Here is a 72089-nt window from a genome sequence, read left to right on the forward strand (position 1 = left end):
TCCCTCATAGTTATCTGCGACATTTTGACTTCCTTCGGGAGGAATTCGGGACTAACCATTAACTGGGGGAAGTCATATCTGTATGCCTTGTGTGGAGACGTCCCGGTTCCCCCGCGGAATTGCCCGATCCAGATCGCCCGGCAGGGTTTCATGTATCTTGGGATTTATATCTCCACCGACCCAACGGTACGGTATGAGAGGAACCTGGTCCCTCCGCTGGCGCGCTTGCGGCGAGATGTAGCGAGCTGGCGGCGGCTGCCGCTTTCCCTCCTTGGCCGAGCTGTGCTATTCAAAATGATGTCTCTTCCCCGTTTTCTCTATGTCCTGCAGAACACCAAGGAGCTGGTTCCGGCCAGCTACTTTCGGGAGGTCGAGAGTCTCCAGCGCTCGCTGCTGTGGGACGGCCGTCCGCGTATAGCGATAGCAAAACTAACTCTTCCTTGGTACGATGGGGGTATCGCGCTTCCCGACATCAGAAGATACTATTGGGCCTCCCAGCTGAGTGCGATCAACCATGGAGTCTACGGCCCGGCGCTTAGCCCCGGCTTTGCTATGGACCGGTGGTTGCTGCGTGGGGGTGGCTACTATAGAGCACTTTACTCGAGGCCCCCGGCTGGGTCCCTCACGGGGCCGACCGGGGTGTCGGTGAATGTGTGGAAGACAGTCACGAACTGGTTGGGCTGGAAAGATAGGCTCACCCTCGCCACTCCGTTGTATGACTCAGATATGCTGGGGAAACTTTGGCACTCTAAGGGATTCGAGAAATGGGATCTGATTGGCATCTCCAGGGTGGGCGACCTGCTGGCCAAGGGGCGGATTAAGTCATTTGACGAACTACGGACGGAATATGCGCTGGAGGGCACGGAATATTTCCGGTATGCGCAGGTGCGCCATGCGCTGCGGTCGGTGCTCGTTGAGGGGGAGAGGGTGCCTGAGTCCTCTCCCTTGGAGGACCGGATCCTGGACGGCCATATGCCAGAGAGCACAATCTCCCTAATTTACAAAAAGCTTGTGAATGTCCGGACCGACCTCCTCATGGGGGTTCGGGATCAGTGGACTAGGGACGGCCTTGAGCTGGACGATGAAGATTGGCAATACGCCGTCTCCTCTCCTAAGGAGGTCGCGATCCCCGCCAGACTACGGCTGGTCCAGCTTAAGATACTGCACAGAGTCTACGTCACTGGGCCCCGGCTGGTTCATATGGGCTATTCCGAGGATGGGTTATGCAAGAAGGGCTGCGGGATGGTGGGCACCTTTTTACATATCATATGGGAGTGTGGTGTGATTGCGGACTTTTGGAAGCGGATTCACGTGGTGATGCAGGAGGTCACGGGTATAGTACTGCACCCAGAGGCGCGGCGCTGTCTTTTGAATGTGTGGGGTCCTACGGATTATGACGCAGCGCAGACTCAATGGGTGACCCTAGGCAATATGGTGGCTAAGCGAGATATAGCACGACTGTGGGGATCCCATAGCCCGCCCACCCTGGATGCATGGAAGGACAACATGGACTGGAGCATGTTTCGGGAGAAAACGGTGTATAGTGCACGGGGGAGGCCTAAGAAATGGCATAAGGTATGGGGAAGTTGGAACCAATATAGGGGAGGCATATGTCTGCCTCCTGCCATTGAACCGCCAGAGGAGCAACTTTCCCCCTAGCCTCACTTCCGACTTGGGTTTTTCTGATGCACCTCCGTTAGAATGTTAGTGCCTCTGCTCTCCCTCATCCTCCCGATCGGTGGTTTGATTTGATGTTGGAAATGGGGCCGCGCCCCCGCTGGAAACTGGCACGACTTTGTGGTGTATACTGCCTTGCTTGTTGTGTTTATTGTAGGTAGTTTTCAAAAATGAGACCTTTGTCATTCTCCTGCATTAGAGCCATGGAGGACTTCAAGTGTTGATTGTTTAGCTGCCGAACCTCCGGGATGTCGGCTGAATAGCTGTGTATCTGATTTATGCGAATAAAGGTTTTTTAAAAAAAAAAAAGAATTTCTGATGGTTATGCTTGGAGTACTAGAAGATGAAGGAATTCAGATTGAGAGTTTATTTGGACTCAGTTACAAATGGGAACATAAATGTGAAGAGTGTTTATTATCTTCAAGGACTATAGTTGACAGAGAACGATTTATATATTTAACAATACCTGACTGCAAATCTGTTCCATTTTCCAAATTAGTAAAAGAAGCTGATCAAGAGATGATGTGTTCTCGTTGTAAATCAAATATGCTATCTGCATTATGCCTACAAAGATATGGAAAATATTTGATTATAATGCTGCAACGCTGTCGACCAAATGGAAGAAAAGTGGAAACCAAAATTAAAATGTTTGTTGCTAATCAAGTATCTATTTCTGGAAGATCTTTTGCAACAGTTGCTATTGTTTTCCATGCTGGAAGTACTGCTACAAGTGGACATTTTACAGTTTATTTAACCCCTTCGACGCGCATGACGGAACGGTTCCGTCATGCACGTCGGTTGCGCTGTGCGCATGACGGAACCGTTCCGTCATGGCCCCGCCCGCGCACGGAATCTTCAGCGTGGCGCGGAAATCCGCGCCGCGCTGAAGAGGTTAAAGTGTAATAATGGTTGGAGTCACTGTAATGATACACACTTGGAAATGAAACCGAGATTGCCTTATGAATTACCCAACTCATACTTAATTTTTCTGAAACAAAGATTTTAGATACACTATTTGGCTTTAATGGGAAGGTGTATAGATCTTTAAGGAATTCATACTGGATGCTTTCACAGTGACATTTTTCGATACATTATCTGGCGTATTGAGAAAATGTGCAGAGAAACTACGTAAGATTTTTAAGGAATTCATACTGGATGCTTTCAAAGCGAACTTTTTGATGCATTATATGGTGTATTGGGTTGATTGTGCAGAGAAACTATGTAAGATCTTTAAGGAATTCATACCGGATGCTTTCAAAGCAAAATGTTTGTTATATATTATCTGGCGTATTGGGAAAATGTGCAGAGAAACTACGTAAGATCTTGAAGGAATTCATACTGGATGCTTTCAAAGTGAAATTTTTGATACATTATCTAGCGTATTGGGTAAATTTGCAGAAAATCTATGAAGTAAAGGTAAGCTTTGAACATTTGAAGTACTATTGGATGTGTTATTTGTGTTTATTTTGTATTATATTTGAGAGAATTGAGGTGTTTTTTTTTAACAATGTAGTTCATTGTTTTTTCCCCCTGCTGTTTATGGTGAAACTACACTGGCATCACTGTGAATAGTGAAGTTAAGTAGTAGCTGATGACAGCAAAAAAGGAAGAAAATTGTTATTTGAATGTTAAACTGTTTTGTATTATTTAAAAACTCATTGTAATTTGTGAAATGTATTACGTTACATAGTACTTTTGCAGTTTATTTTATGTAGTTGAAAAGTTAGAAAAATAGTATTAATGACAAATACACAACAGTAGTTTGATATTTAAAAAACCTTCGAAATTCATGAAAAAACCATAGGTTTCAGAGACGTTATAGTTAGGAATTAGCATTTAAAAAGCCTTAGCAATTCACAGAAAAAACCATAGGTTTCAGGGACGTTATAGTTAGTTGGACATTTGACTCATATTAAATCAGAGAAATTTGCCTGTTATAGTTAGTTGAGCTAACTATAACTCGCGCGCCCTCAATGCACTGCTGATGATGTCACATATTACATCACTGATGACATGGTCAGTGACATCACTAATGACATCACTGATGACATCTCAAATGACATCACTAAAGTTAGTCTGCTATATCATGCTATGCCAGATTCATGTTCTCCTACACCAAACTATGCAGCATGAGAATGGAACCAGACCACCAATCAGTGACCCCAAATAGTGCAGCAACACAGGATAAGAGCCTGGATTGACAGAGTAAGGCTAGAACCCATAAACATGAGTCAGATTGAGACTCAGATGATACACAGGCTCAATATGGCACCATACAAAACATATTTTTATTGTTACCGATACCCTGGAGCGTAACATTGGGATCCACTGCCATCTCCCCTTGCTGAAAATGCTCGAAGAGCTAGACTTTTTTGCAACAAGCACCACGCAGGTTTGGTGTGTGATATTTTGTGACCTTTAGCAAAATACTCTGCTAGGTGATGGATGCCTGTAAGGAGTGAGCAAGCAGCATATACAGTTCCTCTTGGGCACCTACAAAGCTAATGACAGAAAGGCAAACATCTGTGCTACAGCAGGATCTCCTTATATCCTAAGATCAATTGGCTGCACTCATGTACATGTGGTGATCTTAAGAGTGGTGGCCTTGGAGAGTTGTTAGCCCCTATTACATATTCAATGTGAATATGTGCCACTCTTCACAATAATGATGATTCTCAGCTGAGTCAAATTTTTAACAACCACAATATTTCCATTAAAACTCTCATGACTGTTACCTTGGATTCATCCAAACTCGAGACATCTTTTAATGTCTTCCACTACAGACATGTTGAGGATGGTCATAATTGTTTTATCCCATTGCTTGAGGAGGAGAACAACCACCAGTTACCATGCCATGTTATGCTTTAGTGCTTGGCAACTTTCTTAAGTATCTAGAATTCCAAGGTTTAGAGCCTGTTTTTGATGTTCTCAACATTAAGTGGATATGTTGATTCATTATTGATTTTTGCATTATCTGCTACAAATATGTTTTTTGTTTGTTAGTGGTGGCATTTTCAGCATGACAAGGTATATTAGACAGTCACAGTGTCTTACCACCTCTTTGGCCAGGACCTCCTGCTCAGGATCCATAAACGTGTACTTCTGTTTTCCTGCCAGGTTCCATGATAGAAGTGTTTGGCAGGTTTCTAATGAGGGATGATTGAGATATATAGGAGCATGGCAGTGGATTCTGTTTGTCTTCTTTCAAACTGATTTGCGCACACAATTTAAATATATTTGCACACTACCACACAGGAAGGAGTGTTTGGTGTACTTTTTGGGGTTTACTAATTCCCTTATGTGTATTGCTGCTTCTGTTCCCTAGGGATTAATTTCCACACTCCCGGAACTTCCAATATTTGAAATAGGCCACTTCCTGATGTTTTTTTGCATGTGCTATTCATCAGATGATGTATATGCGCCAAATAACACATCGGTATTTACCATATCCACTAAATAACATTCATTCACTATTTAACACGTTCACTAACTAGTGATTCTGCGGCACATGGTAAAAACTCATATTCAGTGCTATTTAACACTTGAGTTATTTATCAAAGCCTGTGGTATCGCTAGTTTTTACCCAACATGCAACTTTGGCGGTATTTACCACCAAACTCATAATCAAGGGCAGTCTGTGGCTTATTTGCAAGCCCCTTCCACCACTGGTGTGTCACTTGTACTATGGGAAAAAGTGGCGTACTGGTGGCGCAAGCGGCTTGTGAATAAGCATCTCTGTATTTAACACATACAGTAAATAATGAATCTGCAGTGTATTGTAAAAACTCAAAATTAGTGTAATTGAACACGTACTATATACCCAACCCTTCGCTATGAGTATGTACTAGGGGTGGGTGGTAAACTCCTCTCCGCTGACAAGGTTAACAGGGTTTTTCCTACCCCACGCTCCGCTTGGAGTGCAGAGTTTGGCAAAAACTCCACCTATGCCATGTGGTGGAGTTTCCCGCTCACCCTTTAATTAAATAACTATCCATATGCGCTTTAGTACTGATTGTAATTCTCCCAAACATATGTACAGTACATACGTACACTAGCAACGGAAGTATCGGGCTGGCTTTGATCAACAGGAATTCTTCAGAATAGAGTATAGTTTAAAAAATGTTCTGGCATCCAGTAGGAGCTTATGGATAGAGCAGGGATAAGCCTAACCTGGTTTTTATGTCGAGCATTCGAGACCTCTTGTATATACTTTAGTATATACTTTAGTATATACTTATATATGTATGTATGTACTTTGTGGGCTCTGGAGATCAGCCCTAGGACTTGTCTACTTCCACTTAGGGACTTTTTTTTCTGTTCAACTGCCTCTATTTAACTGTCTTGATAGAAAACGACAAGCAGAGGTCAGTAAAATATCAGAATTGCTTTCTGCTGAGGGTCTTTCTGTTTTTTTCTGGCAATTGCCTCTATTTAACTTTCTTGATAGAAAACGACCAGCAGAGGTCAGTAAAATACCACAATCACTTTGTCTATTCTCTAGATTCCACGACATAGAAATTGTCCTCCACGAGCACCTGCAGACAATAATATTTTTTTCAAATCTTGTATTTTCAGTGACATGACCACCGAAGGCCCTGCTTTTATATTAAAAAACAAAGCTTTGGACTATACAATTTTTCCGCTGAAAGGCAAAACTTCTCCCCATATCTAGCGTGTCGCGAAGTTTGGCGCTTACTTTGCCTCCATGTTAAAGAACAGTAGATGTTTCAGCACCCAGGCTAATGTGCTGCATAGCTAAATACATATAATGTCCCAAAGGCGAGACCGATTGCATTGCAAATACTTGTTCTGATACCCCTCACTCCTTGGGTCACCTTATATCCTCATTTGCCTCGAACGTGCTCTGTTCTGCACCCCTCCTTATTTCCCCCTGCCTCTGTCCCCACAGGTGGAGGCATGTGGATTGAGCTGCTGAATCCATCAACTCAAGCAGTTGTGCTCGAGTACGATGCTGGTAAGTCTTGTAATAATTCTCATTGTATTATTTGTTGTGTACAGCTCTACATGCCTCAGAGTGCTTTCGAGTATATGTAGTGCTGTGTTATTGATTGAACTGATATTCTCACGGATCTCTATGCTGGTTAAAACTACTGTGCCGTTTCTGTCTGTACTGTTTTACAAAGCACCTACGTGTATAAAACAAAATGTAAAGGAATCTGAAACAACTGGGTAAATGCTAGAGCGAGCGTGCATGCATAGGACATGAATAATCATAGTTCTTGCTCACAGACACACGCAGAGGTGGATAACTTGTGTGGAGCATGCTTACAAGTGTACTCATAGAGATGTTTCGTTTTGTTTTTTATTCATGTCCCAGACATGATTTACAAGTTGTGTGAAAATAAACAATAAAACTAATTTCCAAAGGATTCTCAGTCTGCTCCTCACCTCTCTTTAACTATTCTACTCAAATCTAAATGTACAGCTCCTCAAAAACCTCCCCACAGCACTTCTAGGCTCTAGCATACACCTATAACACATGCGCACACCGCTTAGACCACGAGATTGCGGTGCCAACGGGGCCCTGCCTGAGAGCAGTCAAACACCTACAATTGGCCTGCACAATGACCTACACACAGTGTTTAAAGAGACCCACTTCCCTCACCTCAAGGTTCCAAATAAGGTATACCACAGCTTTCCAAAAGATTGATATCTGCCTCTTCTATAGGAGTGTAGATGTGAGACTGTCAGTGTGATGAATGTGTTAGTTTGTGGCAGCCATATCCACAGTTGTGTCTAGCAGAGGGAGTGCTGCGGGGCGGTGGGGCGGGGAGGGGTAGGGTGGGGGGATAGTGGAGTCGGACATACGACGGCAAGGAGTAAAGTAAGTAAATAAATAAATATAACTATTTACCTTGCACTCGCTGCATCGTCGAGTTGGTGTTGCAGCAAACACAAGGTAAATAGTTTTTTTATTTATTTACTAACTTTACTCCTTGCCATCGTCTGTCCGACTCCACCACCACCCCACCCTGGCCCTCCCCTGCCCCACTGCCCCACAGCACTCCCTCTGCAAGCCAACAAAGCATATCCAGATGAATTGTACAGGTTTGAACACAAGGCTGTTAGGGTTGGGGTGGTTTGTGGTCTTTTGCTGCCATACTTCGCCCTTGAGCAAAGCTAAATTTGGCAGTGTTTTTCATCATTTAATGTGTTCAATAAATATTGGATGTGTTAAATACCTTCAGTCTCACAATTTCGACCCATGAGCAAACAAAGGTTAACGCATTGTTCAGAATATTACGGGCATTTAATAACCCTGTGTGTAGTTCGCATAGTAGCGCTACGTGTAGCTACGCGAAGTGCAATTCGCACTATGTGAGATACGTGTAGCACTACACGAACTGCATAGTGCTCTGTTCGCGATGATTGCACAACGCCGGATGCTTGTCCGTACTGTGCAATCATTGAAAACGGCATCTTGCACAGTGCGAGCTGTGGTTTTCTGCCGCACTAGTAGATTTTTACTCGAGCGGCAGCTTTCTCAACGCGGACTGGTAGTACGCGGCCACTCGCAATGAGAAACCTGACCTCCCCGCGTTGAGAATCTCGCCGGGAGGTTTGTTTTCCACGCTCACGATTGGCAACTTGATGTTGCTGATCGCGAACGAGGAAAAAGTCTCGCCGGGATGTCATTTGCTCGCTCGCGGTCGCCAAATTGACATTGAGAACCGCGAGTGAGTAAAAAATGCCATCTACGCTACGCTACACCTTTTTGCACTGTGCTACGTGCAATTTGCGTAGCGCAAAGTAGCACAAACTACGCAAGCATAGCGTAGTTGTCCGCCCAGGGTTAGTATTTAATAACATGGTAAATGTAATTCATAGATGTGCAATCCATGTTTGTGTGGTTTTTAAATCCAAATAAAAATATTTGTAAAAAACAAACAACAGAAAATGGCTGTAAATGCCACGTGCAATTCACAATACAGGAGAAATTGCGCTGTGATTTAGCAACACCATCCATTCACCAAAAATAACAACGCTTACAAGCATCAGAAAATTTGGCCTTGCAGCATGCACAATGTAATTTGTTTTATTTATTTACTTACCTCCGTTCGGCCGTATGCCAGAGTTTACTACCACCCGCCCCACCACCCCGCAGCACTCCCTCAAGGAGCAGCTGCAGCTTGAAGGAGCTGAGACCTCTTACACGAGTCTTCAAGGTGACCATGTCGAGAATGACCAAAACATAAGAGTTTATGGTTGGGGTTTTCTTTATGGAGTCTGCCAATTGAGGGGAGGGGCTTGAAATCTAAATAAAGTGAACGTGCCTTAGAATGTTTGCAAGAAAAGGGATCAGGATGCAATGACACGGTAACTGTTCGATTAGAAAATTGATAACTCATTGTAAGCATTGAATAACAATGAATTTACAAACACTACAGTCAACTGCACAGGCCTGTGATACCTAAAAAAAGCGAGAAACATTTACAATGTTTTTACTTGACCGTGAGATTGAGAGACAAAATTTTAAACGCAAGCTGCCTCACTGTAAAGTAAAACAGTGTTTTTACTCATTTGTGTTTAAAATCAGAAAATTGACCTGTGTATCGGTTTCGTTCATTTAATCGATTAATAATGAAAGCCGTCTCTGAACTGAAAATCATATCCATAACAATAGTTTCACTGTTTACCAGGAACCCTGAACATAAGGTCATTTTGCCTCCTCTCACTTCAAACGATCCGAGGTACCATGACAACTGTTGTTAAGTGTTCGACATAACAGAGATGCATTTCTTCCTAGCTATTCACACAGGGAATTTATAGTTACAGACTAGGGGGCAGATTTACAAGCCCTTTCGACACATTTACGCCGCCGTTGTGTCACTTCTGTGACGCAGCGGCGGCGGAAATCATGCGCCATGTTGCGCCGTATTTACAACGTGACGCATCTAGGGAGATGCATCACGTTGTAAAGCCCTGCGCCACATGTGGGCGTTCCGGCGCAGGAACGCCTCCGAAAAGTGGCTGAGTGAAATCCGTCAAAGCCCTGCCCATGCTTGAAGCAGGTGTACGGATTGACGCAGCATGTTAGTAATAGGGGCACCCCGAGCCTTGCTGGAGCTGCGTCGCGCATGCGACGCGACTCCAGCAATGCGCCGCCTTTCCGCCGGGGGATGCGACACGCATCTGCCCATCCGTGCGCCATGGTGTGCCGCATTGTAAATGCGGCGCATCAGTGGTGGCGCACGGGTGGGCCGATGCGTCGCAACTCTTCTGGCACATTCCTGCTGATTAGCAGAGATGCGCCAGAAGTTGTAAATCTGCCCCTAAGGGGCAGATTCACAAGCCCCTTGCGCCACTTTTGCGTCACTTTTCCCGTGTTAAAAGTGATGCAAAAGTGGCGCAAGGGGTTTGGAAATATGCCCCTAGGTGAGTACTGATGATAGAGGTCGTCTATAAAATGTATAGTGATTTTAGAAAGTATTGCTTTCAAAAACTTTGGGGCAGATTTATGTTTCCTGGCGCATCCCTGCAAATCAGCTGGGATGCACCAGGAAAGATGCGTCACGCAAGTTTACCCTTGCGCCACCACAGATGCGCCGCATTTACAAAGCAGCGCATCGTGGCGCAAGGATAAACAGATGCGTGACGCATCTGATGGCGTAAGGGCGGCGTATTGCTGGAGTCGCGTCGCAAGCACGACGCAACTCCAGCAATGTTTAGGGTCTGCCCATACCTAACATGCTGCGTCATGCCTTACGCCTGCTTCAAGCAGGCGCAAGGTTTTGACGCCGCAGCGTGGGAAAAGTGACTGAGTGAAATGTTGTAGATTTCACTGCGTCACTTTTCCGAGGCTTTTTCCGATGGAAAAGCCCATCCTGCATGCATTAAACCTGACGCAGGTTTTACGTGGCGCAGGGCTTTACATCGTGACGCATCTCCCTAGATGCGTCACGTTGTAAATAAGGCCCAACATGGTGCATGGTTTACGCCGCCGCTGCGTCACAAAAGTAACGCAACGGCAGCGTAAAAGTGGCGCAAGTCTAACATAAATCTGCCCCTTTAAATTTAGTATCAATTTTCAATGCAATTCAAAAGATAGCGATTCATTTTTATTACACAGAGTAACAAATGGGAAGAATACATCATTTACTAACGTGAAAACTCGTGAAGCTACGATATTTCTATTTTCATCTGAAACAAAGTTCAGAGAAATGAGCAGGACGTGCATTACAATAAGGAAATCATCTCCATCTGGTTTTCAAGTTCACATTTGCTACTGGGAAAAACATTATGCCAATAGTCGGACCCAGTCTTAAGAAGTGTTTAAGGTTTGACTAAAAGGCCAGTTTTATTAACGAAACTTAATTCCCGATTTGCGTTTTTTTCACATTGGCTAGAAGTCATTGTTGTGCCAATGGAGCAGCAGGATCCCTAGGGCAAGGTGCAGGGGAGATGAAAACAATTAAGATTAGATGCAGACTCACATGTCGAACATCTCATGCTCCAAGCAACAAAACTGTTAAGGACTTAAGGACAGGGCTCCTTTTTTTAATAGTTAGTAATTTACTAATATATCTTAGAAAGAAATAATGACATCAAAGTACAAATATCATGCTACTTATCAAGTAATATCATGGAAAAGAATTTGCAGAGCGGTACTGTTGAAGCAAAATTGCTCAACCAGCCCCACTCCCACCATCTCCTTGTGCAGCCCCTCTTTTTCCATCCATCCATCCTTTCGCTCGTCCCGCCTCTGGTCTCTCTTTTCCCTCTCTGACCACTTTCTCTCTACCTTCATCCTCCCTTCCTATCTTTCTCTCTCTTGAAGCCTCTCCATACCTGCTCTTAAAGGGCTTCAGCCCACCTGGTAAATGCCCGGTGGAAAAAACAGGCCTTTCCTACCCTGGAATTCAGCTTAAAACATAGTAATGCATAGTTTTAGATTCCTAATACTGTCTGAAAGTATTGAACAGTTTATTACTAAGGATAACATTAAAGGCGACATCTTAATTTCTATGGGGCTGGTAGCCATAGTTACTGGCCCCATTAAAATTATGAGATCCACAGAAGCAGTGTTGATCTCTTTAGTAACAGACTTTGCGCCAGATGTACGACCCTAAATTGCATGCGCAAATGGGTTTGCAACCTGTTTGCGCATGCAAAATGGCACCGTGCTGTGTACAATACCTAAATAGCGAGTCACAATTTATTTGCGACACGCTATTTAGGAATTGCGAGTCGCTATTAGGCAGGGGCGTTCACTTCCTAATAGCGTCCGCAATCCAATGTAGGAATGTTTTGTGACCGTAATTGCGGTCCCAAAACATTTGCAAATTACCGCCCTCTTCAAGAGGGTGGTAATGCAGTCGCAATTTGGAAGGTGTCCCCAGAGGATCCCTTCCTCTTTGTGACTGTCTCTGAAAATATTTTTTAAGGGCAGGCAGTGGTCCCAGGGACCACTACTTGCCCTTAAAAAATGAAACGAAAAAAAATCCATCCTGTTTTCCTTTAAGGGAAATGGACTGCATTTAAAAAAAAACTGTTTTATTTAAAAGCAGTACCGGACATGGTGGTCTGCTGAGCCCAGCAGGCCACCATACCTGGGAGGGCCCATAATCCCCAATGGGCTTGAAAATTGCGAGAGGCTCATTAATTTTAATGAGCCTCTCAATTTGCGACCCCATTGGGAATCGCAAACAGTGTGTTCCACACTCTTGTACTTTGCATATTGAGCCTCGCAAATTGCGAGTCGCAAAAGACTCGCAATATGTGAGGTGCAATTTTGTGCATCGTACATCTGGCCCTTTAGCTGCTAAAATTAGCCAGAATCTCTGGGTGAAAGTCCAGCCCCAAATGAAGAATAACCCAGGAATTTGGAGGAAAGTTTATTTATTTAGCCTGAAATTCTTCATGTCTTATTGAGCACTCACTGGGTCCATCTTATAATGAGGTGGATTTTCCGTACCTCCTGAGTTACCGTATCCCTTGTGGGGATTATCATGACTATGTACTGGCCACTCACAATGAGGGAATGAATAGGATAGATCAGTTGGCTTACTCCCTTTTTCCACCACTCAGCAAACGTGCCTCTTGGTGCACTTCTGGTCAGGGAATGAAGTCCTCTTGGATGCTGAGCGACCTTGGGAGCCAAGAAGTCTTGCAGGCACTGATAAATGGGGTTGTGAATGGTTGTGTTGGAGTGGGTGTATGAAAGGTTCTATGGGATGTAAGTGAATACGTTAGTGATTTTGTGGATGATGTCATCAGTGAAGTCATTTGAGATGTCATCAGTGATGTCACTGACCATGTCATCAGTGATGTAACATGTGAGGTCTTAAGCAGTGCATTGCGAAGGCGTCTGTTATAGTTAGCTCAGGTAACTATGACTGCTAAATTTCACTGGTTTTGTACGAGTGAAATCTGAGCCTAACTATAACATCCATGAAACCTTTCTTTCTTTGGAGGAATTTCAATATTTTTTTAATTCTATTTGCTAAATATAACGTCCTTGAAACCTTTGGTTTCTTAGGTGAATTTCTAAGGTTTTTTAAAATTCTATTTCCTAACTATAACATTCCTGTATACTTTGGGTATTTTAAGTGAATTTCTATGTTTTTTTAACTAATAGTCACATTTGCAGAGTGATGTAGAAAAGGGGTGGGACCTCCAACCAGCTCACAGCAATTCCACTGTGTGTGACTTACTGGAGGTAACAGGAGGGGTTCCTGGCCCCCAAGGACTCTCAGCTTCCAAGGGGGCTTCATCCCCCAACAATTAGTGCACCAGAAGGCGTGTTTGCAGAGTGGTGGAGAAAGGGAGTGGGGCCTCCTAGTACTTCCCTGGGCTCGCCATTTTTCCCCTTTTTTATCTATTATTACAGAAGAGAGCAACATGCCACATGCCACAGCCCTGGGCTGATTTCTACCCCAGGGACCCCTGGGGCCAGGCCATTTTGGAAGCAGGCACACAGCCCTCAACCTGGGCTGATTTTGGCCACGGGGACCTTATCCCCTGGACAGGCTTATTTGTAATAAGGGAGGGGGCCCCATAGCCTCCCTGCCTTGGATGATTTCAGCCCCAGGTACTTCATCCCTCAGGGCCGGCCTTTGACTTCAAATGTACAGAACTGGGGAGGAGGGTGTGCAGCCCCTGGCACTCCATCCCCCAGGGCCCGGTTGTATCTGCTGGGTGCCCCCAGGGCACCCAGTCCCAACTATACCTGTGGGAGGAGACAGAATGCCCCCGCTGTACATGCCGGCTCCTCACCTCCTGCGGGAGCTGGCATTGCTTTCAGACATAGAGAGCTGGTAGAAAGGTAGCTCCCTGTATCTGTAAGTGATTCTTCTCCGCTTCCAGTAAGCCAGGGCATTTTTAATGCTCTGGCTTGATGGAAGCAGAGTGTTTGCTGTTGCTTGGCGGAACTGGTAAAGCTCCCACCAAGCCGCAGCAAACAGCTATGTCCAGGGGTGGGCACCCAATGACAGAGAATGAGGCAGCCCTGGGGGTGGTGCTCTCCAGTGTCATCTATGGCCACACATCCCCTCTCCTTTATTCCTGTAAGTCCTGCCCCGAGGAGGTGCTGGTCCCCAGGGCTGAAAACGGCCTGGGAGGGGTCCATGCAGCCTTGCCCCATTTTTCAAAAATTAACTTGGCCGCCAAGGAGGCGGTGATCCTCGGGACTTAGGGGGTCTGAGAGGCCATCCCCAAAACAATGTGTAGGCCCCAGGGAGGTGATGATCCCCAGGACACGGGGTCTACATGGCCCACCAATTTATTGTTGGCATATGGCCCTGGGGAGGTCGTGGTCTCCGTGCCCTGGGGGGTCTGAGAGGCCCCCCATTTATTAGTAAATTATCCCCATGGAGGTGGTGGTCCCCGGGGCATCAATAAGCCCCAGGAGGGGGGGCCTTTTGCCCCTTCTTTATTTCAAAAATAGTCCCGGAACCTGCCCCACTCAGGGGCTGATTACAACAGAAGCGCGTGAGCCTGCACTTCTTTTTAAAAAATTTTGGTGGGAGTCATGGATCCAAAGTGGCTTTCGCCACAAAAATGAAACAAAAATATGTTTTTTTGGTCTTGCCGTGTCCCTTTGGGACTCCCCCCAAGTGGCCTAGGGGTTCAAGGTATTCCTACCCTGCCAATTATTCAATGTTTTTTCTGGGACACACTCAATTCGATTTCCAAAAGGATGGCCAACACTTCCTGGTTTGAATTGTTGCCAGCCAATCAGAATTGAGCAATGGGATTGTCAGATCCTCAGGGGATCTAAGTCCATGTATATACAAATTTGGATTTCGGTTAATATCTCTAAAACTACATAATGGATTTACACCAAGTGACAAAAAAATACTTGCATTAACCTTTCTGCCAAATTTGGAGTAATTCAGTTCAGCAGTTTGGGCTGTAGCTGTATCTAAAGGTCCAGTGGGAATTTAAAATGGGAAATGCATGCTTTTTGACCCGCTCTTTTTTGTGAAGATTTGTAAATTTCACCAAAGATATAGTCAGGTCCAAAAATGCTTTTCTTTTGGAAAGTAGGTCCTAACTATAACTGCCTACTGTCATCCATCAGTAGGTAATATTTATACTACTGGTCATCGTGTATTTTCTGTAGCATGTGCATTTTTTCATTTGTCACTAACTTTGACGTCTTTCAACGAATCTTCACAAATTTTTCAACACAAGTATGATGCCCACTCCAGCTGTTGTCTTGGAAGTTTTATGGTTTCTGTCAAGTGAGGGCCGAGAAAAAGGGGGAGTACCTAAACACCTTTTTCCCATGTTTATTTTCATTTGAACTTTAATACAACTTCAGCCTGAACTGCTGAATGGAATTACACCAAATTTGGCAGAAAGGTAGATATTACCTAAACTCCCATTGTGTGTGGCTATCTAGAGGGAATGCACAAAGCCCAGCTGTCACCCACTCCAGATGTGTATTCAGAGACAGGCACAGAATGGTTGAAGTAAGAAAATGCCACATTTCTAAAAGTGGGACTTTCAGACTGATAGCATAAAGTTCAACTGTACCCAGCAGCGGCTCATGCAGGTAAGAGCGGTGGGCAGTGGGGCTGCATGTGGGGGCCTGACTGCTCTTAGCTGCAAGACCCCCTGGCTGACTTTACCATTAATTCTGATTCTAAATTGTGAGTCAAGAGACACCAAGTTCGAAATATCAATCTTTTCCCAATTGGAAATTACACTTATAAAATGTAATAGGGTAATCCCAATGTTAACCTGTGGGGGAGATAGGCCTTGCAGTAATGAAAACGAATTTAAGAGAGTTTTCATTACCTGGACATGTAATACTTAAAAGGACATAGCCAACTTTTTAAATACATTGCTCCCTGCACCTAGGGCTGCCTAGGACCTACCTTAGGGGTGACATATGTATTAAAATAGAAGGTTTGGGCTTGGCAAGAGGGTTGATTTGCCAGATCGGAATGTAGGTTGAAACTGCCTACACAGGCTCTTAGATGCCAGTTCTGAGGCATTTTATTTAATCAAAACGTTCTTTATTAAGTTTTAGTAGTACCGCCCTTACAATCTTATTAATGTCTGTGCCAGTATCACAAATGTACCTGTAGCTTACATACAGGTTATTTGCAAGAGCAGTTTCTATACATTCTCAGTTATCTCCTGCATACACCATATTTTCCAGTTACTTACTGCACAAAGAGCTTAGTACTTTATTTTGTATTCCTCTACCCTCCCACCCCATTACAAAGAAAAGGGGAGGAAGACAATGAACCATACACCAACAGAAAAACAAAAAGAGAAGAAAAAAAGAAAAAAGATCAAAAAGAAGAGGTACATGTGCAAGGTAATGCTATAAGGTTATACAAGTGATCTTGGTAGGTATTAGTCAGGCTCCACCTACAAAAAATCCATCTCAGAATTTCATTGGTATATCCCAGAGTGTCATCTCCTGGGCCAAAGTTAGAACTGGAACATATGTAGGGCTCATGTCCACATCAAGCACACAGAGGTAGCCCTCGAGAGAGGAACTGAACCAATGGGCCCCATGTGTATTCAAAGTTCTGAAATATATCCAACAGTATGTCTGTCATTCGTTTCATTGTTAATGCCTGCCACAAGCATGCCATTATGTTACTGAGGGACCCTTCAACATCTTTCACGCTTTAGCCACTGCCATCTTTGCTGCCTTCAGGCAGAGTCACATGATTGATCTACCCCCTGTATTTTAGAGAGTCATCCCTCAAGCCTAGAATTAGAAAGCATGGGTCCCCTGGAACCGGGTATCATAAGGTTTCCTTAATGTGTGCCAGGATTTCAGCCCAGAAGGGTTTAATCGAGGGGCAGTCACACCATATGTGCCAGAAGTCCCCTGACATCCCACAACCCCTCCAGCACACCTCAGATGTCGTAGGGAATATTTCCTTCAGTTTGGTCAGATATAGGTACCAATCAAAAAGCACCTTGTAATGGGCTTCTCTCATACCCATGAAATGGTTGAACTTAAATATATATTTCCATAACTTTCCCAACTGGGCCACTAGGATGCCTTTACCGAATATCTGTTCACAGAAAGTGATATGTCTTGGGCAGGAGTGATCAAGTGTTGTGAGTAAAAAGGAATATAAGAAGGAGATATTGCCCTTCGATCCCACACCAATCCTCACAAAGCGCCTAATTGGTGCAGGATCCCTGGTTGCCACTTCTCTCATGTCAGTCCCCAATACCCAATGTCGGGGCTGTGTGTAATGGTAGTGATCTGATGCCAGGAGTTGAAAATTCCTCCTATATTGCTCAAATGTAAGAATTTCATGGCGGTGAAAGAGGTCAGAGACCATTAGGCATCTCCCCTCCCGCCACACGTTGAATGTCCAGATCAATAGGCAGGCCCTCAAATCGATATAATAGTCGCAGGAGTACTTTCATCTTTATAGCATCTATTCGACCTGGCCGGGAAAGGTACAGAGGTGACCATCTTCGAAGATCGTGTTTCAATTGTAGGAGCAGTTGTGTAAAGTTAGCCTTAAAAAGATCCTATAGCTCGGGTGTGAGTTTAATCCCTAAGTAAGTGATTTTCCTTTTTGCCCACCTTAAGGAGGTATATTCTGCAACCCAATCCACCTCTCAGGGCGGTAAGTTCAAATTGAGGAGTGTCGATTTAGTCTCATTAATATAGAAAATCCCCAAACCATCTTAAAATGCTGTAGCTCTACGTGTAGCGCTCTCAGTGTATTGGTGGGGCCTGTAATGGTCATCAGAACATCATCAGCGAAGAGAGATATTTTATGTTCCTCTCCGCTGAAAGGGATTCCTCGGATAGTAGGCAAAGAACTAACCTTTGCTGCCAATGGTTCAGTACTGAGAGCAAACAGAAGTGGGGAGAAAGGGTACCCCTGTCTAGTCCCCCTGCCCAAACAAGACATCCAAGCTTACTCCATTGACCAGCAATCGGGCAAAAGGCCAAGTATAGTTAGCCTTCACCATTCCCAAAAAACGGTTACAAAAGCCAAACTTCTGGGGAGTAAGGAGTAAAAAGGACCAGTTCACCTGATCGAAGACCTTTTCTGCATCAAGCATCAACAGGGCAACTGGTATTGATTTCATGGTGGCTTTTTTGATCAGGTGGATCACCCTCTGTAAATTATTGTGCGTCTGTCTGACTGGTATGAAGCCTAATTGGTCCAGGTGGATGAGGTGCAGTTGTAGTCTATCCAGCCTGGAGGCTATTATCTTTGTATGTAATTTTACATCTAGATTGAGGAGCACGATTGGTCGATATGAACCACAATTTTGAGGGTCCATTCCTGGCTTCGGAATGACCGATATTAGGGCCTCACTCACAGAAGGGGACACCTCCCCCCGCCATGAAATTAAATAGGGACACAAGATGTGGAAGCAATTCCGTACTATAGGTCTTATAAAATTGGGCTGTCAATCCATCCGGATTTATGAAGCCTGAGCTCTGTTATAGCCTTGTGGACTTCTACAGCGGTGATGGGGCTACCAAGTTGTTTATTCTGAACCTGAGTAACTTGCGGGAGGTCTACCCCCTCTAAGTAATCCAATTGCATTTACTCAACTAGATTCGCCCCAGTTTAGAACCCTCTAATATAGTGTCCGAAAACCTGGGCTTTTGCAGAGTCCTAACTACTCTCTCTCCACTATGGGATAGAACATCTACTATATACTCTTTTTCTCGTTTTACTCTCAGTTGTCTGGCTAGCATTGACCCCACTCGTTTCCCTGTTCATACAAAGTGCATTTAAGTCCCAGGCATGTAAGCTCCGCTCTATTGTTATAGTTGGCATTTAGTTTCTCCCGGATTGTCGTAACGTTCTTTTGTAATGCCAGGGTTGGGGATGCTGTATGTGTTTTCTCTGCACCTCTCAGTTTGTTCTTTGCTTGTCAAGGGCCTCCATTCTTAGCAATATAATGTCCCCTTATTACTTCCTTAAATCCCATGTGTTTATTGTGGTGGTGTCTTGAGGCGTGTTCAACTCAAAGAAGTCTGCAATAATGTTCCTTAATTCATCTCATATCAACCTATCACTCACTTAGGAGCTTGGAAATAACCATCTGCGTTGTCTCACTGAGGGCATATCCCACTGAATAGTAATAGTGGTTGGAGCTTGGTCGGATATCGTGATTGGGTGAATCGAGGCCACGGGCACCTCCCCCATCAGTGCCTGGGTAACAAAAGTGTAGTCGAGGCGAGAATATGTACGGTGGGAGTGTGAAAAGAAAGTATAGTCTCTCTCTCTGGGGTGAATTATGCGCCATGCATCCACCAGCCCCAAGTCTTTGAATTCTCGTTTCAGTGTTCTCAAAAAGCTACCAGTGTTAGCGCTTTGAGGGTGTGTGCTATCTTTGCTTGGTTCCCAAGTAAGATTACAGTCACCCATTAAGACTATTTCTCCTTCCATAAAGCCACTCAGTGTAGACAGCACAGAGTTCAGAAAGTGTCCCTGGTTACTATTGGGAGCATATACGGAGGCAAAGGTACACATTTTGCCATGGAGTCACCCCTTGACCATGACCATTCTACCCTCCTTATCTGACTTGATACCCTCGGGTTGAAAGTTCAATGATGAATGGAATAATGGGGCTACTCCATTATGTTTTGATGGTGCCGACGATCTATAGATAATTGGGTAAGCTCTGTGGTGCAGCCTATGATCTTCAGAGCATTTCATGTGTGTTTCCTGTAATGCAACCACATCATATCTAATGAATATTTTCATAACTTGTGCCTCTTGGCAGGAGAATTAAACCCTTTGACATTCCATGTTAATGAGGTGACTGCCATTGGAACTTAAAGGCTTGTGATATCGGCATGTATACTGTTTTGAGCTCCTTTAGGTGTCTGTGTGCCCCCTACCCCGGCTCTTTCTGGCCCTGTGATAAAATCCTTAACCCTGAGTTCCCATGTTCGGTGACATCGTATTTGTGCATGTTTCCCCAATGCGAAAAAAGGGGAGGGAATAAAGTGTAGAAACAAACCCACAAATTGTGTGAACATTTAAACAATACTTATGTAAAGCTATCCTCTCAAAAGAGAAGAGCATCTAATGGGGCGGATAAATCAGAATCCGCCAACGTAAGGTGAAAATGGCTTACCAAAGCAGTTTTACAGTAATAACATCTAGCAATACAATACCAACAGTCATAGTGGAAAGTCATCCTAGGCCGCTGCATTACGGTGAACCATACCACAATGTTCTTGAGTCTCTCATCTAGTCAAGCTGCTAACGTCCCAAGTTAACCCCGGCCTAACCAAACTCTTAATATGGCTGTCTTTGCAGTACAGTGGAACCATTTAGCATCTGCGTCAAGTGGGTCAGCGTCTGTGTTGTTGGCACTGGCATCTCCGAAGTTGCCAGGTTTCTTTACCAGCCGCTTCTTTTACCCCATCTGTGTTGTCTTCTTCTCCTCCCCCTTCTAGATCTTCCGGTACTGGTAGAGTCAAGATGGTTGCTGCCTCCTTGAAGGTAGTCGTGTGATATGGCTTATCTTGTACCGAGAACGCGTTACTGAAAAGATATGTCCATCTATATTTAATGGCGTCCTTCCTCAATTTCTCTGTGAAAGGGCAAAACTGCTGGCGCCAAGCCAGGGTAGCGGGTGCTATATCCTGGAACAACGTACAGTTAAAACTCTGGGATGACACCTCCGAGCATCCCTGTAGGATTGTTTCTTTTATCTTGAAGGAGTACGTCTCTCTGTCTTTTGTTGTCTCCTGGGGTTGGAGGCCTGTCAGGGAGGGATGGGTCCTCAATACCTGAGATTCCCAGATGCTATCTTGTCGGTAGCATCCGCATCCGGAAGTCAACTTTCAACCTCTCCCTCCCAGACTGCTGATGTACACGCCTGGCGGGAGAACCAATCAGCTATTCAGGCCTGCCCTGAAAAGGAGGGCCCGCAGGAAGCAGGGGTGTGGAAGAAGGAATATGCCGTGAGAGGACGACCGGACCCGGAAGAGATCTCATAAGACCGAGCCACATTCTAGCCTTCTGAAGCCAAGGCGAAGACACCGAGGACCACAGAGGAAGAAGTGCTCAAGCCTGGCATCCCGGACCAGAACTCTGTAGAAAATGGCCTTGACGTCTGGACCGAAGAGTGGTGGACGCCCCATGAGAGCCCAAAGTCCCACTGCAAGACAGGGGAGAGTTGTGGCTACTGCGGTGAGTACCAGGGGGGAAAAGAGGATGAGGGAAAGGGAGAATTACACCGAAGACAACTGCACCTCTCCCGCATCTCTCACCACCACTACCCGGGGCCATTATTTCATTGCATTTTTTCATTCCTTTTTCCGGCAAGCAAGCAATTATGAGTAAGGCGGTGCCCAACCACACAGAAGAGGGCAAACTGTACGCACTAGTCTACCCCACTTGATGGTACTTACCTGTAAACTAGGGGGGAGGGGAGGTGAGGGAACAGTACAGAATATTGGTTGTTGCACTTTAAGTGGACAGATACAGATTCCTAGGAAAGTCTAGAGAAGAAAATAAGAGAAGGAAAGTTCTGAAAAAACTGTTTTAGCTCACCCCCCCACAGTTAATAGATCTTCTTGGGTGTGGTGTAGGCTATCCTATCCTTAATAAATCAGTTGGGAAAAGACTCCTATATTTACCGCTTCTTCCATTTTCTCTCGAGACACCTGGGGACATCCATATTCAGTCACCTGCCCTGTGAAGAGAAAGAAATAAAACGTAGATCAGCAACACGGACAAACACCATAACCAAATAAAGGACAGTAAAACATCACAACCAAACTAAATTGTATCTGGAAGAGATAAGAGCCCTCCTTTTCAAGAATGTTATAGTATAAATACATTTCAGTTCTACAATTGCTAAAATAAATTGGACAAAATTGAGAGCCTTATTAGGCCTCCTAGATTTTGTTTCCGCTCATCCCTCCGACAAGGCCCCACTCTATGTATTCTGTCTATTTTTACTGTGGGTCCATCAGTGCCCAACAGTTCTGAGAATAGTCCCAGTACAAACACCTCCAGGTTGAGTTCCTTGGCAACTTCCTCCAGATTGTGAATGCAAATGTTCTCCCTCCAGGATTTGTTTTCTAAATCTTCGCATTTTATTAGCGATGCCTGGATATTTATCTGTAGAGGTTTCGCTGTGTTCTCCAGCTTGTGTAGACATTGTTCTAGATTTTGTGCTTTAGTCTCTAAATCAACAGTGTGGGTACTCACCGTTTTCACTTCCATGTTGAAGGTATGTGCGAAAATTCTCCAAGGAGACCTTCATATCTGGCTTCAGGTCTTTCCGTTATCATTATTGTTTGAACTCCCTAAGAGATGTCAGGAGGTCTTCCCTGGTGAGTGCCATGTTGTCTTGCCTATTCTCAGGGGCTCCATCCCTCGTGTCCGCTGAAAATATTTAGAGACACTATTTGCCTGACTTTTGCTGTGTTCCTTTCAAGATGGGGTAGTTTTAGAAGGGTATAGTTGGGATACAGGTCTCACTTGCCCCCCCTGGGTAATAGGAGTCGCTCAATGCCAAGGGCTTCCCAGGCTTGTTGAGGCTGTCCAACCTCCATTAGAACTAAGCGTCTAGCAACACCAGGGATTGCGCAGCCAGGGCCTCTCATCAGCAGAAAGTAGAGCGCGACATCTCTTGGAGCATATCTCTTTCCCAGGGAGCCGCCATCTTAGGGATAGGTAGCCACAATCTCCCGTTTCCTAAGCGTTCTCACTCTCTTGACCATCTTCCTGATAACCCGGTGAGTATCCTCTGCTGTTTCCCTTTGAATGGACTCACCGGTATTAAAGCTGTATCTCCCAGGCTGCTCTCGGGCAGCTCCGTTTGGTTCCACGCGGGCTGCGAGGTTTGCAGCCGAGTACCGCCCTCAGCCTTCTTCAGTCTTTTCTGAATTTGTCTTCTCCTCCTTTTCCCCGTCTGTGTACGTGTGTTCCTCGGCACTCTCCCCTGTATGTCTTGCTGAGTTGGCACTTCGGTTGCCCCAGGGGTTGCAGCAGCCAGCTCCAGGGGGGTGCTCACGTTTCACCTGCTGCAGGCCACGATCCGGCCCTGATACCTCAGCCAGTTTTATCCCCCTCTTAATGACCAAATCGCTAAGTCTCTCTGGGTTCCACCATGTAACACCGCTATTGCCGCTCTGGTAGTATAGCTGAGAGTTAGTAGAAGTCTTTTTCAATGTGCCATATATCAACCTTACAGCGGAGCCCTCACAGTTCACGTCCGCTCGGCCATCTTGGCTGGCCAACCCCTCCTGAGGCATTTTTTAATGGCAACTGTAATGGGTGGCACAATCAGTTCTGCAGGCCCACTAGTAGCATTTAAATTACAGGGCCTGGGCACATGTAGTGAACTTTACTAGGGACTTATACGTAAATTAAATATGCCAAATGTGGATAAACCAATGCTACCTGTTTAAAGCAGAGATGAGATTATGTGCACTATAGCACTGGTTAGCAGAGGTAAAGAGCCCAGAGTTCTAAAGCCTACAAAAACGAATTCAGCAAAAAAGTGGAGGAGGAAGACAAACGTTTTGGGGGTGACCCTGCAGAAATGGCCATGTCCAACACCTCCCTATCACAAGATAATACATCTGAAATGGTTGCTCGGAATCCCTATAGCTGTCCTTGTGTCAGCATGCTTTTGCCCTAATCCTAGCTATTTCAAACGTATGGGGTATTTGTTTTGTAATTGACACATACAGAGGGGTATATTCGCAAGAACGTGTGATAAATACCGCAAGAGTAGCTTAACGCAACTCTCAACATCGCAGCCTATCATGGGAAAAGTACGCCGTGCCAACCAAGTATTCACAACGCGGCGGTAGCATGCGATAGTCACCAGATAACGTGTCAAAAGGCTGTGCAAAAATTAACGCCACACCGCCAAAGTGCGAAACGCAAACGCAAAAAATCATGCGATGTGGCCAATTGCGGTACAAAAAGTAGCGAAAACAGCCACAGGCTTGCAAATCCCACGCGTCTGGCGGGAGAATGCACCATAAAAACCACAGAAACAACACACAAGAAAAAAGCCAAAGCACGTAGCAACATGGATGCACCCTGACCCAGCGCAGAGGCCAACGCGAACCCAACAATCCCCACAGACCACCAGCAAAGAACAACGGGGACGGCCGAGGAGAAGAGGAAGATGGGGTGCAGTCTGCAGCAAAACCAGATCAGCGTCACGGACGTGACAGAACACTACCTGCACCTGACCCACAAGTAGACCACCTGGAATGCAGTTGGAGTGCCGAGGAGGCCAATCAAGGAGGCCAAGAGGCGTTGGCTTGATGTGACAACCTAAACCAGGCACAAACCCGCTGCCAACAGGAAGGCTGCAACGACGACTGGAGGTGGCAGTCCTGCACCACAGGAGGAGCTGGAGGAAACCGAGGCCAGAGTCATCAATGTGGAGACGGTGCAAGGAGTAGGGAGTACGGACACAGCTCAAGAGGACCTGACACAACATCAACAGGGTGAGTAACGACCAGGGACTGGGGGACTGGGAGATGGGCACAATGGCACACATGCACAATGAGGTGTAGCACACTGCACACCCACTATTACCCTGAATAATGTCCCTTATCCCCTTGGCACACTGCAGCACACACATAGCAAGAACAGCACACCCACATTGACAACAACATGGTACAATGCGCAAAGCCGACACTGCAGATGCACAGAAACATGCCTACTACATCTGACAAAGCAGGAAACTGTGAAATGGAAATGTACGCGTACAACCTCACATCCGTCATGTAGTCCAAATGTATACTGTCCCGCAGCAGTATTCAGCACCTCCCAAACAGTCACAATGTACATTGTCATACAGTCTGCATGTAAACCAGACTATGAGCCAACATACATGTCAACACAATGTCAAGATGCATCTCCCCTTCACATTGCAGAGGGGCACACGACACCTCCAGCAGAGCACAGAAGACAACACATCTGTGATGCCGGAGAGGACCACCACACCTTCGACACTGACACCCTACAACAGCCCATGGACATCCCACCCAACCCACCACCAGGACCCGGCAGCCAAGCTACTTAGAGGAGAGCGCAGAACCCGCAACAGACCACACAGCAGGATGCACCCACAAGCACAGCTGGCTCATGACACTTCACCCACCCACACATGGCACCCCAATGCCATGTGCCAGCACACCAAAAGAGGTGGGTGAACAGGTGTGGATGGGCTCCGAACCCATGGAAGGTGAACTAGATCACATACATTGGTGTCTATTAACATTCAGGGACCACCTACACCCCACAAACGAGACCCACACTAACATAGAGACACATGCAGATGCACATTCCCAGTACACAACCACGCCCAGGGGCCCGCACATATCAGTCACACACCCACTTTGGCCCTGCGTACAATGGCCCAGGCCACTCCCCTTATGAATTGAGTAGATGACGACAAAGCTACATGTCCAAGCTCAATCCCGATGCCTGCGGTGACATGCCTGCATCCGCTGTTCACAGCACAATGTAATGTCGTGGGCCCTGGGCCCTCATGCATACAACAAGACCACAGGGACACACGCAGATATTATGTTGAACTGGCTATGGGCATGTGCGCCCGGCCCCTTCATTGGCAGGGCCACATGTACAGTGATGCCTGTGCTGGATGTGTGTGGGGTGGGTGCAAGCCATCCCTCAGAGAGTAGTTGGTGCTGGCAACAATTACAACAGTTAACACAATGAATACGTAAACAGACAACACCAGCATCACAGGGACAACTGCGCAGCATCATGAAGGTATCCTGAGCAAGTCCAGAGAGCTCACAATGAGCAAACAGACGTGTCCGTGAGTTGCAGTGCACTGAAGTTGGGGCACTACAGCTGAGCGTGACTATGTGAAGAAAAAGTCTCGGATTGTGTCCCTTCGAGATATTCCTGATGCAGATGCAGTGGGGTGTGTTACACCTGCATCATCTTCCTCATCAATGTCCCAGGTCTCCCACACTGATTGAGGTGACATCACTGCGCAGCCTCTCCACAGCACAAAACTCAATCAGTAACGGACAATGGCTTGCGGTGCACTGAGTCAGTGGCACCTGGAGTGCCCAGAAGGGTATCAATCTGATGAAGGCATCTACAACAGGTATGAGCAACTCCGTAAGTGTGTCAGGACCACCGTTTCGACTGGCAGATGGCGGTTGGAGGTGGTCCTGGCGGTGGTGGCATGTGCCTCCTGCTGTGATGCGATGGCTGGGCCGGTCAGGACTCAATTTCTTGTGTGAGCCCTGGTGGACCGCAGTTGAGGCCGGAAGCAGCGGACTGTGCAGGGCCACAGACACATGGTGTTTATGACCCTAAGGCCATCGCCTCAGAGGCCATCCAATATCTCAGAACAAGGGGTCCCAGACATGACCAGCTCAGACTTAGTGGCCCCGGATGCACTGCAGCCGGCACAGGCACCCAGCCACGGGACGGTGACTTGCGGTGCAGTCAGATGGACCATGCCACCAGGGCGGGTCCCCATCTATGTCTGAGGTGTGCGTTGCGAAGGGTTGCGGGGGACAGTGGAAAGTGTCCTCCAGGGCATGATGCAGAGGTTTGATGTTATCCGGAAGCAGCAAATGGGGGAGATGCATGATCTAAATGTCTTTTATTCCAAAACAAAATGAGTGAACTCACTTGATATGGTTGGGGGGGCCTCTAGGAGGTCACTAGTGGTTACACAATGTCATCTATGGTATTTTCCACCTGCCAATGTGCAGATTTGTAGATTATTGTGTCATATTCTTCCTATTAAGCTCGCGCTTACGGGGGGACGTAACTGGCAAGATTTCCGCAAACTCCCCACTGCCTGGGGTGACATGGTTGCGTCCACTGTCCACTACACTCCATACTCCAGAGGTGTATGTTGCAATGGATATGAGTGTGTTCTGCATACTGCGGTCTGTCCAGAACATCTCCGCCACTCTTGGCATTGTGTACTTTCCCAATCATGGTTCTCCTGCATCCTTCACACATGCCTGGTTGCCTCCCCACATTCGGCTATTGTGTTGCTGAGGTGCCATGCCATTGATGGCTCATGTTCACGTCTTGCCCAGGTTACCATTGTGAGTTGTTCTGTCGTGTCTGGTGGGTGGGCATGTTGCTTTGCATGTTGGTTTTGATTTTGTGACATGTACTTTGCCAAAGTTGTGAGTTGCATGGTTGAGGAGTTAGGCTGAGTGGGGTGTTCATTTGGAACTTGCCAAGGGGCTGTGCATTTCCCTTGGTGCCATCCTGGGAACGCTGGTTGCTGACGGACTATCGGAGGATGAAGGAATCATGCGTACTGGCTGGGTATTTGGAGGCGACATTGGTGGAGGTTCCACGTGTTCGGATGTTGCCTGCACATTGATGTGAGACGTGTGCTTTCTGTTGCAGTAATTGTGTGCTGTGTCACCAGGGGGCAAAGGTAGGACATGTGTGCTGTGGGTTGCCCCCAATACGTGCGTGCATCCAGCTATGGCATATGATCCTTGCTTGGTCTCCAGCGGACCCTGCGCATTGTGTTGGATGGATAGGGACTGGCGTACCAGGCTGATGGTGATGTCCAGGAAAGGTGTGAGGGACTTGCATGTGGCTGGCTGTGAGACTCCGACTCTGGCGGGTGTTGGTTGGGGGGTACCAGGGGCCAACAGTTGCAGTACAGCCAGCAGCTTTGTGTGAGGTGGGATGTTGGTTGTCCGCTGTATTGGTGCCGTCGGCCTGTTGGGCGCTGTTGGTCAGGATGCGTACGATGGGTATCCTTTTGTGCCTGTAGTGGGCAATTACATTGTTAGGTGTTGGGTCTGGGAGGCTGGTGCGTTTCCTGAGGGTCCGCTTTCTTTGTCTGCGCAGTCTCTGTGGTGGTCCGGGGGGGGTTCCGGGTGGGTCTTGGGGTCCTAGGGTGGTGGCGGTGGGTGTTGTGGCCCTCTTGGGTGTCTGGGCCACATGACCAGTGGCTCCATGGCATCTGTTGTCCTTCCGATGTGGCTGTGGGCTGTGCTCCCTTTGTTGTGAAGGCTGTCGTCCGACTTTACACCAGGTCAGAGCAGGTGTAGATTTCCTGGTGCTAACGAGCCTTATCGCCTGTTTTGTGTTTTTATCGCAGCTTTGTCTGGTCGTTGAGAAGGTTGAGGTGTGATGTTGTCGTGGCTTTTGGCAAGGGAACACCCACTCTGCATCTCATTAGCGATAGTTGAGGGGGCCTCTGTGGCGATGTTTTTTGCGGCTGCTATCGCAGGTAAAGTGGTGCTGTGGGCTGTTAACACCAGCTTGTGAATGGGGCGATAACTTTATTTCAACTTTGACTGCGATAAAGTGCCATTGACTCGGCAATAGTTCCTTGTGAATATGCCCCTTAGTCTTCAAAGAGCTGGTCCTCCTGGCTCCCTGTGCCAGCTCTCCTCTTGACATTTATTCCTGGGAGCATAAAAGTCTAGGGCTTTCCCTCAACTGGTCCTAAAGTGTGTAAGGGGCCCAACCTCCCTGGCCCTTGTGGAGACCCACTGGTCCTGGAGTCAACTGGGCACAGTCATTGGTCCTGAGTGGTGGTCGTGGGGTTCTACCTTCAAGGTCCACATGGCCGTCCCAGGATCCAGCAAAGCGTAGAATAGCCCACATGCATGAGAGAGTGTCCCACTTGTGCAACAGGTTTTCAAGAGGGGGAATGTTCCATAAGTCAGACACTTCTGGCCGAACCTAGGGTGCCCTGTCACCTCCCCACCCCTGTCTCAACCCTCCTGCACAGCATTCTGGGACAGTCTAAAATGGTGTCATCCAGGAGCCACTGGTCACATCAGCTCCTGGTGTCCCAGCTCCACCCCTGACATCACTGCCAGGGACTTGCACACTAGAATTCAAAGAGAGCCCCTCTGGTGGGTTGACTTCAGTTGTCTGGGCACTCTCCTTTGTTCAGTGGGCTTGGGAATGCCCATCACCGGTGCAATGTGACAGCTGAGTGATTGACCATAAGAAACTAATGGGGTAACCCAGAACATGTCAAAAGGACCTTGGTAAAATGCAGTAAGAACAACAATTGGTCCTGACGTACCTCTATGGAAGAACGGAAGAGGGACTCACTTTTGAAGAAAATTCACTAAGCCATTGAGAAGTTTTTTTATAATCACCTAAACACGAGAGTGAATACTCTTCAATAATACACCAGAAAAAGAGACACAACAACTGGAATCCTGGGAAAAGGAATCCTTTTTATATTTGTTTACTTATGCAAATAACATATTCAATAAAACATATGAAAAGACACCAATAAATGGTTGCTCTAATAAAAAGTGCAAGGAAAAGTGCTCATGTGTGAAGTGGGTGGAGGAAGGGAAAATCAAAAAGAAAACAGTGGTAGATCATAGTATCATAGCTTTGCACAAACAATACTGGTTACCATGATTATGAGAAGGGTAACCCAGTAAACAAAACAATAACATTATATTATCTTATATACATTATATTATTCAAAGTCCGCTTTACAGAATGATGCTACTATTTTTAGAAGGCATCATCCAATCTCAGGGATGACAAGTATAGTGTAATCCAGGCCATGGAATGGGAGGCGTCGACATCTCGACCCGACTTAAGCGATGAGGGTAATTTTAAACCTTTGCATGCGGGTCTTCATCAGGACAGGGAAGATTAAAGAGACAACCTAAATAAAATGAAATGCAATTACAACCTGTTTCCCCGATTTGGAGTAGTCATCGATATGATTTTAAAATGAGGTCTTTTCACTGTAGTGGCTGCCTGACCAGCCAAACCAGGTCAATTCAAAGCTTTGTCTAAAAGGGTAATCCATAGTATGAATAGAAATCAGATCAGTACATGGCTCTACATTAATGTGTGATTTGTAACATGAATGTATGTGGTTTTGAAAGCTGTTGAAATATAACAAAAATGGGATTTTTTCAGGCCGAGTTCAAATCAGTATTGACTTACCGCCAAGCTGTGGCGGATAGGGGTTCCTCACTCGGTGATTCCTAAAAATCTCAAAGGAAGGATCTTCACTAAGTGTCCTGCAGAAGTAAGGTGCCAATGTGGTAAAAGAGAACGAACCGCCAGATAACCTGAATAAATAGAATGAGCGGACAGGTCAGTCTATGCATATGAATGGGAAGTGCAATCTGCAAATCAAAAAACCAAACCCTTCATTGGTAGGAGATGAGCAAGAATGTACCTTAATTGGTGGCGGCGGCCATGTAGCAGTGAGCGGTAGCTGTGTTCCGCACGGAGGCTCACAGTAAATTCGTGCCAGGCAGCCCACAGTTAAATGGTTCCAGCGGGCATGCATAGCGTGCTCGTGTAGTGTGGTTGAAGTATGCAGGCTGGGTGATCTAAAGCCATAGGCTGTCATGACCCCAGCTGGTCGAATGTGCATAGGGACAGTGGTACTAGAAAAAAGACTAATTGTCCCTAAAGTATGCTGTAATGTTCCCGAAAGTAATCCTTTCTAATGATTGCTGATTTGTTCATAAAAATACAAAAGAAAACCTGTTAGATCAGACAATGACTATATCACTCTGCCAAAACCATCAAACATAGGGTTATGCAACATTTATCATAATGTACTAATTACAAAACAGAACAGATGGTTTTTGAGGAGGGAAACAGCACAGTACATAAATGTACAATAATACAACATTGGGTAACATGTATTATGGCACATGACAAAACAAATGATATTATTAACAGATTGAGTAGCCAACATAGATAGACCTATATTATACACTATATTTATATACAACAGATATCTGATAAATAAATCTGAGTTTAAAAAGCAATAGGTTTCAGACACGTTATAGTTAGTTGGACATTTCACTCGTACAAAACCAGAGAAATTCCACCATTATAGTTAGTTCAGCTAACTATAACTCGCACCCCCATAATGCACTGCTGATGACATCACATATTACATCATTCATGACATGGTCAGTGACATCACTGATGACATCTCAAATGACATCACTGATGACATCTTCCAGTGATTGTGTGTTTCTTTAAATTTTAAATATGTTTTATATGTATATTTATATATATATATATATATATATATATATATATATATATATATATATTCACTGAAAAAACCATAGGTTTCACACATGTTATAGTTAGTGGAAATTTTACTGATAAAAAACCAATGAAATTGCCCCGTTATAGTTAGCGCAGGCAACTATAACTCACGCGACCACAATCCTCTGCTGATGCTAATACTGTATTTAGACACTTATTTGCCCATGTCTTCTTCCATACATTTTTAGCTATACATATATTACAAATATTTTTTTTTCCTAAAGACACATATGTCATCAGCAGAGGATTGCGGTCGCGTGAGTTATAGTTGCCTGCGCTAACTATAACGGGGCAATTTCATTGGTTTTTTATCAGTAAAATTTCCACTAACTATAACATGTGTGAAACCTATGGTTTTTTCAGTGAATTTGCAAGGTTTTTTAAATGCTAATTCCTAACTATAACGTGTGTGAAACCTATGGTTTTTTCAGTGAATTAGTACGGTTTTTTAAATGCTAAGTTTTTTTCCCTTATAATAAGCCCTGTACATTTGGTGGCCTACAGCCACCAAAAGCACAGGGGGTGGGGTAAGTGTGGATAGTGTTTTTTTCCATTGTAATAAGCCCAGCACATTTGGTGGCCTTCGGCCACCAAAAGCACAGGGGGTGGGGTAAGTGTGGATAGTGTTTTTTTTATTTTTATTTTTTTACCGTACGCTTACCGTAAGCGTACGGTAAGCGTACCCCGCGAAATTGCCGAAAAAAAAATAAAACCGTTTTTGCACTTGAGGGATGTTTGGGGACTCCCTCCACATGACTATGTGGGAGGGAGTTGTCAAAACAGCCCCTTTACATGTTTTTGGGCTTCCGATTTTAAAAATCTCTATAAGCCCAGCACATTTGGTGGCCTTCGGCCACCAAAAGCACAGGGGGTGGGGTAAGTGTGGATAGTGTTTTTTTTATTTTTATTTTTTTACCGTACGCTTACCGTAAGCGTACGGTAAGCGTACCCCGCGAAATTGCCGAAAAAAAAATAAAACCGTTTTTGCACTTGAGGGATGTTTGGGGACTCCCTCCACATGACTATGTGGGAGGGAGTTGTCAAAACAGCCCCTTTACATGTTTTTGGGCTTCCGATTTTAAAAATCTCTCTCAGTGCGAGAGACAAAATGGCGGCCGCCGCTTCCTGGTTTCGGCCGATTCGAATGTTTACTAAGATCTAAGAGCCAATCAGAATCGCGCTCGCGCACGCCACCGTACGCTTACCGTAAGCGTACGGTAAGCGTACCGTAAGCTGGCTCAGATATATATATTGATTTAAAGGCTATTTTCTCAGAATCTACTGAACAGATTTACACCAAACCTACAAAAGGCACTTCCTTGACCTAGGGACTACCTCTCTGCCAAATTTTGAGTAATTCTGTTCAGCCATTCGGGCTGTAGCTCGTTCTAAAGGTCCTATGGAAAAATGCATGGGAAAAACGCGTTTTGGGACCCCCCTTTTATCTCAGCCCCCGCTTGACGAATCCCCCCGAGACTTTCAGGGTAGGAGCGGAGCGTAGCGCCCCACCTATTTTGAGAAATTCGCGAGGATTCGTCGACCGGCGCCAAAGTTATTCAAAATAGAATGTTGAGGTTTTCCTATGGAAACGTGGTCCTAACTATAACTACCTACTGGCTATCGCCAGTAGGTAATATATATATATATATATATATATATATATATATATATATATATATATATATGCCAAGGTGTATTGAAGAATGAGTAGGTGTATAAGTGTCTGGATGGAGGATTTAGTAGTTGCGTGACTGGCTGTTTAAGTGAGTGATTAAATGTGTCTTGCTGTATGCATGGGTTAGTGACTAAACTGTGTGAATGTCTGTATCAGTCTGTCTGTTGCTGTATAAGCTGCTGCATGGGTTGGTCAGTATCTACATGAGTGTCTATATGGGTTATCGATTGGATGCCTGAGTATTTGAATGGGTGCCTGAGTGTGTGGGTGGGTGGGTGGTAGTTGTGTGACTCTGTGCATAGATGTTTGAGTGGTTGATTCACTGGATGTATGGGTTCAAGAGTGCATGTGGAAACCGCTGTATGGGTGGGTGAGTGTGTGTATGGGTGTGTTGGTGAGTGAATGAATGTTTCAGTGGTACATGTCCAAGTAACTACATATGTAAAAGGCAGTGTATGTGAGAGTTGGAGTATATAAATGACTATACGTGAGAGTCAGTGATTGTGAGAGTGGCTGTATGGATGAGTGTGTACTTGTATCAGTGATTATTTAAGAGAGTAAGTATGCAATTGTTTCTATATGAATACGTGATGTGGTTTGTGTATAACTGTATAGGTGAGTAAATGAAAGTGTGATTTATTCTTTGCATGACTGACTAGCTGTGTGAGTAACTCTGGATGAGTGGTGGTGTGTGAGTGTCTGTATAGGTGTATGACTGCATATGATAGTGTTGTATTGATGAGTGACTGCATGTATGAGTGATTGTATGGGTGAATGAGTGGATGTGTGTGTAGACCTAGGAATCAGTGAGTGCATATGTAGTAACTGGTGTTGGTGTGTTAATGGTTTCAAAAAGGGTAGTCTGTATTTTACAGTGGGTGTATCAAAGGTTATATTAGGGTGTGAGGAGGTGCATCAGAGTTTCACGTGGATGATGTCATCAGTGATGTCACCAGTGATGTCATTTGAGATGTCATCAGTGATGTCACTGACCATGTCATGAATGATGTAATATGTGACGTCATCAGCAGTGAATTGCGGGGGGTGAGTTATAGCTAGCTGAACTAACTATAACAGCAGAATTTCTCTGGTTTTGTGCGAGTGAAATGTCCAACTAGCTATAATGTCCCTGAAACCTGTGGTTTTTTTCAGTGAATTTCTTAGGTTTTTTAAATGCTAATTTCTAACTATAACATAGCAGTCTGGTTTTCAGAGTGGTGGAGAAAGGTGAGTGTGGCCTCCAAACACCTTTTACCAATCCCACTGTGTGGGATTTACTTCAGGTAACACCAGGGGTAGTTAGCCCCTAATGTCAACATTGGGGGCCAACTACCCCTTTTATTACCTCCAGTAAGTCTCACACAGCAAGATTGATAACTTGTTATATCAGGCCCGCCCCCTCCCTGCACCACTGAGGAAACGCGCCCCCTGGCACTTTGTAAATTGGGGGATTAATTCCGCTTGAGTCCTGAGGGTCTCTGGGGGCCAACTAGCCCCCACGAACCTCCAGTAAGTGCCAGAGTGCTGTGTTGCAGAGAGGTTTAAAAAGGGGAGTGGCCTCGGAACCCCCTTTCTGCAACGCAGCTCTTTGGCTCATACTGGAGGTACCTGGTGGGCGCGTTTGCTGAGTGCTGCAGAGAGGGCGCGATGCCGGCTTTTTAACAGAAGGGGGGCTGTGTGGTGCCCCTTCTTTTACAATATTTGAGGCCCTGGGGACCCCATCCCCCAGGGCCTGACCTGTTTTTTACAGTGAAAAAAAATGGGAAGGGGGCCGCGCGGCCCCCCTCCCGAGGCCAATTTGAGCCCTGGGGACACCATTTCCTGGGGCATGGCCACATATTTAAGGTTTTTTTTTTAATAATTTTTTAGTGGTGGGGCTGCATGGCCCCCCTTCTGAGGCCTCTGTTGGCCCTGGGGACCGCATCCCCCAGTGCTGTGCCTCTATTTATTTAAAAAATATATACATTTTAAAGATGCTCCTGGGCCACTTTTGGCCCCGGGGACCCCATCCCCCGGGGCCGGCCCTTTCCGTTCGGGACCGTGGGGGGAGCCCCAATGCCCCCACGCTCCCGCCGGCTCCCCGCCTCCTGAAGGGGAGACGGCATTGCTTCATTGAAGCAGGAGCAGGTTTCCCTGCTCTCGCTTCAAGGAAGCAAAGCAGCATTTGCTATGGCAGGGTGGGAATTTTTACAAGACAAGGGAACCCTAAAAGGTAAGCAAGGGCCTAGGGAGTCAATTTTAAAAAGAACAATGGTCCTTGTCAAAAGTGTTTTAGCAACCAGAGAATAATTATAGAAAGAAATCAATTCTATATGTAAGCTATCCAGTCGGATAGTGTAATTTAATGAGAATTAAACAATGCAAAGGAACAAATTTAGTAAGTAGTGGGACACAGTCTTGTATCCGATTTCACATAAAGTAAAAATAACATTGACAATTTACAATTCACAAGACATATTTTTAACCAAGAAACAAGAAGCAAACAGGCGAAACAAACAGTTGCTTGTACCACGATACAGGGAAATGCCACAAGCGTGATAAATGGCTACAACCGTGACACATAGTGATAAAATTGTTAGTGTGTACGGTGTTTTTTAGTGTCGACGACGTTTCGATCCCTATTTAGAGAATATTGGGATCATTCAGGACATGGGTAATGTAGGCCTGAGCAAATGAAAAACCACTGAAAGTACAGACAATTGATAGAAAATATTTAGGGGGAAAAAAGAGAAAAACACATTGAAGGTTAAGAAGAGCTTTCCAGGAGCCAACAAGGCAGTTCCACAGTTTAAAAAAATTCTTCAATTAGAAACAATATTCAAAACACCTTAAGAAACAATTGCCGTGATTCTAAGTGGATTAAGAAACCATTATTGTGTCGTACCGTATATCCCTAGGGAAGGAATGCGTGTTGCATTTAAAAGTGACAGAGGGAGTTAACGGATGCTGACCTCAATTGAAGATAACCGAGCCGTGAATCATAATAGACGGCATGAGGGTAGTGCAGTAGGAAGGGGAATAGTGATGTGGTGGCGATGCGCTACGAGAATGCACGGGTAATGATGCGCTGCCGGGGTGGCGTGGTGGCGAAGGTCGATTAATTTGCTATCAGAAGTGCGTAAGTTGAAGGCAGTAATTGCGAATGAAAAGCGGCGCGAGAGCGCGGAGAACAGACGGTGACTGATCAGATATGGAAAATACTTGGGGGGAGAGAATTGGTGAGGAGCGGGCCAATGGTTTCAGAAGAACGGCCGCTTCTAGGAGAAGAAATTAAATTAATTACTTAAGAGGATGTTAAGAGGGAAAGGACCAAACTAGGTTGCGGCGATGAGATAATATGGCTTACCTAGTAAGAGGAGTGCAAGACAGTGCTTGCTTCCAATGACCCGGTTGGGTTCGTGACACAGGGCATCTCTGGGAATGACCCGGTGCAGTCTGGGGGAAAGAGGAAGTGATTAGCTGTTGCCCTATGCGGGGAAGCGAAAGGTGTCTACAACCGATAGCAACCGGGAGGTCGGTCTCACCTGGATTAAGATAACAGCCCACGAGAATCCGTTGGCGTGCAGGGAGCACGCTGGCTTGATGAGTGATATGGGAGTGGAGACTGCTAGGAGTCAGTTAAATAGGCGCGCGTGATGGGTAGAAACTGACGAGGTGACTGGGGCGGCCATCTTAGGTGAGGGAACGACAATGAGGCTCGAATAATAGTGAGTAAAGCATGCTTGAAGGGGGGGTTTACATGCTTGAGCAAACTTCTTAAACATTACAGTTTTACAGTAATAAGACATAAACTGGCGAAGGAGTGAATAGAGGAAGAGTGCTGAGAGCAAGCATGAATTTAAATGGGGACAACACCGCAGCCGCATCCGGTGTAAGACACCCAATGCACCATTGGTTGAACATTTTACAGAGAATGGACACAGTGAAAACGACATTAAATGGGCAATAATCTCAATGATCAAACCACCTCCAAGAGGCGCTGAACAAAGAGGATTTAAAATGGATTTTGCGCACCCAAAGCATTAAAAACGGCCTGAATAGGACCGAGGACTGGACAAATCTACTGTGAATTTGAATACACCATTGCTACTTTTCTCTGCTTAATTCTCGAATATTGTATTACCTCTTGATTGATTTTTATGGAAGCCCCTTCTCCCATTTTGTCCCCATTTAAATTTATGGTTGCTCTCAGCACTCTTCCTCTATTCACTCTTTCGCCAGTTTATGTCTTATTACTGTAAAACTGTAATGTTTAAGAAGTTTGCTCAAGCATGTAAACCCCCCCTTTCAAGCATGCTTCACTCACTATTATTCAGGCCTCATTGTCGTTCCCTCACCTAAGATGGCCACCCCAGTCACCTCGTCAGTTTCTACCCATCACACGTGCCTATTTAACTGACTCCTAGCAGTCTCCACTCCCATATCACTCATCAAGCCAGCGCGCTCCCTGCACGCCAACGGATTCTCGTGGGCTCTTATCTTAATCCAGGTGAGACCGTCTTCTGGGTTGCTATCGGTTGTAGACACCTCTCGTTTCCCCGCATAGGGCAACAGTTAATCACTTCCTCTTTCCCCCGACCGCACCGGGTCATTCCCACAGATGCCCTGTGTCATGAACCCAACCGGGTCGTTGGAACCAAGCACTGTCTTGCACTCCTCTTACTAGGTAAGCCTTATTATCTCATCGCCGCAACCCAGTTTGGTCATTTCCCTCTTAACATCCTCTTAAGTAATTAATTTAATTTCTTCTCCTAGAAGCGGCCGTTCTTCTGAAACCATTGGCCCGCTCCTCACCAATTCTCTCCCCCCGGTATTTTCCATATCCGATCAGTCACCGTCTGTTCTCCGCGCTCTCGCGCCGCTTTTCATTCGCAATTACTGCCTTCAACTTATGCACTTCTGATAGCAAATTAATCGACCTTCGCCACCACGCCACCCCGGCAGCGCATCATTACCCGTGCATTCTCGTAGCGCATCGCCACCACATCACTATCCCCCTTCCTACTGCACTACCCTCACGCCGTCTATTATGATTCACGGCTCGGTTATCTTCAATTGAGGTCAGCATCCGTTAACCCCCTCTGTCACTTTTAAATGCAATACGCATTCCTTCCCTAGGGATATACGGTAAAACACAATAATGGTTTCTTAATCCACTTAGAATCACGCCAATTGTTTCTTAAAGTGTTTTGAATATTGTTTCTAATTGATGACTTTTTTTAAACTGTGGAACTGCCTTGTTGGCTCCTTGAAAGCTCTTGTTAACCTTCAATGTTTTTTTCTCTTTTTTCCCCCTAAATATTTTCTATCAATTGTCTGTACTTTCAGTGGTTTTTAATTTGCTCAGGCCTACATTGCCCATGTCCTGATGATGATCCCAATATTCTCTAAATAGGGATCGAAACGTCGTGGACAAAATAAAACACAGTACACACTAACAATTTTATCACTATGTGTCATGGTTGTAGCCATTTATCACGCTTGTGGCATTTCCTTGTATCATGGTACAAGCAACTGTTTGTTTCGCCTGTTTGCTTCTTGTTTCTTGGTTAAAAATATGTCTTGTGAATTGTAAATTGTCAATGTTATTTTTACTTTATGTGAAATCGGATACAGGACTGTGTCCCACTACTTACTAAATTTGTTCCTTTGCATTGTTTAATTCTCATTAAATTACACTATCCGGCTGGATAGCTTACATATAAAATTGATTTATTTCTAAAATTATTCTCTGGTTGATAAATCACTTTTGACAAGGACCATTGTTCTCTTTAAAAATGGCAGGGTGGGAGTCGCACGGCTCCCGTCCTGCTATAGCAAACAGCAGTGTCCCAGGGTGGTCACCCCGTGACACTGCAGGAGCCAGCCATCGGGGGTTGGTGGTCCCCAGGGCCACCGAGGGCTCCTGGAGGGGGGCTGCGCGCCCCCCTCCCTCCATTTCAGAGCCCCGGGGAGGTGGCGGTCCCTGGGGCAGCGTGGGGGGTTTGGACCACCACGCATATATTTTCAAAGCCCCGGGGAGGGGCCGTGTCCCCCCCCACACATAATCATTATAGCACTGGGGAGGTGGTGGTCCCCAGGGTCCCCACCCGGGAGCCTCATTAAAATGAACAGCGGGAGCCCGCGCTTCATTTTAAAAATAAATTCCAGTGGGATTTGCAAACACAACGCCAATTCCGCTGAAATTAATAAAAAAAGCAGGCCTAGGGGGTCACAAGATGGCTGCCAACACTTCCTGGTTTGAAGTGTTGACAGCCAATCAGAGTGAAACTCGTGCCCGGGAGGGTTCTCGAACCTTCCTCGGAGCTCAGATACATAAATTTTTTCTTTCTTAAATTTCTCAGCATCTACTGGACGGATGTACACCATTTAACAAAAAGGGCTCTTTCTGAACCAAGGGCTACCTTTTTGCAAAATTTAGCGTAATTTCATTCAGCAGTTCGGGCTGTACCTTTGTCTAAAGTTTCCTATGGAAAATAACATGAGGAAAACTTGTTTTGGGGCCCCCATTTTTTATCCGCCCCCCCTTGATGAATCACCCTGAAACTCTCAAGACAGGAGCTGGCCAGAGAGGTCCACCAGTTTTGAAAATTTTGTGAAGATTCATCTAACTATAACTACCTACTGGCGACCGCCAATGGGTAATATATACATATATATATATATTCAGTGAAAAAACCATGGGTTTCACACACGTTATAGTTAGGAATTAGCATTTAAAAAACCTTGCAAATTCAGTGAAAAATCCATAGGTTTCACACACGTTATAGTTAGCTGGACATTTCACTCGTAAAAAACCAATGAAATTCCCCCGTTAAAGTTAGTTAAGCTAACTATAACTCGCGCACCCGCAATCCACTGCTGATGACGTTACATATTACATCACTCATGACATGGTCAGTGACATCACTCATGACATCACTGATGACATCTCAAATGACATCACTGATGACATCATCCAGTGAATGTGTATTTTTCTGAAAATTAAATATGTTTTATATATGTATATCACACGGACGATGGAAGAATAAATGGGTATATAAGTGTCTAAATGGATGATTTGTTTTTGAAAAATTGATTGTATAACTGACTGATTAAGTGTATCTTAGTGAATATATGGCTTACTGAGTAATGTTTAAATATGTAATTATCTGTATCAGTCTCTCACTTTGTGTATAAGTGGCTGCATGGGTTGGTGAGTAGCTACATGGGTGTTTATATAGGATATTAGGTGGTTTTTTGAGTATCAGTCTGAGTGTCTGCATGGTTCGGTGGGGGGTATTACGTAGTGCATAGGTGCATGAATGAGTGACTCACTGGTTGTATGTGGTGAAGACAGCATGTGTGCAGGACTGTATGGGTGGATGAGTGTGTGTATGGGTGTGTTAGTGAGTGAATGACTGTCTCAATAGTGTCTTTATGAGTAACTACATATGTTTTAAACTAGTATATGTGACTATTGGTGTATATAAGTGAGTATATGTGAGAGTGAGAGATTGAAAGAGTTCCTGTATGAATAAGTATGTGTTTCTATAAGTGATTGTTTAAAAGACTAAGTATGTGTAAGTTTCCGTAGAAGTAAGTGTGGTGGTGTGTGTATAACTGTATATGCAAATAAATCTATGTTTGATTCTTTATTTTCATGAGTGAGTATGTGTGTCAGTAACTCTGTGGATGAGTGGCATTGTGTAGCAGGATGTATAGGTGTATGAGTACATATGATGAGTGAGTACATGTATGAGTGACTGTACAGGACTGTTCGTGAATGAGTGGATGTGTATGTGGATCTTAGAATTACTCAAGAGGTTGTTGTAACTGGTATTGGTATGTCCATTTTTTTGAAAATTTTAGTCTCTATTTTTGAATGTGTGTTTCAAAGGTTATATTAGGGTGAGAGGAGGTCTGCCACTCTGTCACAAGGATGATGTCATCAGTGATGTCATTTGAGATGTCATCAGTGATGTCATGAGTGATGTCACTGACCATGTCATGAGTGATGTAATATGTGACGTCATCAGCAGTGGATTGCGGGTGCGCGAGTTATAGTTAGCTTAACTAACTATAACGGGGGAATTTCATTGGTTTTTTACGAGTGAAATGTCCAGCTAACTATAACGTGTGTGAAACCTATGGTTTTTTCACTGAATTTGCAAGGTTTTTTAAATGCTAATTCCTAACTATAACGTGTGTGAAACCCATGGTTTTTTCACTGAATTTGCAAGGTTTTTTAAATGCTAATTCCTAACTATAACGTGTGTGAAACCCATGGTTTTTTCACTGAATTTGTAAGGTTTTTTAAATGCTAATTCCTAACTATAACGTGTGTGAAACCCATGGTTTTTTCATTGAATTTGTATGGTTTTTTAAATGCTAATTCTTACCTATAACGTGTGTGAAACCCATGGTTTTTTCAGTGATTTTGTATGGTTTTTTAAATACAAATTCTTATATTAAACGTGTGATTTTTTTTTTTTTGCAAGGTTTTTTACATCTTTTTATTTTTACTTTATATTCTCTTTAAACACTATGCTTAAATTTTAAAAATTCTGCAATATATTATTTTTTCTCATTTTTTTTTACCAAACAAGTAAGATATATTAGTATAACATAGTGATTCTTTTTTTCCAATTTTTTTTTTTTTTTTTACGTGCGCGTACGGTAAGCTTACGGTAAGCGTACGTTTTGCGTAATGTACGTAATATTTCTACTCTTTTTGCGTATGGTTACGCAATTTACGTAGACGTGCGTACTGTGTACGCGGCGCGTAAGCGCATACGTTACACGCGTACGTTACGCGGAAGTGTTGGGGCGTGCCTGTTATGCGCATGTGCGCGTGCGCGTGTCTTTTATACGCGCATGCGTACTTTTACCGTAAGTGCTCCGTAAGCGCTCCGTAAGCGCTCCGTAAGCATAACGTACGCGCACGGTGGGTCATGTGATCAAGAAACAAAACTTTTGATTGGTTTAAAGTACTTTCAGTTCTAGAACTCTCCTACACCACACCCATTCCCCTCATTTCTGCTTGTGATCCCTTAGGAGAAGGAGCTGAGTTGTCTTTGGGATACGATGGCAGACCAGCACTCCTCTTCTGAGAGTGAGTCTAGCAGCACCACCATCAGGCAGTGACGGAGGAAACAGAAGAGCTCTTTTATATGGGAGTATTTTACGTTTCCTGAGGGCCAGAAAAAAGTAAATGCTGCTTTAGTGACTTGCAAGCTTTGCCAGCGTGTACTTTCTAGAGGTAATCCTAACAAGAAGTATTCCTTCGGGAATCACCCTATGTTAAGACACCTTGAGGATGTACACCCTAGGACACATGCTCGACATACTGGAGGAAACCCTTCAGTAAGTCGACCAAGCACATCCACAGCAGCTCAGCCGAGTCCATCTTCGGCAGCTCAGCTGAGCCCTTCATCTGTGGGGGGAGATTCACCTTTTTCTGGTCCTCTGGAAACTAACCATCGATTTGCGAGGGTTACAATGCGGTGCTCAAATTGCCATGGTCTAATTGTTCGTGGGGAGACCAGTGTTCCCCTAATTAACAACAGAATAGACCAGCACATTTGTCCTACCAGCTAATATTCCCATTCTTCCTTTCCTCTGTCCCTGCATGAACACAACGGCTCTTTTAAGAGCCAACCTTACCTCTCAACTTTTTTAAAAATTTTCTTAAAAACTTTTTTTTTTTTTTTACCGTACGCGTACAGTAAGCGTATTTATTTATTATTATTTTTTTTAAAACACTAAAAAACAATTACCACATTACAAGGTCCTTGAGGGATTAATAACGAAATACTGAAAATCTGTTTGAGGAGAAGTGGAAAAAAGGGACCATCAAATTTCTGACTTACCTGACCCACCCAAAAATTTAATTATCAATTTAAATTTTATTGAAATTGCTTGAAAAAATGGTTTTATTTTTTGAAAATTTTCTTTCTCAATCTGAAAAAAAAGAAAAAAGTATTAATATTTAATAAAACATTTTATAATACAGTACACGTATTTACATATTTTCCAAAAACAATTTTTTGCCATTTTTTTGCTGTTTTCAGAATATATTGCATTTCACTATAAATCGTGAAAGCAATTGCATTCATCACTTAACAGCGGGCAAAAAAAAAAAACAATCTCAAAGATTGTTTTAAAAAAGCCCAGAATCTCTTCTCACTTAAACATAACATTATAGAAATGCAACATTTTCAAAATAAATATCATCTAATAACAATAACTATTTCTAAAAAATACCGTCTGACAATTTTGTTACAGAAGCATAATCACAAAAATAATATATCTCAAATAACTCCACAATACATCTGGTTACCTTTCCTTTAGGCCAAATGGTAATTTTAAAATTCTTTTTTGATTAAATTTCCAATGGTAATCCAATAAAATTCCAAAATTTAAATTGTACAGATGTTACCGATTGTCTCTAAAATGTTGGTTTCCAAAAGATTAATTAGGAATTAAATAAGTCCACAATACAATTGGTTACCTTTCCTTTAGGCCAAATGGTAATTTTAAAAATCTTTTTTGATTAAATTTCCAATGGTAATCCAATAAAATTCCAAAATTTAAATTGTACAGATGTTACCGATTCTCTCTAAAATTTAGGTTTCAGGAAGATTAGATAGGAATTTGCTAAATCAAAAGGCAAACGTTGCTTAAAAACCAATTGACAATCATTACACATTGTCCAGCCTTTTTTACATTTTAGATAAACTGTGTAATGACCAGAAGTTACAGTAGGTCCATCATGGAAAATTATTGCAACTGTTACAAAAGTTTTTCCTGAAATTGATAATTGCTGTCCTGTAAACTTCTTTATTAAAGTATCCAATTTTGAACCATCAGCTCTACATCGTTGCATCATTAAAATTACATACTGTCCGTATTCCTTTAAAATTAACGTTGAAAACATGTCAGATTTACACTCACCGCATTCCATGCTATGATTAGCATCTTTAACTAATTTAGCAAAAGTGACTGTTTTACTCTCTGGCAATGTTAAATAAATAAACCTTTCAGAATCAACATTAGAGCCACATGTATTGAAACAGTTTTCACAACTATGTTCCCATTTATAAGAGAGACCAAACATATTTTCAATTTGTACCCCTTCTTCTTCCAGTACCTGAAGAAAATACATCAAGAATTCCTGTGCGTCTTGCTGTACATTTTGAGAAAACTGTGTACATCCTGAACATACATCTAAAAGTTTTCTAATTTCAGTAGCGCTTTCTATTTTAGTTTTATCATTACTCAGCTTTTCAAAAAGGAGACTCAACTCAGAACAGAATCTTTTTCTCTGATTTACTATTATCTGCTCTTGCAAACTTTCAAGATAAAATACAACATTCAGCACTACATTAGCGTAGCAGTTGACACCAGAGCTATTTTCAAAATGACAACCAACAACCTCTTCAACATTTTCCTTTTTCTTTTTGCTTGCAATTACATCACTCTTCTTTTTTTTTCTCCTCTCTACATCCTCATTACAGATATTCTCAATTCTCCTTTTTCAAGAAACAACACGTTTTTCCAACACAGGATACTGACCTAAATGAAGAGCATAGGTTCTTCTTAATCTATTATACTCCTTTACACAATTTGCATCAGCACTAACTTTTGAGTCCTCAAAGTCGATCATAAATAAACCAGATAATGTTTTCACTCGTGACAAAGCAACATAAGCCATACCTTCTTTGAACACAGTTGAACCAATGTTCACAAAAGCACAATCTACAGTCAATCCTTGAGACTTGTGAATAGTTACAGCATATGCTAGAGAAAACGGAAACTGCTTCCTACGTACATATAAGTCTTTCACAAGCATGAAACGAACTGTACAACGACAAATGTCTATAACTTCTTCTATCTGATCAAATTTTATTTTTAATCATTCAATTCCATCTTTTTTCTGGTAATTAATAAAACCCACAACTCTTCCCATAGCTCCATTCACTAAACCTTTTTCAACATCCAAATTTCTCCTTAAAAATACTCTACAGTTCATGCAAACATATAGATTTTTTTCTAATCCAGCAGTTTTGGAAATGTTCTTCTCTAGTGAATCCAATTTATTTTTCAGTTTGCCTGTTAATGTAATAGTAATTCTTTCATGCTGAATTTTGTCCACTGCTTCCAATTTCCTAATCTCTTCCTTTTCCAATTTCAAAAGTTCCTCATTGAATATTGAGCATTCATGTAGAGTTGGCATTAAGCAGAATACACTTTTCTTTTCTGCAATGTTCTTGTATATTTTCTCTGCAATTATTTCTTCCTTTGGGAATAAATTATGTAGCAACCAACTCTGTAATGCTTTCGTGCCAGCTTCAGTGAGTAGTCCAATTCTGATATCTTTCAGAATACTTCCATATTCTTCATCGTTTGCTTGCCTCATATTAGTAGTAAGTTCCTTGTACTCAAAGAAGGACCAAATATTTGCATTACCAATGCTTCCCAATGACTTCTTTGTGTCTTCATGTGTCCCAGTATTAAACACTGGTTGTCCTTTAACTGGAGTAAGCTGTAGAAGATCCCCAAAAACTATGACATGTTTTCCACCAAATAACACGTCATAGTCTCTCCTTAGAATTTGCTGCATTCTTAAATGCACAAAGGCAAGCATTAAGTTTGATACCATGCTCACCTCATCAATAATGAGAACTTGCATCTTCTTCAATACTCTTGAAACTTCCAAGCATGCTTCTCCAGTTAGCTTGTGGTATTGTATTGTGTTCTCATGCTCCACTGGTAACATTAGCAAACGATGTAAGGTGATTCCTTTTATGTTATATGCTGCTAACCCAGTTGGAGCAGTAACCACACAAGACAAAGTTGAATCCGTTTTTTGCTGTAGGTAGCTTCTGATGACTTTTATTAAGAAACTTTTTCCAGTTCCAGCTTGTCCGCTTACATACATCCTGATTGGTTGAAATGATGTGCATGAGCACTCTTTTTTTCATGTAGTAATCCGTGATCAATTTTGTTTCTGATCTCTTCATAAATTTGTTGCTGCTCTTCATTCAGTTGTCTTTCCAAATTTGGTAAGTCTATTAATTCTTCTTGAGCTTGATTCATAGCCGTTTCCACTTCAGTCATAGCTATTGCAGCTTCATTTTTTACGATTGGTTGTCCTAGGGGATCTTGACTGAGTGTTCCAGAACTTTGGCTGTCTTGAGAACTGTCTCTAGCTACTTCAGCTGCAATTGTAGTTTCCTGTTCAATTTCTTCATTTAACATTTGGACATAAGTTATGAAAGTACTGCATTCTATGCTGTCTTTGCAAGCATTAAAGGAATCTTCATAGCTTTGAAATTCTCCCAGTAGTTCGTCCTCTGAACGCCATGGTTTAAACAGCTGTAAAAGAGCCAAGTAGTAAAATTCCTTTTTGTCTGTAGTTTCGCAACTGAGCTTCCTGTGATTTATCAAACATCCTTTTGTTTGCTTCACCAAACATCCTTCCTCACCAATGACTTTATATTTTCCATTGTTGATGTCTTCTGTGGCTTTCCGTGAATAAATGTAGTTCTGCAGCACTTCATAGAGACACATGTTCTCAAGATGATGACTTCTCTTTGGGTAATATGTGTCCAACATGTTTGATTTCAAAATATCTGTACTTTCTGGGTCATTCTCGGCCAAATATTCAATTTCTCCAACAGATTTCAGTACCTGATTTCTCATTGCTGCAAGGCCTAAACTTGCCCAAATTATTCTTCTTGATTTCGAGTAGAGACTTGCAGAAGATAACCTATCTGAACATTCGTAGGATCCAATTTCTCGATGCGATAACATCTTTAAACTGAAACTGTATAGCTTCTTACTGACAGTCTTCTCATGAGAAATCTCTTCCCACATTTCTTTCAATTCAGTTTTTTCTGATTTAGTAATGTAAGACGTTACATATCGAGCAACAGCAATGGAATTGTCAGCTACATACTGTATATCCATGTTAGCATTCCACATGGATAAAATGACTGGGTTGTAGTCATTTATATTTTTTGATTCTTCTTTTCTTTTTAGGTTGTAGGTATTCTTAGGTGATTTTCTTGTAATAGTATGTCTCACAGCTGACATAAAACTGTTTACTCTTCCTTTTGAAAGAACAGGTCTAGGAAATCCAAATCGACATTTAGTGTAGAATTTATCTTTGCTCTTGTATTTCAGTCGACAGTATTTTCCACACCGATGACTTTGGAAACGTAAAACTTGCTCCTTTAACTTTTTCTCTTCTGTGCTTTTTGGTATAGCACATGTTGCATATTCTTCAATGAAAGATAACACTGCTTCATCAGTATCTGTTCCAAACTTTGGGGCATCCTTGATCCACAACAGCATATGAATATGAGGAGCACCTCTTGCTTCGTACTCTTTTCTCCAAAAGAAATCCACAACTTCTCCAAGAGGTGGATTTTTTTTATTGCAGATGAAGCACATCATGGCCTCAAATCTATGATTGAAATATCTGCAAACATTAACCGGATCCAATGAGCACAGTTCTCCTGCTGTCTTGTATTCGATGTTTTTAATGTTTGAATTTGCCTCTCGTAGAAAATCCAGTAAATCATCCCAAGCATACTCGGCACAGCTTAGGGTAAGGAACCATGTTGGAGTTCCTAAATTCCGTAACATGCATTTTAATTCACCATGGCGTCGGTACCAATATTCATTTGTCCCACGTTGACAAGCCATCAGATTGATCAGTTGTGTTTCCAAATGATCATCTCGGTGCTGCACTTTCTCCATAAAATCCTTAGCAGACACATTTTGTAAATGTACTCCACTTTTTAAAATGTGATTTACTGCATAAGATAATGCAGACAAGTCGCTTTCAAATAAAAGATGGAACAAATAAGGAATACTTTGTCGAAATCTTGGATCTTCTGCATATAGTATTGTAGTCCGATACTCAGAAGCTGGAATCTGTTCTGGACGTTCATCGTATCGTCCTCCTTTTCCTGTAGGAAACAGCTGGGGAAAACATCGAGCTTCCAAGCTCTCCTCCCATACACTCACGGGAGTTCCTTTTGCTTTCTTCATCTGAAACAGATCAATAGTGTCTCCCATAACTTCTTTTGAATGAAGAGGATGTATGCTAAAATGTTCATAAATTTCTTCTTCCTTTGACTTGTCCACTTTTTCAATTTGTCCAGTTGGTTTTTCTGTGTGTTCTTGTAAATCTTCTTCTTCTTCTTCTATATAAATTGATTCATACCATTTGTCATTCCTTTTCAAATACAAATTTGCTCTTTGTACTTTCCGTACATCTACCAGCTCCTGCCAAATCTTCTTATTGTTTGTAGGTACACCATTAACCAGAAAAACTAATGGTTCACTTTCCAAAGTATCGGCATCAATAGTTTCCATATTTTTTTCAAATCCAAGGGCAAATACACCACTCTACCTTTTAAACCTCTCAGTAAATCTGAAGGAGGTAATTTACCAGTTTTGGGCTCCATACGTACTATGGTCTGGAACGGATTAACACATTGAATGAGTATAGACTCATATGTATTTAATCCAGAAAGTTCGGCAGGAATAGCATCCAATTCTAAATTATTATGTACAGCTCTGCTCGGCATGTTATTTTCTTCTAACTTATTATAACAGTATTTACAAATACGCTGATCTTCACCCAATTCAAAACAATTTTCAAGAAATATATATGTTGCAAAATCCTTCCACTTATAATTATCTTCATTTTCACTTTTTCTGTAGAGATCAACATTCCTGGTTTGATTTCTATAATGAGTTCTGCGGCAACAAATACAAGTAATATTTGGTCTTTCATTAGAGATTATTGCAAATTTTGTCATTTGATCATCAAATTTCTTACTTACAGAGGGTTCTACATTCTCTTCCAAATCTTCCTCATTAACTGTGTCATTACCTGCACTGTCTTGTTCTGGACCAAAGTAACTAAACTGAATTTCATCAGTAACATTCTCTACATCTGATACCGATCCACGGAACAGAGCCCTATTCAATTCATCTAACTTTATTGCTGGACTTTTAGCAAAATACAATCGTCTCACAAACTTTCTAATTTCAGTATGATGAACAGCCAGCATCCTAAAATGATGAAAAACACTTTTACACACTTTTCTAGATAGACAAGCCAGAGAATGTCCCTGCAAACCAGTATTCTCTCTCACTCTGCATGGATCTAGACTTTGAAGCACCTTAATCTCCTGTTTAACACTTTTTTTTACTATATTCTCTTAGAAACTCACGAAATTTATCAATAGATTCCTGACGCACAGTGCAAATACTACTACAATTCCAAGTATACACTGGGGCTTTAGGATGTCTCCCCATAACCTCATCCGCCATCACTTGTTCCTCATCTCTTGGAACCATTTTCTCCTTCTCCATTATACAACCATTTTTCACTTCATAAGCACGACCTCTGGTATCAACTGCATGCAGCAAACTATTACTTTGAAGATAACTCTCTTCATTAAAAAAAGGTTCACTACTTGAACTATGCATCCATTCTCCTAAAAACACTTTACAAAAGTTTGTTCTTTTCACTAGTCTTTTCCTTTTGCTTTGTGATTTCAGTACATTGACCATTTTATCTAATGTACGCATCCTGTTCAAAATTAAAATGAATAGTTTCCTTTTTAATTCTAAAGCCTTTACTACAATGGCTTCAATTTCTTTTTTTCTCTTATAAAATTTTGCTTTTTTCTTATATTTCTTCACATCCTTTATCAAATTGGACATAACTCTTCTCTGAAACATTTTTCTACGAATCTCTTTAAACGCTGTATTTCTTTTTAAGTTAATCTTTATTGTTTCTGAAGGTATATTTGCATTAACTAAATGCTCAATTTTTTCCTGTTGTTTTCTATTTAAAACATTATTTCCAGTACAGACATTTTGTACATTTTTCCCTTTTTTGAAGATATTTTAAAAAAAATCTTTTGTCTGCTTACCAGAAGACTTTCTCTTTTTCCCAACATGAGCATCTCCAACTAACTTAGGTCCTCCAGTTGTCTTCAAATATAGATTTTTTTGTGGTTTTTCCTTAGTCTGGATTTTGTAGGCATCTTAAATTTTGTTCACTGCTCTTCAGCAATACCTGAAAAAAACTAAAAAAAAATTCCTTTATTTTATTTAAATATATTACTATATTTTTTATGATCTTTTCAAATCTTAAAATACTATGTACCCCTTTCCTACAAGTGAAAATCACAATAAAACCATCACAAATTAAATATCTGAAAACAATTCCTGTGTGCACACAGAGTCATGGTTTGATATTAAGCAGAAAACGAAAATTCTTTGCCAATTTGAAAGCACACTTACTACTCTTTTTTTGGCAAGTGAAAAGTACTTTTACAGTCTGACACATTTTCAATCCACTTTTCAGATTCTGAAAACAGCACATGTCCAAACAGGTTTTTGAGACCAGGAACATGTGTAACCTGGGTGAATGACTACACTCCAGCAAGGGCAACCAGCCTTAGTGATGCTGAATGTGTTTGCATTACTCACTGCAACCTCAAACCCCACTCGGTTGTGAATACTATGCATGATTCTACAGGATAAGCAGCTGGGTGTGTGCTAAGAGTCTGCTTCAGCAGAAAAATAGCTGCCCCTTTCCTACTAATGCAAATGTAAAATTACCAGAGTAATACGCAATAAATCTCTGTCAACAATTCCTCTTTGCACACAGAGTCATGGTTTGATATTAGGCAGAAAACGAAATTTCTTTGCCAATATGAAAGCACACTTACTACTCTTTTTTTGGCAAGTGATAAGTACTTTTACAGTCTGACACATTTTCAATCCACTTTTCAGATTCTGAAAACAGCACACGTCCAAACAGGTTTTTGAGACCAGGAACATGTGTAACCTGGTTGAATGACTACACTCCAGCAAGGGCAACCAGCCTTAGTGATGCTGAATGTATTTGCATTACTCACTGCAACCTCAAACCCCACTCGGTTGTGAATACTATGGATGATTCTACAGGGTAAGCAGCTGGGTGTGTGCTAAGAGTCTGCTTCTGCAGAAAAATAGCTGCCCCTTTCCTACTAATGCAAATCTAAAATTACCAGAGTAATACGCAATAAATCTCTGTCAACAATTCCTCTTTGCACACAGAGTCATGGTTAGAAATTAGGCAGAAAACGAAATTTCTTTGCCAATTTGAAAGCACACTTACTACTCTTTTTTGGCAAGTGATAAGTACTTTTACAGTCTGACACATTTTCAATCCACTTTTCAGATTTTGAAAACAGCACATGTCCAAACAGGTTTTTGAGACCAGGAACATGTGTAAGCTGGGTGAATGACTACACTCCAGCAAGGGCAACCAGCCTTAGTGATGCTGAATGTATTTGCATTACTCACTGCAACCTCAAACCCCACTCGGTTGTGAATACTATGCATGATTCTACAGGGTAAGCAGCTGGGTGTGTGCAAAGAGTCTGCTTCTGCAGAAAAATAGCTGCCCCTTTCCTACTAATGCAAATCTAAAATTACCAGAGTAATACGCAATAAATCTCTGTCAACAAGTCCTCTTTGCACACAGAGTCATGGTTTGATATTAGGCAGAAAACGAAATTTCTTTGCCAATTTGAAAGCACACTTACTACTCTTTTTTTGGCAAGTGATAAGTACTTTTACAGTCTAACACATTTTCAATCCACTTTTCAGATTCTGAAAACAGCACATGTCCAAACAGGTTTTTGAGACCAGGAACATGTGTAACCTGGGTGAATGACTACACTCCAGCAAGGGCAACCAGCCTTAGTGATGCTGAATGTATTTGCATTACTCACTGCAACCTCAAACCCCACTCGGTTGTGAATACTATGCATGATTCTACAGGGTAAGCAGCTGGGTGTGTGCTAAGAGTCTGCTTCTGCAGAAAAATAGCTGCCCCTTTCCTACTAATGCAAATCTAAAATTACCAGAGTAATACGCAATAAATCTCTGTCAACAATTCCTCTTTGCACACAGAGTCATGGTTATAAATTAGGCAGAAAACGAAATTTCTTTGCCAATTTGAAAGCACACTTACTACTCTTTTTTTGGCAAGTGATAAGTACTTTTACAATCTGACACATTTTCAATCCACTTTTCAGATTCTGAAAACAGCACATGTCCAAACAGGTTTTTGAGACCAGGAACATGTGTAACCTGGGTGAATTACTACACTCCAGCAAGGGCAACCAGCCTTAGTGATGTTGAATGTATTTGCATTACTCACTGCAACCTCAAACCCCACTCGGTTGTGAATACTATGCATGATTCTACAGGATAAGCAGCTGGGTGTGTGCTAAGAGTCTGCTTCTGCAGAAAAATAGCTGCCCCTTTCCTACTAATGCAAATGTAAAATTACCAGAGTAATACGCAATAAATCTCTGTCAACAATTCCTCTTTGCACACAGAGTCATGGTTTGATATTAGGCAGAAAACGAAATTTCTTTGCCAATATGAAAGCACACTTACTACTCTTTTTTTGGCAAGTGATAAGTACTTTTACAGTCTGACACATTTTCAATCCACTTTTCAGATTCTGAAAACAGCACATGTCCAAACAGGTTTTTGAGACCAGGAACATGTGTAACCTGGGTGAATGACTACACTCCCGCAAGGGCAACCAGCCTTAGTGATGCTGAATGTATTGGCATTACTCACTGCAACCTCAAACCCCACTCGGTTGTGAATACTATGGATGATTCTACAGGGTAAGCAGCTGGGTGTGTGCTAAGAGTCTGCTTCTGCAGAAAAATAGCTGCCCCTTTCCTACTAATGCAAATCTAAAATTACCAGAGTAATACGCAATAAATCTCTGTCAACAATTCCTCTTTGCACACAGAGTCATGGTTAGGAATTAGGCAGAAAACGAAATTTCTTTGCCAATTTGAAAGCACTCTTACTACTCTTTTTTTGGCGAGTGATAAGTACTTTTACAGTCTGACACATTTTCAATCCACTTTTCAGATTCTGAAAACAGCACATGTCCAAACAGGTTTTTGAGACCAGGAACATGTGTAACCTGGGTGAATGACTACACTCCAGCAAGGGCAACGAGCCTTAGTGATGCTGAATGTATTTGCATTACTCACTGCAACCTCAAACCCCACTCGGTTGTGAATACTATGCATGATTCTACAGGGTAAGCAGCTTGGTGTGTGCTAAGAGTCTGCTTCTGCAGAAAAATAGCTGCCCCTTTCCTACTAATGCAAATCTAAAATTACCAGAGTAATACGCAATAAATCTCTGTCAACAATTCCTCTTTGCACACAGAGTCATGGTTAGAAATTAGGCAGAAAACGAAATTTCTTTGCCAATTTGAAAGCACACTTACTACTCTTTTTTTGGCAAGTGATAAGTACTTTTACAGTCTGACACATTTTCAATCCACTTTTCAGATTCTGAAAACAGCACATGTCCAAACAGGTTTTTGAGACCAGGAACATGTGTAACCTGGGTGAATGACTACACTCCAGCAAGGGCAACCAGCCTTAGTGATGTTGAATGTATTTGCATTACTCACTGCAACCTCAAACCCCACTCGGTTGTGAATACTATGCATGATTCTACAGGATAAGCAGCTGGGTGTGTGCTAAGAGTCTGCTTCTGCAGAAAAATAGCTGCCCCTTTCCTACTAATGCAAATGTAAAATTACCAGAGTAATACGCAATAAATCTCTGTCAACAATTCCTCTTTGCACACAGAGTCATGGTTTGATATTAGGCAGAAAACGAAATTTCTTTGCCAATATGAAAGCACACTTACTACTCTTTTTTTGGCAAGTGATAAGTACTTTTACAGTCTGACACATTTTCAATCCACTTTTCAGATTCTGAAAACAGCACATGTCCAAACAGGTTTTTGAGACCAGGAACATGTGTAACCTGGGTGAATGACTACACTCCAGCAAGGGCAACCAGCCTTAGTGATGCTGAATGTATTGGCATTACTCACTGCAACCTCAAACCCCACTCGGTTGTGAATACTATGGATGATTCTACAGGGTAAGCAGCTGGGTGTGTGCTAAGAGTCTGCTTCTGCAGAAAAATAGCTGCCCCTTTCCTACTAATGCAAATCTAAAATTACCAGAGTAATACGCAATAAATCTCTGTCAACAATTCCTCTTTGCACACAGAGTCATGGTTAGAAATTAGGCAGAAAACGAAATTTCTTTGCCAATTTGAAAGCACTCTTACTACTCTTTTTTTGGCGAGTGATAAGTACTTTTACAGTCTGACACATTTTCAATCCACTTTTCAGATTCTGAAAACAGCACATGTCCAAACAGGTTTTTGAGACCAGGAACATGTGTAACCTGGGTGAATGACTACACTCCAGCAAGGGCAACGAGCCTTAGTGATGCTGAATGTATTTGCATTACTCACTGCAACCTCAAACCCCACTCGGTTGTGAATACTATGCATGATTCTACAGGGTAAGCAGCTTGGTGTGTGCTAAGAGTCTGCTTCTGCAGAAAAATAGCTGCCCCTTTCCTACTAATGCAAATCTAAAATTACCAGAGTAATACGCAATAAATCTCTGTCAACAATTCCTCTTTGCACACAGAGTCATGGTTAGAAATTAGGCAGAAAACGAAATTTCTTTGCCAATTTGAAAGCACACTTACTACTCTTTTTTTGGCAAGTGATAAGTACTTTTACAGTCTGACACATTTTCAATCCACTTTTCAGATTCTGAAAACAGCAAATGTCCAAACAGGTTTTTGAGACCAGGAACATGTGTAACCTGGGTGAATGACTACACTCCAGCAAGGGCAACCAGCCTTAGTGATGCTGAATGTATTTGCATTACTCACTGCAACCTCAAACCCCACTCGGTTGTGAATACTATGCATGATTCTACAGGATAAGCAGCTGGGTGTGTGCTAAGAGTCTGCTTCTGCAGAAAAATAGCTGCCCCTTTCCTACTAATGCAAATGTAAAATTACCAGAGTAATACGCAATAAATCTCTGTCAACAATTCCTCTTTGCACACAGAGTCATCTTCTGATTCTATGCAGAAAACAGTATTCCTCATTTATACCAGTACACCTTAATTTATGGTGAAAACATAGTCCATAATATTTTACATGTTCCTTACATTTAAATTTCTCCCAAAACACAAAATGATAAACGCAACTTCAACAAAAGGAATTCCAATTCTATTATTCATTTCTTAATTTACCACATACATCCCCTCTCAAACTCATAACTCACCTTTAAAATTAGTTAGTTGTGAAAGAAATGTGGCACTCAAACAGCAGATTATCAGAGCCAGGATCTCTGTTCTGTACACCTCTCTCCTCTCAGCAGAACCAGATAATGGCAATGTTTCCCTCTCTTTTTCCACACATATACATGTTAATTTCAAATCCCAGTGCTTCCCCATTTTTTTCAAATGTAATCACACATTTCTATTGGTTGAAAACCAACCCTTTTCCAAAAGTACCCTTCCCCCAACTTGACCTCTGCCTAGTACCCTTCCCCCAACTTGACTTCTGCCTGCTACCATAGCAACAGCTCATGGCACACTGCTGTGTGGAGACAGGTCAGAAGTTCACCACACAATGTTTCATTTTCAAAGTGCAAGAGTGCTTGACTTTTCAAACCTAACAGCAAATCCATAGTAATGTTCTTTGGTAACACATTTTTCTGTACCAATACAAAACATGCTTCTATAAATTTACACATACAGCCTAGTTTTTAGTGTAGAATGGTGTGAAACAGCCAATGAGTTCTTTTTATTTTAAAAAAATATGTATGCCTCCATTTCCAAACTGTCTTTCATTTCTTTTTCCCATTCTACTGAAATACACCTCCTGAGTGCATCCAGATCTCCTTTGAAGATGTTCACAGTGTGGATTGTAGGGCACAGCTATGTCTTCTGGAGTGAAAAGTATGCAGAGAAAACAGGTATGGTGAGAGACCTTGCTTTGCCAAATGTAGACATTAAATGGATTGGTCAGAGAGGGTTAAAGTGGCACCAATTGATGCCATTGGTGAAATCCTTCATGCAAATCCAACACCCTGACCTCATAATAGTGCACTGTGGTGGCAATGACCTAGGCACTTTGACTGGGGTAGGTCTGGAAATGCTTATGAAGGAGACCTTTGCACAACTGTTTTCACTTTTCCCTAAAACTGCCTTTGCGTATTCTAACATATGCCAAAGGCAAAAATGGAACTGGTCCAATCATTTTTGTCCACAGATTGACAAAGCAAGAAAGCACGTGAACAAATCTGTTTCTGCTTTCCTCCGAGACTATGGTATGGGTTCCATTTACCACAACAACTTGCGTTACAACATGCAAGACATTTATAGAGGAGATGGTGTACACTTCACTGATGAAGGGAACGGAGTCTTCCTCTTGAACCTTAGACTCTGCATCGGTACTTACTTGTAGGTACCACTAAAAAATCACTTCATAAACGCAACGGCTCTTTTTAGAGCCCCCTAATATCTAAACACTTAAATCTGAATTTTATTTCTTTTTTTCTTTTTTTTTCTACCGTACGCGTACGGTAAGCTTACCGTACACGTACCCCGCGATTTTTTTTTTAAATTAATAAATGTTTTTTTCGTACTTTTGTGTCCTTCTTTGACCCCCTTTCAAATGTTAGGGGGTCTGTATCTCTCTTCCTTGCCCCCTTTTCACGTTATCTCCCTTTTTTTTTCAGTGTGAAACACACGAAATGGCGGCCGACACTTCCTGATTTCGTCCGATTCGAATGTTTACAGTCATGTGACAACCAATCAGATTTGAGCTTGCGCACGGCACCATACGCGTACGGTAAGCTTACGGTAAGCGCACGGAGCGCGCTTACAGATATATATATTGATTTAAATGCTATTTTCTCAGGAACTACTGAACAGATTTACACCAGACCTACAAAAGGCACATCCTTGACCTGCGGACTACCTCTCTGCCAAATTACAAGTAATTCTGTTCAGCCGTTCGGGCTGTAGCTGTGTCTAAAGGTCCTATGGAAAAATGCATGGGGAAAATGCGTTTTGGGACCCCTCTTTTTTCTCAGCCCCCGCTTGACGAATCACCCCGAGACTTTCAGGGTAGGAGCGGAGCGTAGCGCCCCATTAGTTTTGAAAATTTCGCGAGGATTCGTCAACCGGTGCCAAAGTTATTCAAAATAGAATTTTGAGATTTCCTATGGAAACACGGTCCTAACTATAACTACCTACTGGCGACCGCCAGTAGGTAATATATATATATATATATTATCTACTGGCAGTCGCCAGTAGATAGTTATCGTTAGGACCTATTTTCCATAGGAAATCCGCAACATTCTATTCCCAATAAGTCTGGCGCCGGTTGATGAATCTTCGCGAAATTTTCTAAACTTTTGGCCAGCTCCACTCCGCTCCTACCCTGAAAGTTTCGTGGTGATTCGTCAAGCGGGGGCCGAGAAAAATGGGGGTCCCAAGATGCGTTTTCCCCATGCAATTTCCCATAGGATATCTGGTCGCAGCTACAGCCCGAACCGCTGAACGGAATTACACCAAATTTGGCAAAGAGGTAGTCCTCAGTTCAGACTCGTGCCTTTTGCATAAATGGTGTGAATCTGTTCAGTAGTTCCTCAGAAAATTAGAGTTAAATGTACATATATATCTATGGCCGGGGAGGATCCGCGCACCCTACCCGCACCGTAAGTGCACCCTCCCCGAACCGAGCACGCACCCTCCCGATCGGGCGCTAAATGCTAATTGGCTGTCGAGTGTCTGTCTACATTCGAAACCAGGAACTGTTTGCGGCCATTTTCTGCCTCGGTAGAAGCAAGGCTGAAGAAGCATGGGGATTAAGTGTGTAAAACATATAATGGGGGCAGAGTGGAAATACTCTGTCCCTCTAGAGGTGCTTAGAGGGTCCCAGAAGGACCCCCTGGGGCCCCCGTTTAAAAAAAAAAAAATGGCAAAATGCGCACAGGGTGCGCGCAGCCTATCGCGTTTGGTGCACGGATCCTCTCGCGTTGGGTGTGCGGATCCAAAAACATGGAAAAACATATATAAAATAAAGTTTTGAACATATAGTTAAAAAAGTATTTTGAAAAATATAAAAAAATATGTTTGAAAAATCCATTAAATTCAAATAATATTTTTTAATTTTTAAAAGAATTAATTGAAAAAATAAGTTTAAAAAATGGTCATAAAAAAGTATTTTAAAAAAAACATAATTAATGAAATTGACACACTGAATTGGAAAAATATAGAAATCCAATCAAAATCATTAAACATGATATCTTTAGAGATAAGTTATAGATAGGAATTAGCATTTAAAAAACCTTTGAAATTCACTGAAAAAACCAAACGTTTCAGGGGCGTTATAGTTAGGAATTGGCATTTAAAAAACCTTAGAAATTCACTGAAAAAACCATAGGTTTCAGGGGCGTTATAGTTAGCTGGACATTTCCCTCGTACAAAACCCTAGAAATTCCCCTGTTATAGTTAGTTCAGCTAACTATAACTCGCGCCCCCGCAATGCACTGCTGATAACGTCACATATTACATCACTCATGACATGGTCAGTGACATCACTGATCACATCACTGATGACATCTCAAATGACATCCCTGATGACATCACTGATGACGTCATCCATGTGATAAATTAGTGCATCTTCTCACACCCTAATATAACCTTTGATACACCGACTCAAAATTTCAGACGCCCATTTTGAAAACCATAGATACTCCAATACCAATAACTACATACCCACTCATTAACTCTTAGGTCTACATACACCTCCACTCACTCACCTGTACAGTCACTCATACTTACAGTCACTCCGTACAAGACTATCATATGCATTTATACACCTATATAGACACTCACTCACCGCCAATCATCCATTGAAGTACTGACACACCTAGTCAGTCGTGCAAATAATTAAACACAGTCCAATTTACTCACCTATACAGTTAAACACACTCAAGTTCACTTACTCATAAAAATAGTACCACATTCTTACGCTCTTATACAATCATTGATACAAGCACACACTCATCCATACAGCCACTCTCACAATCACACAGTCTCACATATACCCACTTATATACTCTTACACACATATATACTGCCGTTCACATATGTAGTTAGTCACACATGTACCACTGAGATATACATTCAATCCCTAACACATCCATACATACTCACCCAACCATACAGTCCATCACAGATGCACTCTTAAAACCATGCACCCATAGAATCACCCACTCACACATCTATGCATAGAGTCACACACACCCTACCCACAGAAACACGCAGGCACCCATACAGATACTCAGACAACCAATCAATAACCCATATAGACACTCATATAGCTATTCACAAAACTATGCAGCCACTTATACACCAACACACAGACACATACAGACATTCACACAGTTTAGTCACTAGTCTGCAGTAAGATACATTTAATGACTCACTTATAGAGTCAGTTACGCACCTAGAAAATCATCCATTCACACACTTGTACACCCACTTATTCTTCAACAGACCTTTCCCTATATATATTAAACATATTAAAACTGTACAGAAACACATACTCACTGGATGATGTCATCAGTGATGTCACTGACCATGTCATGAGTGATGTAATATGTGGCGTCATCAGCAGTGCATTGCGGGGGCGCGAGTTATAGTTAGCTGAACTAACTATAACAGGGGAATTTCTAGCGTTTTGTACGAGGGAAATGTCCAGCTAACTATAACGCCCCTGAGACCTTTGGTTTTTTCAGTGAATATATATATATATATATATATATATATATATATATTCAAGTCCACATTTGTCCACAACATAAGCGCACTCCTCACCGGATTTAAAATAGAGCAAAGCATCTCAAGGACAGCATGCATCCTCCGTGTTTTTATAATGTGCCCAACGCGTTTCAGAAATATTTTCCTTGTTCACGGGCAGCAGCACACAAAATCTCACGAGACCACCAAAGCGCCGCTTTATATCTCTTTTAATAACACTCAGGTGAGTATCACAGGTAAAGCAGGGCCTTATGGTTATGGCAGTCCTTTCAGTAAAATACTTCTGCAATGCTGCTCAATAAAGTTATTTACAATCAGTACATTCCCCTTGATAAGGTCGGCGAAAAACAATGTTTCCTTGTGATGCCAAATGATTGCATCCGGCGTTCTGCACGGCTTCAATGTCATAAAGCCTCAGACCTGCCCATGGTCCCAGGCAGTGGTGCGCTTTAAACGGCTGGACCACCGTTACTATTCAAGTCCACATTTGTCCACAACATAAGCGCACTCCTCACCGGATTTAAAATAGAGCAAAGCATCTCAAGGACAGCATGCATCCTCCGTGTTTTTATAATGTGCCCAACGCGTTTCAGAAATATTTTCCTTGTTCACGGGCAGCAGCACACAAAATCTCACGAGACCACCAAAGCGCCGCTTTATATCTCTTTTAATAACACTCAGGTGAGTATCACAGGTAAAGCAGGGCCTTATGGTTATGGCAGTCCTTTCAGTAAAATACTTCTGCAATGCTGCTCAATAAAGTTATTTACAATCAGTGCATTCCCCTTGATAAGGTCGGCGAAAAACAATGTTTCCTTGTGATGCCAAATGATTGCATCCGGCGTTCTGCACGGCTTCAATGTCATAAAGCCTCAGACCTGCCCATGGTCCCAGGCAGTGGTGCGCTTTAAACGGCTGGACCACCGTTACTATTCAAGTCCACATTTGTCCACAACATAAGCGCACTCCTCACCGGATTTAAAATAGAGCAAAGCATCTCAAGGACAGCATGCATCCTCCGTGTTTTTATAATGTGCCCAACGCGTTTCAGAAATATTTTTTGTGGCGTCATCAGCAGTGCATTGCGGGGGCGCGAGTTATAGTTAGCTGAACTAACTATAACAGGGGAATTTCTAGCGTTTTGTACGAGGGAAATGTCCAGCTATCTATAACGCCCCTGAGACCTTTGGTTTTTTCAGTGAATATATATATATATATATATATATATATATATATATATATATATGCTGCTTTGTCTCCATGAGCAGCCATCGTCATTTCTGCTGAAAAACGGAGCGCGGACCACAGAGTTGATGCAGCTGCTAAATTTTATTCAGCCACAGTTACACCACCAGCATGACGCGTTTCGATCCTGCAAGTATCTTGATCACATGACGTGCATACACACCATGAGGTACCTTTAAATTGCATTTTTTTTACTTTTTCTTAAAGTGACATGCAAGCGAGATTTATTAGATCACAGACATAGAAACAATACTCCACATGTCTTTTGTTATGTCTTGTGAGAAATGTATGGTGCCCCTAATCAGATACCTAAAAAATAGTTGTTTGTACATTTACAACCAAAATTGCTGAGCATTGAACAAATGGATTTGTATCAAAACACATAAATTTGTATACGTCCATATGATGATAAGTCCATTTTCATAAAAATCAGTTATGCTTAAAAATCTCATTATAATAAATAAGATTAAAAACAATAAATATCACTGATTTCCTAAAATTAGAAAAGAAAGGGACAATGTCCAGGTATAAACACCTAAAGCAGATTTGTGTCTCAATAGAAGAACAAAGTGCTAGTGCTTCAGCATTTCTGCCAGGATGTATTTGGCTAATATTTCAACAAAAACTACGCTGGTTGCATGTAAATAGTGCAAAGTGCAGACATGAATAAAGTGCTAAGTGCTAAAACCTTAACCATAATTTAAATCTAAAATGTGTATACCTAAAACCCGATGTGCAAATAAATAGACAAATATTACAGGGTGCGGCATGGGAAAGAACAGTGTTGGAACATAATATTCTACAGTATACTGTTATCTTCCCTTTATTTCTTTTAGTCTAGTTTGAAATAACAGTATATCGCCTTAAAATGTTTTCTGACATATTATGATGAATGGAATATATGGCAAAAAGCTATAGACAGGTGTATAAATCCTCTGTTTGGTTGAGACCATTTGGATACTTAGTATCTAAGTTCAAAATGTATCTGGTCTCAAGTTGTCTGAGGGCTCTGACACGGTCTCCTCCTCTCTTTTTGTTTGGGATGCTATCTATTATGAAATTTTTCAAGAGGGTGGGATCTGAATTATGTTGGTCCTCAAAGTATCTTGCAACTGGATATGCCTGATCAAGGTTCTTGATCGCTCTTATGTGCTGAAGCACCCTCTTGTGTCCCTGTAGGATACTAATTCCTACATATCTGTGTCCGCAAGGGCACTCCAGCACATAGATGGCATGATCCGTTTTACAAGTCAGGTGCTTGGTGATCGGGATTTCTTCAGTTTTAAATGGTGTCTTAAATACAGAGGTGTTGATGCCGTGTTGGCATGCTTTGCAAGATTTACATCTGTAGAATCCCTTTCGCTGACTAAGCCAAGTACCCTGGGTTACACTCTCTAAATCATTTTTGACCAAAGAATCACGCATGGAGGGAGCTCTGCTAAAAGTAATAGCAGCCTTCTTGGGGAGAAGGTGACCAATAGTCGGATCTCCAAATACTATTGGCCAATTTCTGTTAATTACATTTTTCAGAAATCTTCCCTGTTTGCTAAAACTGAAGATGAATCTAAATGTGTCATCAGTCTGTTTTGGTCTGTCTTTGATTTTGAAAAGGGTTTCTCTGTCTAGATCATTACTTTTCTTAATAGCAGTTTCAATACATTTGAGAGAATAGCCTCTAGCCAAAAATCTATTTTTGCTAGCTGTCTGAGCTTGTTTGAGATCTTTTGGGTTGCTGCATATGCGTTTCAGACGCAACATCTCTCCAAAGGGTATACTTTGTATAAGGTGCTTTGGATGTGCGCTGCTGGCATGTAGTATCGAATTGCCAGCCGTTGGTTTTCTATGCAGTGTGGTGTGGATCTGACCTTCCTTTATGTAGATCTGTACATCTAGGAAATTGACTGATGACAGACTGATGTCTGCTGTGAAGTGGAGGTTTAGATGATTGCGATTCAAATTTGTATGAACAATTCTGCATCTTTGATGTTGCCTCTCCATATTACAAACAGATCGTCTATGTATCTGACCCATTTAACAACATTGTTTGTCAATTGTACATTATATTCTCTCGTGAGGACCAGTTCCTCCCACCAGCCCATGTGCATACATGCATAGCTGGGAGAGAAACTGGCCCCCATTGTGACACCGCGTTGTTGTTGGTACAGAGAGTTTTCAAATAAGAACACGTTATTAGTGAGGCAGAATTCGACCATATTGGCTAACATGTTGTTGTGCTGTTCAAATGTTGGTCCCCTGCGTGTTAAGTAATGCCTCAGGGCCCTCAGTTCGTCCTGATGTTTAATGGAAGTATATAGGGATGTCACATCGAGCGTTATTAGCAAGTAGTCTTTTTGCCAAACAATGTCTTGTATCTTTGAAAGAAAATCGCTTGTGTCTCGGATATATGAGGGCAGTTCTTGTACATGATTCTGGAGAACGAAGTCGACATAATGTGAGTTTTTTTCCAGGAGGCTATTGCGGGCTGATATAATGGGTCTGCCTGGAGGTTTCAAGGGATTTTTGTGCACTTTTGGTATAAAGTACATTACCGGGGTCACAGGGTTGTCATTCCGCATCTATTTATACTCTTCTTGGGTTAATAATCCTGCATTTTTCCAAGCTATAAGTTTAATTCCGAAAGCATTATACATGTTTTTTAATGTTTGATAGTCACATCGTATGTAACACTCCCTGTCTCTTAATTGCGACATGGCCTCCTCAATGTAGTCCTTTCTATTCCATAGTATAATATTGCCACCCTTATCAGAGTTCCGGATAATAACCTCCTTATTTTTGCTGAGTTTACTCATTAGCTGTTGGTATTGCAGTGTCCTGGTGTCGCCCTTTGCATTTATTTTGTTGTTCACAGTATAGTTCAATTTCTTAATACCGCTTATAATCTGCTCATTAAAAATATCAATTGAGTCCCTCAAGGTGATAGGCTTTAATGTTGACCGGGTCTGAAAGGAGTACAGATCTGCGTAGGAGATGATTGTGTTTTGTCTGTGACAAAGTGTTGTTTTCATTTGCAAGAGCTTGTAGTACATGCAGTGTTGGCATATCCATAGGTGTTAAGCCTAACGATGGGGAGCATGAAGATTGTGTTACTGAGATCTGTTTCTTGCTGTTATTTTGCTCCATAAGAAGAAAAGGTTTCCTAAGTTTTAATTTGTGGATGCTTTTGAATAGATCCATTCTTGTAGTTGCGTAATTAAATGAGCTTTCAGGGCGGTAAAATAACCCGAGCGCTAGGAGTTGTTTCTCCGCTTCATTGAGAGTGACTTGGGACAGGTTGATAACAGTTTGACTAGTGGACATCTGTGTCTCATCTATCGTCTCCAATTGCGCCTGGGTTGCCTCTTTTGTGGCTGTTTCTGCTGCTGACCGTCGTTGCTTTGCTTGCCTTCTCTCTCTTCTTTTTCTTGTTGAATTCCTACTGGTTTGTTCCAGTTTCTTGGATGCAGTCTTTCTCTGCGTTCGAGGCATAAAAAATCTACCTCATCTGCCAGGGAAATGTTGGCTGGTACTTGTGACATTGCCTGTGCTCAGAATTATATATATATTTACATACATACATATACACAAGTGACATGTACAACATGATATATATATATAGTTTCATCATTCTCTCTACTGAGGTTCACAAACTATACAAAGTCATAGGTTGAAAAGTTGGGAAGTAAACCATAGTTTAGGGTTGCAACTTGTGCGATTTCTTCATACTCATTCAACCCTCTTTCTTTACTGTCAAAAATATGGATCCATTTGCATTCCCTTAGGCTCAGGGTATTAGCCAAACTCCCGACTCTAGGATTGAGACTGACCATGTCCACATCCCAACATGTCAGACTGTCTGATGGGTGGTTAAATGTGGAGAAATGTTCAACCAGGGGTGCTCCCTGGACCTTGCATCTTACCCTGCTACAGTGTTGTAGTATGCATGTTTTGACCGCCTGTGTGGTCTGCCCTATATACATAAACTCGCAAGGACATGTTATGGCGTATATCACCTCCATGGTGTTGCAATTGGTGTGGTCTTTTTAGAGTGTGAGTGTAGCTATTGTGAGTGAAATTCTTGATTTTCTTGGTCATGGATCGTGCTTCACACCTCCCAAAAGAGTAGAGTGTGATTCAAACACTATACTGGTCGTGTAGTTGTGGATCACTGTCACACTTTTTTCGGTGCTATGTACTTATAAATGTGTAATACAGTGCCTGGGCACCTGTGGGATAACAGTGCACTGTATAAGTGACCTAAATAAATCATTAAAAAAATATAAGTAACATTTTCAATTTCACCCTCAAGCCTGTCCAACTCCTCTTTAAGCGGCGACAATAAGTGTTTGCTGGTAGCTGTTAATTTGGTCCATAAAGGGGCCCAGCAGGGTTCATTCAAAGAGTTAGGATGGTTAGCAGCTCTAAAACAAGTAGGGGAAACAGGGGAGCTTTGACTGTCAGCTATGCCCTTCCGAGTTTTCCGTTTACATTTTGCTTCAGGTGAAAGGGCTAAAGAGGTAGGGGCCATAGGGGATGGAGCTGCCCTAGATACAGCAGGTGGGTGTTGGTTACTATAAACATTGTAAACCTCGGTGGTTCTAGAACTATGTCTTTCCATTGGCTCCTACCCAGTGTCCAGTCAAGATTTGATATCCTCAATGGATACCAGACGATCATCTTGCCCAGCCATGACCAGAGATAGACGAGGTTCTGCCAAGTCTATTTCTTTCTATATAACTCCAACATCACGTGCTAGAAAATAATCTGTAGTGGTGTGATTTGTGGTAATATTTGTTTCTGTCGCTGTACTAACCCTTCCAATCTTGCGCTTACCTATACTGGTAGGAAATTCCAATAAGGCTCCTTAGAGTGACAAAAAAACAGGCCCCAACACTGCAAATCCACTACTGAGTAGCACAAAAATGGAAATAGCAACCCTACAAAAAATAACAACTCAACCCACTTACTTCAAAGTAAAAAAACTGTCCAACTACATATGAGCTTGAAGCAAAATAGCAAAGTTGTAATTATCAGCAGGGGCAAAAGAAACCAGGACCGAAAGAGCAGGCCCAGCCCAGCCTTGAACGGCCATGGACACATGCAGACAGGCCTTCTCTTAGCCTGGTCTTTGCCTGGCCGCAAGCCCTTATGTGTTTCACGTGCATTCCGTGCTGTAGGAAGATGTCAATGCTATTATAACACATTGTGGGTTCCAGGCCTCTCATTCACATAAGGCAAGGCTGGGGGACATAGGGCCCGATGTAGGTGGCCAAATACCGGTCGGTAATGGTGAAAATCGGTAAATTTACCGGTTACCGACCGGTATATAGCCATTCGCGATGTAGGGAAGGAATCGGTAATAAGGAATCGGTAAATATCAATTCCTTATTACCAAGTCCGAATTTACCGAATCGGAATTACCGATTCCTAATTTTCCGGTAAATAAGAAATGGTAAAAACGATAAAAGAGATGTAGGAAAATTCGGTAATACCGAATTCCATGAAATTCGGTATTTAGGAGTCGGTAATTAACACTGAATTAAAGCAGGTGGTAATCAGGTGAAGAGTATATAAGCAATCCCAAAGTGCAACAGTGTGATCACCATGGCGGCCCTCTATGTAATAGCAAGGCGGCTACGGCTACAGGCAGCAGGAGTGAGGATCTGGAGACAGGAGGAGCGCGTTTACAGACAGTGTATTACACTTTTCCAACTGACTGAGGCTGAGATCCATAAAAAGGTACAGGCTACACCCCCAAACCATCATGGACCTGATAAGGGACTTGCAACCACTCCTGAACCATCAAACAAGGGCGCACGCCATACCACTACATGTGCAGGTGCTCTGTAGCCTACACCTACTTGCATCTGGCAACTACCAGGGGGTGATAGCTGCGGTAGGTGGGGTGTCACAGAGTTGCCTGTCCCGTTTCTTCAGGAATTTCCTGGACGCCATGATGCAGAGAATGCATCACTACATAAGCTTCCCAAACACACAGGTGGAACTGCTGAAAACCAAGACAGACTTTTAACAAATGGTGCAGTTCCCACATGTCATAGGGTGCATTGATGGGACACACATTCCAATTTGCCCACCTGCAGTCACTGATTATATCTACCGAAACCGAAAATCCACCCACTCAATAAATGCACAAATAATCTGCGATGCAGCCAACATAATCACCGACATTGTTGCCAAATTTCCAGGGAGCACCCAAGACTCTTACATGTTCCAGAACAGTGGAATCTACACACACCTGGCTGCAGGAGACTTTGGAGAAGGATACCTGCTAGGTAAATCATTGTGACACACCCTGATGGATACAGCAGATTAATGTGTTGGTTGTTGTGATTAATGGCACTCTCTTTCTCACCTAGGTGATAGCGCTTACGCTGTGGGGTCATTTATCCTCACTCCCCACCTAAACCCATCAACCCTGAGTGAAAGACGATACAATGTGGCACACAAGGCAACACGCAGCGTAGTGGAGCGCACGTTTGGACTATTGAAAAGCAGGTTCCGCTGCCTCCACAAAAGCGGAGGCGCCCGTAAGTACACACCCATCATCTGCTGCAAAATCATTGCAACTTGTGCTATGCTGCACAACCTTGCCACTAAGAAAGGCACAGAAGTTGAATTAACCGACTCAGAGGACGATGATGATGAAATTGCTGAGCCAGAGTCCATCACAGCAGGAGTGGCGCCAGCACCAGATGGCAAAGACGGGCAGAGATCACACGCAACTACTTCTGAGTAAGTAAGGAGACACAGCCAGTTGTTGCATTTGAATGACGTAGTTTTATTTATGGGCGCTACGCCACTACACAAAGGGCTAAACTTGCCAGTCCGATTTGTGACAACGCTAAGAGCTTGTCATGGGTTAAGTCACCCAATAGAGTACACAAAGTTGCGACATGGCCTCCTCAATGCAGTCCTTTCTATTCCATAGTATAATATTGCCACCCTTATCAGAGTTCCGGATAATAACCTCCTTATTTTTGCTGAGTTTACTCATTAGCTGTTGGTATTGCAGTGTCCTGGTGTCGCCCTTTGCATTTATTTTGTTGTTCACAGTATAGTTCAATTTCTTAATACCGCTTATAATCTGCTCATTAAAAATATCAATTGAGTCCCTCAAGGTGATAGGGTTGAATGTTGACCGAGTCTGAAAGGAGTACAGTTCTGCGTAGGAGATGATTGTGTTTTGTCTGTGACAAAGTGTTGTTTTCATTTGCAAGAGCTTGTAGTACATGCAGTGTTGGCATATCCATAGGTGTTAAGCCTAACGATGGGGAGCATGAAGATTGTGTTACTGAGATCTGTTTCTTGCTGTTATTTGCTCCATTAGAAGAAAAGGTTTCCTAAGTTTTAATTTGTGGATGCTTTTGAATAGATCCATTCTTGTAGTTGCGTAATTAAATGAGCTTTCAGGGTGGTAAAATAACCCGAGCGCTAGGAGTTGTTTCTCCGCTTCATTGAGAGTGACTTGGGACAGGTTGATAACAGTTTGACTAGTGGACATCTGTGTCTCATCTATCGTCTCCAATTGCGCCTGGGTTGCCTCTTTTGTGGCTGTTTCTGCTGCTGACCGTCGTTGCTTTGCTTGCCTTCTCTCTCTTCTTCTTCTTGTTGAATTCCTACTGGTTTGTTCCTGTTTGTTGGATGCAGTCTTTCTCTGCGTTCGAGGCATAAAAAATCTACCTCATCTGCCAGGGAAATGTTGGCTGGTATTTGTGACATTGCCTGTGCTCGGAATTATATATATATTTACATACATACATATACACAAGTGACATGTACAACATGATATATATATATAGTTTCATCATTCTCTCTACTGAGGTTCACGAACTATATAAAGTCATAGGTTGAAAAGTTGGGAAGTCAACCATTGTTTAGGGTTGCAACTTGTGCGATTTCTTCATACTCATTCAACCCTCTTACTTTACTGTCAAAAATATGGATCCATTTGCATTCCCTTAGGCTCAGGGTATTAGCCAAACTCCCGACTCTAGGATTGAGACTGACCATGTCCACATCCCAACATGTCAGACTGTCTGATGGGTGGTTAAATGTGGAGAAATGTTCAACCAGGGGTGCTCCCTGGACCTTGCATCTTACCCTGCTACAGTGTTGTAGTATGCATGTTTTGACCGCCTGTGTGGTCTGCCCTATATACATAAACTCGCAAGGACATGTTATGGCGTATATCACCTCCATGGTGTTGCAATTGGTGTGGTCTTTTTAGAGTGTGAGTGTAGCTATTGTGAGTGAAATTCTTGATTTCCTTGGTCATGGATCGTGCTTCACACGTGCTTCAGTAGAGTGTGATTCAAACACTATACTGGTCGTGTAGTTGTGGATCACTGTCACACTTTTTTCGGTGCTATGTACTTATAAATGTGTAATACAGTGCCTGGGCACCTGTGGGGTAACAGTGCACTGTATAAGTGACCTAAATAAATCATTAAAAAAAATATAAGTAACATTTTCAATTTCACCCTCAAGCCTGTCCAACTCCTCTTTAAGTGGCGACAATAAGTGTTTGCTGGTAGCTGTTAATTTGGTCCATAAAGGGGCCCAGCAGGGTTCATTCAAAGAGTTAGGATGGTTAGCAGCTCTAAAACAAGTAGGGGAAACAGGGGAGCTTTGACTGTCAGCTACGCCCTTCCGAGTTTTCCTTTTACATTTTGCTTCAGGTGAAAGAGCTAAAGAGGTAGGGGCCATAGGGGATGGAGCTGCCCTAGATACAGCAGGTGGGTGTTGGTTACTATAAACATTGTAAACCTCGGTGGTTCTAGAACTATGTCTTTCCATTGGCTCCTACCCAGTGTCCAGTCAAGATTTGATATCCTCAATGGATACCAGACGATCATCTTGCCCAGCCATGCCCAGAGATAGACGAGGTTCTGCCAAGTCTATTTCTTTCTATATAACTCCAACATTACGTGCTAGAAAATAATCTGTAGTGGTGTGATTTGTGGTAATATTTGTTTCTGTCGCTGTATTAACCCTTCTAATCTTGTGCTTACCTCTACTGGTAGGCAGTTCCAATAAGGCTCCTTAGAGTGACAGAAAAACAGGCCCCAACACTGCAAATCCACTACTGAGTAGCACAAAAATGGAAATAGCAACCCTACAAAAAATAACAACTCAACCCACTTACTTCAAAGTAAAAAAACTGTCCAACTACATATGAGTTTGAAGCAAAATAGCAAAGTTGTAATTATCAGCAGGGGCAAAAGAAACCAGGACCGAAAGAGCAGGCCCAGCCCAGCCTTGAACGGCCATGGACACATGCAGACAGGCCTGCTCTTAGCCTGGTCTTTGCCGGGCCGCAAGCCCTTATGTGTTTCACGTGCATTCCGTGCTGTAGGAAGATGTCAATGCTATTATAACACATTGTGGGTTCCAGGCCTCTCATTCACATAAGGCAAGGCTGGGGGACATAGGGCCCGATGTAGGTGGCCAAATACCGGTCGGTAATGGTGAAAATCGGTAAATTTCCCCGTTACCGACCGGTATATAGCCATTCGCGATGTAGGGAAGGAATCGGTAATAAGGAATCGGTAAATACCAATTCCTTATTACCAAGTCCGAATTTACCGAATCGGAATTACCGATTCCTAATTTTCCGGTAAATAAGAAATGGTAAAAACGATAAAAGAGATGTAGGAAAAGTCGGTAATACCGAATTCCATGAAATTCGGTATTTAGGAGTCGGTAATTAATACTGAATTAAAGCATGTGGTAATCAGGTGAAGAGTATATAAGCAATCCCAAAGTGCAACAGTGTTATCACCATGGCGGCCCTCTATGTAATAGCAAGGCGGCTACGGCTACAGGCAGCAGGAGTGAGGATCTGGAGACAGGAGGAGCGCGTTTACAGACAGCGCATCACACTTTTCCAACTGACTGAGGCTGAGATCCATAAAAAGGTACAGGCTACACCCCCAAACCATCATGGACCTGATAAGGGACTTGCAACCACTCCTGAACCATCAAACAAGGGCGCACGCCATACCACCACATGTGCAGGTGCTCTGTAGCCTACACCTACTTGCATCTGGCAACTACCAGGGGGTGATAGCTGCGGTAGGTGGGGTGTCACAGAGTTGCCTGTCCCGGTTCTTCAGGAATTTCCTGGACGCCATGATGCAGAGAATGCATCACTACATAAGCTTCCCAAACACACAGGTGGAACTGCTGAAAACCAAGACAGACTTTTAACAAATGGTGCAGTTCCCAGATGTCATAGGGTGCATTGATGGGACACACATTCCAATCTGCCCACCTGCAGTCACTGATTATATCTACAGAAACCGCAAATCCACCCACTCAATAAATGTGCAAGTAATCTGCGATGAAGCCAACATAATCACCGACATTGTTGCAAAATTTCCAGGGAGCACCCAAGACTCCTACATGTTCCAGAACAGTGGAATCTACACACACCTGGCTGCAGGAGAATTTGGAGAAGGATACCTGCTAGGTAAATCATTGTGACACACCCTGATGGATACAGCAGATTAATGTGTTGGTTGTTGTGATTAATGGCACTCTCTTTCTCACCTAGGTGATAGCGCTTAAGATGTGGGGTCATTTATCCTCACTCCCCACCTAAACCCATCAACCCCGAATGAAAGACGATACAATGTGGCACACAAGGCAACATGCAGCGTAGTGGAGCGCACGTTTGGACTATTGAAAAGCAGGTTCCGCTGCCTCCACAAAAGCGGAGGCGCCCGTAAGTACACACCCATCATCTGCTGCAAAATCATTGCAACTTGTGCTATGCTGCACAACCTTGCCACTAAGAAAGGCACAGAAGTTGAATTAACCGACTCAGAGGACGATGATGATGAAATTGCTGAGCCAGAATCCATCACAGCAGGAGTGGCGCCAGCACCAGATGGCAAAGACGGGCAGAGATCACACGCAACTACATCTGAGTAAGTAAGGAGACACAGCCAGTTGTTGCATTTGAATGACGTAGGTTTATTTATGGGCGCTACGCCACTACACAAAGGGCTAAACTTGCCAGTCCGATTTGTGACAACGCTAAGAGCTTGTCATGGGTTAAGTCACCCAATAGAGTACACAAAGTGTGGGCTGCATCAATGCCTGCGGCCACTCACAACACTGCTGGGTTCACTCAGCAGACTGTCTTCACTAGCAATGCTCCTGGTGCCAGCCCCATGTCGCCTGCTGCT

The sequence above is a fragment of the Triturus cristatus genome, chromosome 2_2 (genome assembly GCF_964204655.1).
Source record: "Triturus cristatus chromosome 2_2, aTriCri1.1, whole genome shotgun sequence".
Taxonomy (NCBI): domain Eukaryota; kingdom Metazoa; phylum Chordata; class Amphibia; order Caudata; family Salamandridae; genus Triturus; species Triturus cristatus.